The sequence below is a fragment of the Bombina bombina genome, chromosome 1 (genome assembly GCF_027579735.1).
Source record: "Bombina bombina isolate aBomBom1 chromosome 1, aBomBom1.pri, whole genome shotgun sequence".
NCBI lineage: Eukaryota > Metazoa > Chordata > Amphibia > Anura > Bombinatoridae > Bombina > Bombina bombina.
The window spans coordinates 1,145,431,942-1,145,504,030 of NC_069499.1; the positions used below are offsets into that span (position 1 = coordinate 1,145,431,942).

The 72,089-nt window shown below is 39.9% G+C and overlaps 1 protein-coding gene across 6 annotated transcripts; it reads left to right on the plus strand.

Annotated features, from left to right (window-relative positions):
• The first annotated feature begins 4,381 nt into the window (after positions 1-4,381).
• MLX (MAX dimerization protein MLX) lies at positions 4,382-46,143 on the plus strand. Of its 6 annotated transcripts, none has more exons than XM_053699265.1 (8): positions 4,382-4,549; positions 10,439-10,475; positions 23,103-23,186; positions 23,847-23,992; positions 24,263-24,362; positions 26,199-26,298; positions 26,633-26,834; positions 44,130-46,143. In XM_053699265.1, the coding sequence occupies exons 1-8, from the start codon at positions 4,502-4,504 to the stop codon at positions 44,184-44,186; spliced, it is 774 nt and encodes a 257-aa protein (XP_053555240.1). In that variant the 5' UTR covers positions 4,382-4,501; the 3' UTR covers positions 44,187-46,143. The 6 variants fall into 6 exon arrangements, with proteins under 6 accessions (XP_053555240.1, XP_053555247.1, XP_053555257.1 ...); XM_053699272.1 differs by having other exon boundaries at positions 23,886-23,992; XM_053699282.1 differs by having other exon boundaries at positions 4,545-4,647.
• The last annotated feature ends 25,946 nt before the right edge of the window (positions 46,144-72,089 follow it).

Here is a 72,089-nt window from a genome sequence, read left to right on the forward strand (position 1 = left end):
TGAATAATTTTCTTGATATATTTAAAATCTGAATTATATTGCGTGATAAATGATGTATCATAATTCTCTTTCTTATTGGCTCTTTTCTTATTTTTTAGTAATATTTCTCTTTCAGTAAGTTCTGCACTTTTTAGAGCCTTTGTTACTAATTCCTCATTGACTCCCTCTCCAAAAAACGCTCTTTAACCCCTTAAGGACCACAGCACTTTTCCCTTTTCTGTCCGTTTGGGACCAAGGATATTTTTACATTTTTGCTGTGTTTGTGTTTAGCTGTAGTTTTCCTCTTACTCATTTACTGTACCCACAGATGATATATACTGTTTTTCTCGCCATTAAATGGACTTTCTAAAGATACCATTATTTTCATCATATCTTATAATTTACTATAATTTTTTTTTTATAAAATATGAGGAAAACATGGAAAAAAACACACTTTTTCTAACTTTATCCCCCAAAATCTGTTACACATCTACAACCACCAAAAAACTCCCATGCTAAATAGTTTCTAAATTTTGTCTTGAGTTTAGAAATACCCAATGTTTACATGTTCTTTGCTTTTTTTGCAAGTTATAGGGCAATAAATACAAGTAGCACTTGTATATCCGAAGAAGCGTTATGTGACAGGGAAACTCTCACAAGGTCATAGAACCTATTCCTTTTTTAGATGCTTACTCAGTAAACAACAACAATCGTTTGGCTATAATGTCAGAGTCAGTATAATATTAATTACAGTCTCTGCTATAGAAGAGACTTTCTTAGCTCAGCTCAGTGTTGCTTAGAAATCAGCCAGCTAAATGTTAATATTAGCCTCCACTATAGAAGAGGCTTCTTTTGCAGTTTAGTATTGTGCTCTCAAACAAAATACGCTTGATGTTTGTTATTTTTGCACTTATCTATATTCCCTTATGTTAGTATCTGACGATAATTTTGATATTTAACAAATGCTATAATACTATACAGGGCACAAGGCACTTGATAATCTGCAAGAGTCACTTTTTACAACACCACATATGTGGTTTATTTAATTTGCATGTCGCGACTCTTAAAGTAGCAAATAAACCGTTGTTCTAAATTCAGCTCCCTTCAAACTTGGGAATATATTTCATATAGATAAGAACTAACTATTTTAGTTTACAAACATATTTGCAAAATCAGCGGTTGTATTTGACAATTGGGACATCTTAATAAGGAAACCCTTTTATGTCATGAAGAGATGTTACGTTATAAATCAACACATAATATCATTTTGTAACTGACACAAGCATGCCTGAGCTATAATATATAGATGTAAGCCTTTCGTAATAGAATCTCATCAGATGATACATTCTTCAATATTACTTTTATTTCATCTGCTCACATCCATTCTAGGCTATACAAACAGAAGCTAATTAAAGTATATAACTTCATTGCCTTACTGTTCTCATTTATAAACCTGCTGTTGAAACCATAGACAATATCTTATAATAGGTTTATTCAATATTGCCACTGAATGGTTACAATATGAGAACATTTTTCTGACTTTATGTGCATTCATAATCTTTATAAGATAAGTATTATTTACTGAGTTCAAGCGAGTTTTAAAAGTATGTGTGTGTACTAGTCCAGCCGGACTATTTTTGTTATCTCCAATAAAGTTATTTAGTATAAGTGGTCTTTTTTTCGTGAGATAAATTTTAACACATACACTTTTTTTCACACAATTCAGATTTTGGGTTTTGATGAAATCCTTTTAGAGACAGGCAGTCTTTTTCTTTATTTTGCATATTCTCTTGCATTTCTTGTACATAGATTTGTATACAACTGCCCTAACTTGAATTTAAGGGCTAGCTAGCATAAGCAAAAATTGATAAAGCCCTATCATTCTGATTTATAAACCCAGTATACTTTCCATCACCATCCCCGCCTTTAAACCAAAAGTATTGATCTAGGCCCATTTTGGTATATTTCATGCCACCATTTCCCCGCCAAATGCGATCAAATAAAACAAATTGTTACATTTTTCACAATTTTAGGTTTCTCACTGAAATTATTTACAAACAGCTTGTTCAATTATGGCACAAATGGTTGTAAAAGCTTCTCTGTGATCCCCTATGTTCAGAAATAGCAGACATATATGGCTTTGGCATTGCGTTTTGGTAATTAGAAGGCCGCTAAATGCCGCTGCGCACCACACTTGTATTATGCCCAGCATTGAAGGGGTTAATTAGGTAGCTTGTAGGGTTAATTTTAGCTTTAGTGTAGAGATCAGCCTCCCACCTGACACATCCCACCCCCTGAACCCTCCCTGACCCCTCTCAAACAGCTCTCTTCCCTCCCCCACCTCACAACAATTGTGATCGCCATCTTAAGTACTGGCAGAAAGTCTGCTAGTACAAAAAAAAAAGCATTTTTAATTCCCCCCCCCCAATTGATTCTGCAGCATTGGATCCCCTCTTAGCCCCCATACAGCTCTCTAACCCTCCCCTCTCTACTTATTTACCACCACATTGGTTACTGGCAGCCAGTTTGCCCCCAAAAAATGTGTATTATTTTTTTATTACATTATAACATCTTCTGTAGTGTAGCTGCCCCCTCAATATCCTACCTCCCTTCCCCTCCCAGATCCCTTTCCCAACAAACTAACCAACCCCACCATCGGTGCAAGACCAAATTTTTTTTTACTAAAAAGACGAGGGTACGTCCTTGGTCACTAACTGACATGTTTTGTAGGACGTACCCTATACGTCCTTGGTTCTTAAGGGGTTAATTGGTAGTTATTTTAATTCTAGTATAATAGTTATGTTAGGTTAATTGTTAGTTTTTTTAATTTCACATGTAAGTTTTTATTTATTTTAAGATAGGGATATTGTAATTTTAATTTAAAGTTAGGGGGTTGATAGGTTTAGGGGTTAATAGTTTAATTTAGTTTTTTGCAATGTGGGGGGCTGGCGATTTAGGGGTTAATAGGTTTATTTAGTGGCGGTGATGTGGGAGGCCAGAGGTTTAGGGGTTAATAACTTTATTTAGATGTCGGCGATGTCGGAGAGCGGTGGAATAGGGGTTAATATCTTTATTATAGTGTCGGTGATGTTGGGGTGCGGGGGAATAGGGGTTAATAACTTTATTATTGTGGCGATGTTGGGGAGCGGCGGAATAGGGGTTAATAACTTTTATTAGTGGTGGCGATGTTGGGAGCGGCAGATTAGGGGTTAATAACTTTATTTAGGTGTCAGTGATGTTGGGGGCGGCATATTAGGGGTGTTTAGACTTGGGGTTTATGTCAGGGTGTTAGGTTTAAACGTAACTTTTTTTTCCACATTGACATCAATGGGGTTGCGTTATGGAGCTTTTCATTCCGCGCTTCAGGTGTTAGTTTTTTTTATAACACTCTCTCCCCATTGATGTCTATGGGTAAAGCGTGCACAAGCACGTATTCTCAGCCCTTGGATTTTGTGCGGTATGGAGCTTATCGCCACCATAACGCACGCACAAGGCAGCTTTTTAGAAACTTGTAATGGCAGCGCTATGGAGGATGAAATAGCGCAACTTTTGTTGGTTTGGTTCACACCCTCTATAGCGCAAAACTTGTCATCTAGGCGATAGAAAGCAAAAGGAATCACAAAAAGACACCAACATAAGTTTCCTTTCAGAACATGCATGCATTGTTCTGCAGATCACGAGCGGTACTTCTACTGTGTGTTTAAACCCTTTGTGGGGGGTAACACACAATAGTGCAGGGTTGATAAGTCTTTAAATGACATGCTCTAAAGAATTATACAGTATAGCATATATAGCAGACCATACACAGTGTATAGCAATCTACACTATGGAGATATATTTTTCTTCTCTTCATGAGAAATTGAATATCATCTTTTTGTGGACTCTAATATAAGCATCACAATTCAATTTAATTTATATTATGGTGCACAGAATTGTATACACATTTTTGCCTATTCACATTAATTTTTGTTATCTGTATTATATTTTCCTGCATTGTGATAATCACATTTTTAGTTGTGTATTTTGAGTACTGAACTTTATTATGGTATGATGTACAGATTGTATAAAACAATTTATTGTATAATGTATATACTATATATTCTATTAATCACCTTGCTGTTCAGGAGAAATACTTTGTATATGTGCTATTGTGCTTAGACAAAAATGTAATCTAAAGTCAGAACATTTTGGAGGAGAGCTGCTGCTAGGTACCAACATAATATTACATTTGGGCTGGATGGACCATTAGATCCGACTGGCAAAATATGGAATAGGAATATAAACGTCATATAATTTACAACCTGCTATATACAGAGGACGGTGTATGTAAAGATGCGTTTCTATTCAGCTTTTTCATTATGACACACACTTGTACGAACTGGATAGAGGAAATCCCATATGATAATACCGAGACCTCCGCAGGGAAGGGCAGGCCTTTAACACACCGCTCTGTACTACTATCTCCTTCCGCTAGGGGCGCTCGCAAGACGCATTACATTTAGGCCTTCGCTCTCTAGACAGAATGTCTGAAGTTCCAGCAGCTGTTTCTCCCGAGGATTCATGGAGCAAAGTAAGAAGCGTTTAGCAGGGCAGTGCGGGGCTGGCAAGGCCTAACTTTGTTGGCGAGCGGATGGTAGGAAAGGCCGTGGATTAACAGGCCGGTGTAGTGTAAGGAAGCCAGATATATGACGCTGTGTATTTTTCCTTAGCGTTAATTGTTTTTGTTTAGCCTAACTATAAATCCAGTTGTCAGCATTAAATTACGCCCTAACTTTATAATTTTAAAGATTATAATAACTGATGCTATAGTTACAATTTAATGCGTTTGGGGAAATTACTTCCTATTTGTTTCTGCACCTTCCTCTCTGATACTTTGACAATCCGCTTACTCATTACTTACATTTAAATCTATACTTTCTTACTATTTGTGAACACATAATAATAATGTAATTAAAAATAGTCATGTTTACTCATCTCTAACTTTAAAAATGTGATTAGGTTTGGATGGGAAAATATTGGGGGCTTAATTTGGGTTCTGATAAAGGTTACCATAAAGTTTTCTATCATTCATGAGTGGTGGGTCATCGATTTCTAATACTTCTGCGATTGTTATTTAAATCCCCTCCTCTGTTTACCTTTCTACTATTCTGGATTGAACAAAGGAAATGAAAACAAGGACAGACTTTTATTTGCTTCTGAGAATTGGGGTGATACAATATGTATCAGGTCTGCTTAGCACCCCTCTAGAACCCCCACAGCTGGTGATGATAGACCTTGCCAATGTTCATATTTTAGAAGGCTGTATCATTTCATCACACAATTCACCTAATCCAGACATTAAATGAACAGTAAACAACATGTCATTAATTATAAGACATAAGGCTGCTCTAGAATAGCATATCAGACAAGTCTTAACAAATTAACATCATTTTTACTGCGATTATTTTTCAATAGCCAAACCCCTCACACCATTTGTTTTATAGTCTGCAGGCAATTAGTCTAGCCATTGTCATAGTTATTGTTTTGTAGTTGTTATCTGATAAAGCCAATTGGGTACATATATGTAGTAGAGTTAGCCTTGAGGTACCCACACAATTCATACCTATTTTTTTTTTTTCTTTCTTTAAGAGATCAGGCATCTTTAGAAAATAACATTAGTTTGTAGAAGTCACATAATATGGGAAAATGACAGTGCTTGGAATTGCAAGACAAAATTATATATTTTTATAATGGCATACAGTTGTGCTCATAAGTTTACATACCCTGGCAGAATTTATGATTTCTTGTCCATTTTTCAGAGAATATGAATGATAACACAAAAACTTGTATTTCACTCATGGTTAGTGTTTGGCTGAAACTACCCAAATGCCCCTGATCAAAAGTTTACATGCCCTGGTGTTTTTGGCCTGATAACATGCACACAAGTTGACACAAAGGGGTTTGAATGGCTATTAAAGGTAACAATACTCACCTGTGATCTGTTTTCTTGTAATTAGTGTGTGTGTGTATAAAAGGTCAATGAGTTTCTGAACTCCTGACAGACACTTGCATCTTTCATCCAGTACTGATGCACTGACGATTCTGGATTCTGAGTCATGGTGAAAGCAAAGGATCTGGGGGAAAAGTTAGTTGAACTGTATAAAACAGGAAAGTGATATAAAAAGATATCCAAGGAATTGAGAATGCAAATCAGCAGTGTTCAAACTCTAATAAAGAAGTAGAAAATTATGGGTTCTGTTGAAACCAAACCACGGTTAGGTAGACCAACTAAAATTTCAGCCACAACTGCCAGGAAAATTGTTCGGGATGAAAAGACAAACTCACAAATAACTTCAGGTGAAATACAGGACGTGGTGGGGCTTTTTCAAGATGCATAATAAGGAGGCACTTGAAGAAAGATTGGCTGCACGGTCGAGTCACCAGAAGAAAGCCATTACTACGCAAATGCCACAAAGTATCCCGCTTACAATACGCCAAACAGCACAGAGACAAGCCTCAAACCTTCTGGCACAAAGTCATTTGGAGTGATGAGACCAAAATTGAGCTTTTTGGCCACAACCATAAACGCTACATTTGGAGAGGAGTCAACAAGGCCTATGATGAAAGGTACACCATTCCTACTGTGAAACACGGAGGTGGATCGCTGATGTTTTGGGGATGTGTGAGCTACAAAGGCACAGGAAATTTGGTCAGAATTGATGGCAAGATGAATGCAGTATGTTATCAAATAGAACGCCTCATTTTCCACTTCTTGATTAGAGTTTGAACACTGCTGATTTGCATTCTCAATTCCTTGGATATCTTTTTATATCCCTTTCCTGTTTTATACAGTTCAACTACTTTTTTCCCACAGATCCTTTGACAATTCTTTTTCCCCATGACTCAGAATCCAGAAACGTCAGTGCAGCACTGGATGAAAGATGCAAGGGTCTGTCGGGAGTCCAGAAACTCATTGACCTTTTATACACACACTAATTACAAGCAAACAGATCACAGATGAGGATGGTTACCTTTTTAATAGCCATTCAAACCCCTTTGTGTCAACTTGTGTGCATGTTATCTGGCCAAAATCACCAGGGTATGTAAACTTTTGATCAGAGTAATTTGGGTAGTTTCTGTTATTATGATTTAAAAAGAGTAAACACAGTTGATTGATAATAAATGGCTTCAGCCAAACACTAACCATGAGTGAAAGAAAATATTTTGTGTTATCATTCATATTCTCTGAAAAATGGCCAAGAAATCATAAATTCTTCCAGGGTATGTAAACTTATGAGCACAACTGCATATGGTAAATTCTGGCACTAAAGTAATTATTTTCGAAATATTTAAAAACACACATTTTATGGCCCTATATTCATCACCAGATCTCATTCCCAAAACACCAACATTAATTATTTTATACCTATATTGTATAATAAAAAATATTTGGAAATCGCAAGGTAACATTTACTATTGTTGTCGCTTGGTACCATCTTGCAATTTTTTCAGAATATAATAAAATATTTAACCATTAAAATGTTATATACATTTTAAAGTTACACAAGATTTTGATTCTCCAGAAGAGAGGCTTCGAACATGTTGACAGTGAATCATTGCCAATTTTCAAATATATAAACATAAAGACACATACTACTTCTTCTTTTTTTTCTCTCTCGTTGGTACGATAACCAAGATTTGTTGCCCAGGGTGCATCCAATAGAAACCGATATCCAAGCAGAGAAATGCCACTCGCCAGGTCTTCACAAAGTCACCCTTTTATTATTATTTTTCACGCAGTACAGTGATCTCTCCTACAATAATACAAATAAGAGCAATTTGTATTGGCAGAACAGTAGTAAACAATTTTTAGTTTAGTCTCCACTCCAGCTTTAAATGAAATGGGAACATGCAGTTTGAAAAAAACACCACAAGATAGCATATGGGTAGTAAGTGGAGGTATCGGTTTAAGTATCTGTGCATTTGCACGAATACAAGTACTCATGCAAGTACTTGGTATCGGTACCAATACTAGTATCGGTGCAACCCTAGTTCCCGTAATGTTCCTTTGGTTTTTCCAACGTAAAACTGGAACAAGGGCAAAACAGGTAAGCCACATATGTGGTGTTGCATGAAAGAGTGTGTCTTATAATGAATAACTTGTTAGTGTGAGGATGATGAAACGTCTTGGTCGCAATAAGCCCATTGTACGTTGTGCACCCTAGGAACCCTCGATATTCTCCTTGGGTCTAGTTGTGTAGCAGTGCTTTGGGTCTATTTTGTCCAGTAGATCATGTAAGTTGATCCACCATTGGTTTCAGACTATGTGCATACTTCAGTTTAGGGTCTAAAGTTACTATAGGCCAGTGTGTTCTCAAGATTTTGCCTGCATTAGTAGTATTGGGTGAGAAGGTGGTCACAAGGATGAGCCTATCTTCATCTGTTGCCTTTATCTTTATGTGTAATTAAATCTTCTTGTGTGAGTTTCTGTACTTCATCTAGGGTATTGTTGACTAGCTGCGTTCGATAGCTCCTCTGTAAGAATTTGTCTTTCACTACTTCCAATTGCGAGACCCCTAATGCATTGTCTGTGTTTCCAATAGTTTTATTCATTTGCGATTTGACTATTCATCTGAGTAGAGCAGGAGGATGACAGCTGTCTGCCCTTAAAATGTAATTCCTATCTGTAGGCTTACTATACAAAGTTGTGCCCAGTGTATTGTCAGATATGTAAATACTTAGATCCAGAAAATGTATCTGTTGCTCATTCATTTTCATTTTGACTCTAACGGTAGTATCTGTGTTGCTGATACTGCCAAACCAGTCAAGAAGTTTCTCCTGGCCCCCTCGCCAGATAAGAAAGACGTCATCTATATACCTTCGGTAGAAGATAATAATAGATTCGTCATTGTTGTTCCAAATATATCTATCTTCAAATTGGGACATAAATATGTTTGCATAGGATGGGGCCATTAATATGTCAGAGAAAGTTGCACTATACTGTATTCATAGCCAATTGGCCACAGTGGACGTATAACAGTGGACGTTGATACTAGCCTATGTCTGTACAAATCCAAGCAATGCTATATACATGATCCTCTTATATTAATCTGGTCCTAAGTAAAGCATGTCCCTACACTGTAATCATGACTAGCAAGATAAAGAAGTATGATTGTTAACAAAGTATCTGTATTTGATTGTTTTTAAGTGATTAAAGTCATTTAGGAAGATTGTATTTATAACAACAACAATACCCGGCTATTATTGCACTAATATGCTATATTGCTACATTTGTAGCAGAAAGAGTTTAGTTTTAATCAGTTATGTTGGTTATATGGTCTAATATTTCTGTAAGAAGTGTCACACTAATAGTCACAATATGTACATTAAAAGCACCATAGGTGCATTTAGAATATAACCACATATTTGTATATTTAGTTTCACAAGAAGTAATAGGGAGTCTCCCATTACCTTCAATATTTAGTCAATCACAATAAGGTAAAGTGAGTTGTTTATCCATTTGACAGATGGTAATGCATGTCGGTTACTAATATACATTTTTTTTATATGATGGCACAGAGATGCATTTAATTTGTAATTGTTTTGATACATATACCATTACTATAAGGAATTCACATACTATTGCTGTTTAGTGCTTTTTGATTTTCGTAATTACCCGATTTGTTGCTTCACCCTATTTGTTTGCTTAGCTGGAAGTGATGCCTGGGTGTCTCCTATGTGTATTTATATAAAAAACTTCAGATATGAGGGCACTCACAGGGCTTGGTTAAATAGAGATTATTTATTCATTAATATATCATTTCATCAAAGAGGCAAGTTCGACATTTTGGCTTATAACAAGCCGTCTTCAAGACCATCTTTAAGTTTCAATGTTCAAAAGCTCGGCGTCTCAAACGCCATTGGGAAGCAGTTTCCCAATAGCGTTTGCGACGCCGAGCTTTTGAACATTGAAACTTAAAGATGGTCTTGATAACGGCTTGTTATAAGCCAAAATGTCGAACTTGCCTCTTTGATGAAATGATATATTAATGAATAAATAATCTCTATTTAACCAAGCTCTGTGAGTGCCCTCATATCTGAAGTTTTTTATATAAATACACATAATAAATGCTGGTAGTGAGTGCATGAATTTGGATATATATATATATATATATATATATATATATATATATATATATATCCAGCCGGGGGAAGTGGGGGACACATATGGGTGTCTTGGTAACTCTAAAATAGGGTACCAGGGCCTAATTTTAAGGTGCCAGTGGCTACCCCTGGCACCCGGGTTTGTCAAGCCCTGGCATACAGAACACCTTTAACAAATTGCTGCTGATGAACATATCCTCTTCTACAAAGGGTGTCAAGAGAACAAGGTCAATTTGGAAAAGTTGTTAAGCATTGTATTTCTTTTCTAACGTTTGTTTTATTTCTTCCTTTTTTATTTTTAAAACTGGACCAACAGTCTGATACACAGTACAATGATAATGTTGTGGAAACAGGTAAGAATATGTACCACAGTGTTTTTTATGTATTAACATACATTAGTTGCAAAGTACAGTTGTCAGTTTTGTTGAGCATTTCAATTTCTTTTAGATTCTACATAAATATGTGGGAACCCATTACTTGTGTGTAACTACAGGGTTCATTATCATTGTAATTAAAGGGCTCCAATTAAATAAACTATCATGTTTATGAAAGAGCAGCAGTTTACATATTTTATACAAGGTATTTCAAACACGTTTAAAGGTCAAACAACTGAAAAAGAGCTCCACAGGCTAGATATTAAAGGGACACAGAACCCAATTTATTTATTTTTTCAGATTCTGATTCAGATCGAGCATGCAATTTTAAGCAACTTTTTAATTTACTCCTATTTATAAAAAATGTTTTTGTTCTCGTGCTATCTTTATTTGAAAAAGCAAGAATGTTCACTTAGGAGCCAGACCATTTTTGGTTCAGCACCTGGGTAGTGCTTGTTGATTGGTGGTTAAATGTAGACTAGTATTGCTTCACAGTGGAAAATAAAAATCTTATTTTTTTTTTTTAGTGATAGAAGCTTTGTTTCAAAGATCAAGTAGGTGCAATCTCATTAGTATCATATACACTTTCAGATGATGTTTGTTATGTGTGTGTTTTTTTTTTCAAACTTTTATAAGTTAAAAAGCTGTTTATATTTAAAGTGAAACTAACAGGCAGTTCATGCTTACATACAACTGCATTTTAAAGGGAAATTAAACCCATTTTTTTTCTTTTATGATTCAGATAGAGAATACCATTTTAAACAACTTTCTAATTTACTTCTTTTATCTAATTTGCTTCATTCTCTTGATATTCTTTCCTGAATAGCATATCTAGATAGGCTCAGTAGCTTCTGATAGGTGGTTGCACAGAGATGACTCGTGATTGGCTCACCAATGTGCATTGATGTTTCTTTAACAAACAATATCTAAAGATTGCAGCAAATTAGGTAATAGAAGTAAATTGGAATGTTGTTTAAAATTGTATTCTCTATCTGAATCATGAAAGATTTTTTGGGGTTTAATGGCCCTTTAAGACTCTAATACTGCTTACTGGCAGATAGGGATAACTCCCACAGGAAAAAATACTAGCACTGCTGATTGGATCAGCAGGGCATTGTGGGTCCTGAGTGGTAATTTAAAGGAATATGAAACCCAAAACTTTTATTTTGTGATTCAGATAGAGCATGCAGATACCTAGGTAGATAGCATGCACATGGCAGGAAAAACGCTGCCATCTAGTGGTCTTTCAGATGTATAACATTCTTTAAAAACTGCTGCCATATGGTGCTGCAGGCACGTGCATGGTCCTGAACTAATTTCCCTGCCTTTCAACAAAGTATCCCAAGAGGACAAAGAAAATGTGATAATAGAAGAAAATTGGAAACTTTTTTTTTTTTTTAATTATATGCTCTGTCTCAATCATGACACATTTTGTTTCATGTCTCTTTAACTATGTGTTTAACCCCTTTGCTGAGGTTAAACTCGGCTTTGCAGCGTCGCTAGTGATAAAATCGCATGCTGTAACAAATGAGAGCGTGTCATTTTATCACTATAACTGCCATTTAACACCTTTTCTGCAATCTGGACTTGTAGATTACAGGGCTTGTCACTGTGTTAACAAAATCTCTTGTTTTACCAGTACTGATATGTGACAAAGTTAGGCTTGTAAAGCCTGCCATCTGCTCTTTTAAGGGACACTGTACTGTAAAATGGGGTTCCCCTTAAAGGGACATTATACACTCATTTTTTTCTTTGTATAAATGTTTTGTAGATTATCTATTTATAAAGCCTATAAAGTGTTTTTTTTTTTTTTTTAAAGTATAGTTTTGCTTATTTTTAAATAACATTGCTCTGATTTTCAGACTCATAACCAAGCCCCAAAGTTTTATTTGAATACGCTCGACTACCTACTACAGCTTGCTGCTGTTTGTGTAAAGGGTCTTTTCATATGCAGGGGGAAGGGGGAAGTGTCTTATTTGCCACTTGCAGTGGGCTTTCCAGCTACCTTTTTAACAAAGCTAAACTGACAGCTTCTAAGTAAGCTTTTAAACCATTTTATACTGGATTTTTATATCAGTATCTGTGCATCTTATTCTTTATAGTAGTGACTATTACATGCAGTTATATGAAAATGAGTGTATACTGTCCCTTTAATGTTTTTATAACAATATTTGTGTATATGAAATAGCTGTCCCTGCTAATTAAACCCATGACCCAATCAAATGGGCTGAACTTGCAAGAACAGCCTCATATTATCTCTATTTATACACAGTCTTCCATATCTTATCTCTCACTGTATACTCATAAGATCAATGGAAAATTAGCATTTTAGTACCCTTCTGTCCGACCCCCCCCACTGGGAGCGTGATTTCATCTAAACATTCTTGCTTACGTAGCCAGTACTTAAAGGGACATGAAACCCAACATTTGTCTTTTGTGATTCTGATAGAGCACGTTCCAATTTACGTTTTATTGTACATTTTGCTTCATTCTCTTGGTATCCTTTATTGAATGAGCAGTAATGCACTACTGGAAGATACATGTAAGATCTGTAAGCCAAAGAGAACAGGGCTATATGTTCAGCCACCAATTGTAGCAAGCTCCCAGCTTTAAGCCTACCTAGGTATTCTTTTCAACAAAGGATACCAAGAGTACAAAGCAGATTAGAATAATAAAACTAAATTGGGAAAGTGTTAAAAATTGTATGCTCTATCTGAATCATGAAAGGAAAAAACATGGTTTTCATGCCCCTTTTAAGTACTGAAATTTTGATAGGTGGAGCAACAGGCAAAATCAGCTTTTTAAAATACCAAAAAAGTATTGTAAACCTTTTTACTCCAGTAGCCTACTTAAAGGGACAGACTACAATATAATGTGTATTGTTTTAAAATATGGATAATCCCTTTAATAACCATTCACCAGTTTTGCATAAGCAACACAGTTATATTAAAGGGACACTGAACCCAACTTTTTTCTTTTGTGATTCAGATAGAGCATGCAATTTTAAGCAACTTTCTAACTTGCTCCTATTAGCAAATGTTCTTCATTCTCTTGGTATCTTTATTTGAAAAGCAAGAATGTAAGTTTAGATGCCGGCCCATTTTTGGTGAACAACCTGGGTTGTTCTTGTTGATTGGTGGATAAATTCATCCACCAATAAACAAGTGCTGTCCAGGGTTCTGGAGTCTTTTTCAAATAAAGATAGCAAGACAACAAAGAAAAGTTGATAATAGGAGTAAATTAGAAAGTTGGTTAAAATGGCATGCTCTATCTGAATCACAAAAGAAAAAAATTTGGGTTCAGTATCCCTTTAATATACTTTTTTACCTCTGATTAGCTTGGTATCTAAGCATCTTCTGACAGCCCCCTGATCACATGACTTTTTATTTATTATCTATTGACTTGCATTTTAGCCAATTAGAGCTGTGCTGACTCTTAAATAACTCCACAGGCATGAACACTGTTATCTATATGTCCCACATGAACTAGCAGTCTCCTCCTGTGAAAAACAAATAAAGCATGTGATAAGAGGCTGTCTTTTTTTTTTTTTTTTTTTCTTTGTCATTTTCCTGTCCTTTAATTTAGCGCTCAACTTGTAATCTAGCCTTTATTAATGTGCACCCGTAAACCAATAAAATTGCCCTTTTTACAGACGCATGTCAAATAACCAGTTATTACGAGTGGCTGGTTAATGATACTGCAAGCCTGAGATCAGATCTCGGGTTAATGAAAAAATTGTCTCCAAATTTGTTCCAAAATAAAGTGGACAGTTATTTTAATAAAATAAAAAATGTAGCATCTTTATTTAAAAATAAATAACTGCACAAATCAGACTTAAGGAGTTAAAGTGTGCAGATGTGGGGTAAGAAAAAAAAATGGCACTAAAAAGTACTATTACATTGAAGTCTATGGGGACTGTGTTATTACTCTATGTATATAAGCATATAAATATATATATTTTATGTGTTAATATATATGTGTATACGCACGCACACGCACGCACGCACATACGCACATACACACACACACGCACACACACACACACACGTACGTATGTGGCATCAGAATGAGGCTCCCATTGGAACCTTTGTGAGTGCAAAGCTTCCATGCAATGCGAAAGCCAGGTAGCGTTCGCATTGCACTCAACTAGTAATACCAGAGCACATTTGCGTGCGCTGTCATTACGTGTGGAACGCAAATACCGTTCTTGCGAAAGCGCAATTTTGCGCTCCACTCATAATCTGGCCCTAAGGGGCATATTTTATCAATGTGCGAGCGGGCATAATACGAAAGTAGCGTATCATGTCCGCCGCACATTGATAAATGATGGCAGCATACCCTGTCGGCATTAATCCTTGCACCAGCAGTTCTTGTGAACTGCTGGTGCAATGCAGCCCCCTGCAGATTTGCTGCCTTTAGACCGCTGCTTCATAACTTCTGTTTCACAAGAAGCATCAAGATCTATACGGAGCTTGATAAATATGCCCCTAAATGTTTTACTTGCATTGGCACAAGCAGTTGTCCTTGTCCAGTAAGGATTATTAAAAGGTAGAAGACCAACGTTGCAATTTCAATTTAAACAACTTTTACATAAAGGGATATAAGTGCTCTCATATATAACATTTTATTATGACACTATTGCTTGCACATAACTGTTTAACCACTGCAGATAGATTAAACAAAGTCAGTTTCAGAGCAGCAATACACTACTGGGAGCTAGCTGAACACATCTGGTGAGCCAATGACTAGATAAATGTGTGTAGCCACCAATCACCAGCAGCTCCCGATAGTGCATTTTCTGCTGACGACTATATGTACATATGCCTTTCAACAAAGGATGCCAAGAGAACAAAGACATTTTAATAATAGAAGCAAAATTAAATGTTATTGTTTTCAAACTATATGCACTATAATGGAATTTTCATTTTGACTTTCCTATCTCTACATTTTTTTTTTTAACATATATGCTGCTCTTCCATATTTGTGCTAGAAAATTTGAGTTCTAAGGCAGTGTTTTTCAACCAGTGTGCCGTGGCACACTAGTGTGCCGTGAGAGATCCTCAGGTGTGCCACGGCAGACTGACAACAGTGCGGGGGTGTCCCTCTTTCAAATTTTTAAATATTGGTGGGTATGTGACAGGCTCATCAGGCATCATTTACAACCATGAAATTGACATTGATTCACAGACAATCATTTTGATTGTTTGTGAATGAATGTAAATATGTCATGTATAGTTTGTAGGAGGCATGGCATGACAGCACAGTACAGTGTGTGTATGTGTGTGTATATATATATATATATATATATATATATATATATATATATATATATATATATATATATATATATGAGATTGTAATATAAAATGTTTAATTCAACTAAAAATATTTGGTTTTCTAAATTCCACTGACTTTTCAGTGTTCTCCTCAGGACCTTTTTGGTGGTTGCACCACCCGGTTGATTTTACTGACCACCTGGCTAAAATTTTAGCCAATATTAAGCTAAAATTAGGCAATATTAAAAATGTTCAATTTTTATTGCACAAATTATCATTAAATACATTTGATGTTAAATTATGCAATTAATTTCTGATTTGGATAGCTGAAAATAATATATTAGAAATCACACTGCCCCCACCTGGCTACTTCATAATGCCACCTGGTTTGCAAAATTTCGGTGGAGAGCACTGCTTTCTTTACAGAAGTGGGTGCCGCCATGTTTAACCTACCTTTCCTCTTATCTAGCTTTCCTGCTGATGACAATCAGGGACAGATATCAAACAGGCAATAAAAGAGACTGTCCAAACAAGGCTGTGTAGAACACAGGATTATCTAAAAGGGTTTCCACACAGTCGTGTTTGCACAAACAGAGATAAATAGAAAACTAGTTCAAACATGGTGGCACCCATTGCTTTATAGAAACAAAATCTTAAAGCATAAAATTTCCATATTTAAACAACTAATATAATTGTAACAAATACAGTATATCTAAAAATTATTCTAAGCTATTCTTTGCTTTGAATACACCATTATGTTTATCATATATTTATTGTTTAACATTCCTCTAAAAGGGAGAGTCTAGTCCAAAATAAACTTTCATGAATCAGATAGGCCATGTAATTTTAAACAACTTTACAATTTTATTTTTATCACCAATTTTGCTCTGTTCTTTTAGTATTCTTAGTTGAAAGTTAAACTTAGGACGTTCATATGCAAATGTTTTAGACCTTCAAAGCCGCCTCTTATATTAAAGGGACACTGTACCCACAATTTTTCTTTTGTGATTCAGATAGAGCATGCAATTTTAAGCAACTTTGTCATTTACTCCTATTATCAATTTTTCTTCGTTCTCTTGCTATCTTTATTTAAAAAGAAGGCATCAAGGCTTTTTTTTTTGTTTCAGAACTATGGAAAGCAGATTTTTATTGGTGGATGAATTTATCCACCAATCAGCAAGAACAACCGAGGTTGTTCACAAAAAATGGGCCGGCATCTAAACTTACATTCTTGCATTTCAAATAAAGATACCAAGAGAATGATGAAAATTTGATAATAGGAGTTCATTAGAAAGTTGCCTAAAATTGCATACTGTATCTGAATTATGAAAGAAAAAAATTTGGGTTCATTGTCCCTTTAACCCCTTAATGACCGGACCATTTTTCAGTTTTCTTACCCTTAATGACAATGGCTATTTTTAAATTTCTGCAGTGTTTGTGTTTAGCTGTAATTTTCCTCTTACTCATTTACTGTACCCACACATATTATATACCGTTTTTCTCGCCATTAAATGGACTTTCTAAAGATACCATTTTTTTCATCACATCTTATAATTTAATATAAAAAATATATAAAATATGAGGAAAAAATGGAAAAAAACACACTTTTTCTAACTTTGACCTCCAAAATCTGTTACACATCTACAACCACCAAAAAACACCCATGCTAAATAGTTTCTAAATTTTGTCCTGAGTTTAGAAATACCCAATGGTTACATGTTGTTTGCTTTTTTTGCAAGTTATAGGGCAATAAGTACAAGTAGAACTTTGCTATTTCCAAACCACTTTTTTTCAAAATTAGCGCTAGTTACATTGGAACACTGATATCTGTCCGGAATCCCTGAATATCCCTTGACATGTATATATTTTTTTTTTAGAAGACAACCCAAAGTATTGATTTATGCCCATTTTGGTATATTTCATGCCACCATTTCACTGCCAAATGCGAGCAAATAAAAAAAATTGTTCACTTTTTCACAAATTTTGTCACAAACTTTAGGTTTCTCACTAAAATTATTTACAAACAGTTTGTGCAATTATGGCACAAATGGTTGTAAATGCTTCTCTGGGATCCCCTTTGTTCAGAAATAGCAGACATATATGGCTTTGGCGTTGCTTTTTGGTAATTAGAAGGCCGCTAAATGCAGCTGCGCACCACACGTGTATTATGCCCAGCAGGGAAGGGGTTAATTAGGGATCTTGTAGGGACCTTGAAGGGTTAATTTTAGCTTTAGTGTAGTGTAGTAGACAACCCAAAGTATTGATCTAGGCCCATTTTGGTATATTTCATGCCACCATTTCACCGCCAAATGCGAGCAAATAAAAAAAAAGTGACATTTTTCACAATTTTAGGTTTCTCACTTAAATTATTTACAAACAGCTTGTGCAATTATGGCACAAATGGTTGTAAATGCTTCTCTGGGATCTCCTTTGTTCATAAATAGCAGACATATATGGCTTTGGCGTTGCTTTTTGGCAATTAGGAGGCCGCTAAATGCTGCTGCGCACCACACTTGTATTAAGCCCAGCAGTGAAGGGGTTAATTAGGTAGCTTGTAGAGAGCTTGCAGGGTTAATTTTAGCTTTAGTGTAGAGATTAGCCTCCCACCTGACACATCCCACCCCCTGATCCCTCCCAGACAGCTCTCTTCCCTCCCCCACCCCACAATTGTCCCCGCCATCTTAAGTACTGGCAGAAAGTTTTTTTTAATTATTCAGCTGTGATGGACCCCTGCCTTAACCCCCAACCTCCCTGATCCCCCCCCAAACACCTCTCTAACCCTCCCCACCTACCTAATTGCCACCATCTTGGGTACTGGTACCCCTCCCTCTTACCAAAATTCATTGGTGGCAGTGCCATTGATTGCTGCGCGCGCGCACGCAGCCCCCCCCCCCCCCCCCCACGCTCCCGGCATCCGGCGTGCACAATGCACTTGAAGGAACCGGATGCCGGGTAGCGATGGGCCGCCCACCCTCCTCCCTGTAAGCTCCCACCCACCAACGAACGGCCCCATCGCTACCGGTGCAGAGAGGGCCACAGAGTGGCTCTCTCTGCATCGGATGCTTTTTAAAGGGTATTGCAGGATGCCTCAATATCGAGGCATCACTGCAATACCCTGAGAGCTGCTGGAAGCGATTGCGATCGCTTCCAGCACTCTGTTAGACAACTGACGTACCAGGTACGTCCATTGTCACTAACTGCAAGTTTTTGCAGGACGTACCTGGTACGTCAGTTGTCATTAAGGGGTTAATGCATTTTGACAGTTTTTCACCACTAGAGGGTGTTAGTTAATGTGTGCCATATAGACAACCCTGTGCTCACGCACATGAAGTTACCTAGGAGTGAGCACTGATTGGCTAAAGTTTAAGTCTGTCAAAAGAACTGAAATAAGGGGCAGTCTGCAGAGGTTTAGATACAAGGTAATTACAGAGGTTAAAAGTGTATTAATATAACTTTGTTGGTTATGCAAAACTAGGGAATGTGTAATAAAGGGATTATCTATCTTTTAAAACGATAAAAATTCTGGTGTAAACTGTCCCTTTAAATTATCAGAGAGAAGGTGTACTTCTGCATGTTTAACTATTCACACATGTATTAATCATTAAATAAAATCATTAGATAAAGTGTTAGTGCTTGATTAAAGGGACAGTCAACACCAGCATTTTTGTTGTTTTAACAGATAGATAATCCCTTAATTACCCATTCCCCAGTTTTGCATAACCAACACAGTTATAATACACATTTTACCTCTATAATTACCTTGTATCTAAACCTCAGCAGACTGTCCCTTATTTCAATTCTTTTGACAGACTTGCAGTTTAGCCAATCAGTGCTCACTCCTCAGTAAATTCATGTGCATGAGCTCAATGTTATCTATATGAAACACATGAACTAACTCCCTCCTAGTGGTGAAAAACTGTCAAAATGCATTTAGATTAGAGGTGGCCTTCAAGGTCTAATAAATTAGCATATGAACCTCCTAGGTTTAGCTTTCAACTAAGAATACCAAGAGAACAAAGCAACATTGGTGATAAAAGTAAATTGGAAAGTTGTTTAAAATATAAGGAATCAGATGGCAGCACTCCAAGATAATAAAAGATGTAGATATTTATTTACATCTACTCCAACAAAAATAGGAAGACAACGTTTCAGGTGTTACCCCTTAATTTTCAAACAGACAACAAGAACTCTAACTATACACAGCCTTAAAGGGACAGTCTAGTCCAAAAAAAACTTTCATGATTCAGATAGGGCATGTAATTTTAAACAATTTTCCAATTTACTTTTATCACCAATTTTTCTTTGTACTCTTGGTATTCTTAGTTGAAAGCTTAACCTAGGAGGTTCATATGCTAATTTCTTAGACCTTGAAGGCTGCCTCTTAAGAATGCATTTTAACAGGTTTTTCACCACTAGAGGGTGTTAGTTCATGTTTTTCATATAGATAACACTGCTCATGCACGTGAAGTTACCGGGGAGCCATCACTGATTGGCTAAACTGCAAGTCTATCAAAAGAACTGAAATAAAGAGGCGGTTTGCAGAGGCTTATATACAAGATAATCACAGAGGTAAAAAATATATAAATATAACTGTTGGTTATGCAAAACTGGGGAATGGGTAAAAAAGGGATTATCTATCTTTTAAAACAATAACAATTCTGGTGTAGACTGTCCCTTTAAATACCCTATTTACCTTAATCACCTAGTGCAGGTGTTGCACAGCACGTAGCACACATCATCAAGCAGTGCCCGTATCTTAGCAACCAAATAAACAACCTCGTGTGACCATCCAAACCTATATCAAATAACCGTGTTAAAAAAACTATCGTATATAAAAACAATATTACTGTGAATAATGCTATACCTCTTATTGTAGCTTATTAAAGCATTTTAGTATATTAGTATATATCGAAATTGAAGCATATTTAAATGGACTTCAGCACAAATATCATTGCTACCTATAGATCCCTAAATCTGTAAAGCAAATATATCAAAGAATCAATTGCTACATAGTAAGATCAGATACATCCAGCATCATACATACTGCTAATCTCGGCTGTCCTATATCTAAGGATGACATAAAACAACTCAGTTATGTCAAACCTCTGTCCCACAGCCTTGCCTTATCAAAACAGACTGACAAATAACAAAACCACTAACCAAACAAGTAAAAAATAAGAGACAAAAAGAAACAAGCCAATAAAAACAAAACAACCCGAAAACGAAAAACACGATCCAACAAAGGACACACAAAGAACAAAGACAAAAAAATAACACAAAAAGAGAGAAGATCACACAAAAATATCACAAGACAATAAAACAAAAATACATAGTGCTGGGAATTAATGACTCGTATAGAGGTTATAGGAAGCTGTGCCACTCTAATATCGTGTTCAGTCCTTTAGGGATTATAGTATCCAACTCGAAGGTCCATCTTGTCTCTCTTTGAAGTAACAGCCTATTCCTATCGCCACCTCTGCTCATCTCGGGTACATGATCTATAATCGTGTATCTTAGATCCGCCACACTGTGTCCTTGTTCTTGAAAGTGCCTAGCCACAGGTTGATTAGATTCTCCATTTTTAATGGCACTCCTGTGATTAGCCATTCTAATCCTCAGATTATGAAAATGATTCAACAACAAATGACTTTAATATACAATCTAAATAAATAGAGATATTGGAAAGGACAGAGCCAGTACTGGCCGCAATAGGCCGTCCCGGGGGGGTTATTTAAGTTCTTATGAACCTTAGGTAAGGTGTGTGTATATATAACAGGTGTCCTAGGGTCTTTACAAATCAGAAATTTTTCAGTTTTAGCATCAATCAAGCCATCCTTTATAGCCCTACGAATACGTTATAATCTCTCTCTCAATATCAAAAATAGAGTTATAATCTATAGCTTTGTATACGCTGCAATCTGCTAATTGGCTCTTAATCTCTTCAATATAATGGTCCCTTTTAAGGACCACAATTGCTCCACCCTTATCTGCTGCTTTCAGCAAAATGTATTTCCTGTTCTTAATAGACTTAAAGGGACAGTCTACACCAGAATTTTTATTGTTTTAAAAGATAGATAATCCCTTTATTATCCATTCCCCAGTTTTGCATAACCAACACGGTTATATTTATATACTTTTTCTCTCTGTGATTATCTTGTATCTAAGCCTCTGCAAACTGCCCCTTTATTTCAGTTCTTTTGACAGACTTGCAGTTTAGCCAATCAGTGCTGGCTCCCAGATAACTTCACGTGCATGAGCACAGTGTTACCTATATAAAACACATGAACTAACACCCACTAGTGGTGAAAAACTGTTAAAATGCATTCTGAAAAGAGGTGGCCTTCAAGGTCTAAGAAATTAGCATATGAACCTCCTAGGTTAAGCTTTCAACTAAGAATACCAAGAGAACAAAGCAAAATTGGTGATAAAAGTAAATTGGAAAATTGTTTAAAAGTACATGCCCTATCTGAATCATTAAAGGGACACTGTAACCAAAAAATGTCTTTCATGATTCAGATTGAGCATGAAATTTTAAGCAACTTTCTAATTTACTCCTATTATAAAATGTTCTTCATTCTCTTGGAATCTTTATTTGAAATGCAAGAATGTAAGTTTAGATGCCGGCCCATTTTTGGTGAACAACCTGGGTTGTCCTTGCTGATTGGTGGATAAATTCATCTACCAATAAAAAAGTGCTGTCCAGAGTACTAAACCCAAAAAAAGCTTAGATGCCTTCTTTTTCAAATAAAGATAGCAAGAGAACGAAGAAAAATTGATAATAGGAGTAAATTAGAAAGTTGCTTAAAATTGCATGCTCTATCTGAATTACAAAAGAAAATTTTTGGGTTCAGTGTCCCTTTATAGTTTATTTTGGACTAGACTGTCCCTTTAACAGCCTCAACATCCCTTCTAGTAAAATTACTGACATTTCTCAATACATTGCTCTTAGTTGTTTTGTTTTTAACTTTATTAACATCATTGTGTACCAAAGATATAAATGTGTCAACACTTCTATCATAGACACTGGGAATAAAGCTGCTTTTATTTTTTCAAGCCCAAAGCTATATTTCAGACTTTTTTTGGTGTGGAGTCCTGGATGGCGTTGTCACCCGTTTGATACACAGGTGCTGGAGAATTTACATTAAGACATTAACATAAAGTTGTTTAAAATGACATTCCCTATTTGAATCATGAAAGTTTTCTTTGGACTTGACTGTCTCTTTAAGGACCATGTATATGGGAATAATCTGAATGATACAATCTCTTGGACAAGTTATTTTGCAGCTTTATGCTCGGGTGACATTTCTATATGTTCTCTGTGTCACTACAGCTCACGTTATGGAGCGGAAGGGAAGTATAGTGTCAAGGGCCAACAGCATTGGATCAACAAGTGCATCTTCAGTACCAAACACAGGTATATGTCTTCTGTCTTGTACCCATAATGAATGCAATGATAATTATTTTTTTATTACTATATATAATGTAGAACTTCTGTTTTATAACTCTTTATACACATTTACAGTTTGTGCATTTGCATGTGAAATGCCTCCTATATTTCTTGTTTTTCTTTAATGAATGAGTATAAACACTATACCTCGGCCCCTTCTGTTTTCTCTCTAGAAACAGACTTGTTTGTGCATCTACTTGTAAACTAGCACATGGAATGATGCGCATCATCATAGTACCATCCCAGTGTTTTCCACAGAGAATTATGCCAGCCGGGTGGCATTATTAAGTAGCCGGGTGGGGTAGTGTAATATTTTGTATTATGTTTTCTGCTATTCAAATTACAAATTCATTGTATAATGTAACAAATGTATTTAATGATAATTTGTGCAATAAACATTAAAACATTTTAATATTATCTCATTTTAGCTGGGTGGTCAGTAAATTCAGCTGGGTGGTGTGCCCATTTAAAAGGTCCTGTAGAGAACCCCACATCTTATTCTAGACCTATAATGCCATTACTATGAGTACACTGGGAGACTGTTTGTTAATCTGACAGCTATATTCTGTGTAGCCACCAGTGGGTATAGTTGACAATGGCATCCCTGTGTATCCCCTTACCCTATAGCTGACTTCATGCTCGACAATGCTTGTTCCCCAACCTCAGATGATGAAGATAGTGACTATCATCAGGAGAGCATTAAAGATACCTACAAAGACAGACGCCGGCAGGCACACACACAGGCTGAGCAGAAGCGCAGGGACGCCATAAAGGTGGGTACTGAAATGAAACCCCAATTCCCTTTGAAATTAACCACACCCCACTAATCTATTATGTTAAAGTCATCCTGTAATGTGTATGACTAACATTTTGCTTGATAAAAAAATAATAATCTAAAAGTAAAAAGTATGTGCAAACTGTGTATTTATCAGATTGTTCTACAGAGCTATTTTGCTTCAGATCTTGGGAATGGCTAAAGAAACGGTTGATATGTTAGTACATAGAATATTTTGCTTATTGCCAGACCTTCTCTTCTTGTACAGAAAGGCTATGATGATTTACAAAGCATTGTCCCCACCTGCCAGCAGCAAGACTGCTCTATCGGAAGCCAGAAGCTCAGCAAAGCTGTTGTTCTGCAAAAGAGTAAGTGCCAAACTGTATTCTTATGAATTCCAGCATCATGTTAACAGGGATTAGGTATCACATAACTGTTTGTTTTAGACCAGAGAAGCTTCCTTAATTCCTTCCTGGATTTACAGAGCATGATGGGTGCAGCCCAAACCAAACAAATTCCAGTATATGTTCACCCTGGCTTCACTATAAAAAGGACAGTTTAGCCCAAATGTTTCTCACATTTCATTCTGTTCCCAGTGATCTATTTTGCCTGCTGGAGTGTATTAAATTGTTTACAAACAGCTCCTTTTGTCTTTATATTGGCATTTGAAATAGCTGATTTTGCCGGTGGTATCTCTACCTATACTGAAAGTTTTTATACTTAAAGGGACATAAAACCAAAACATTTTCTACTTTCCTGCTTCTTAACAAAGAATTACAAGAAAACAAAGAAAATTTGATAATGGAAGTAAATTGTAAAGTTGTTTAAAATTGTGTGCACTAATTCATGAAAGAAAATTTGGGGGTTTTATGTCCCTTTAAGTACAGGCTATTGACAAGCTATGTAAACAAAGCCAGCAGAAGACATTACACTCCCAGTTAGGAGTGGGAGAGATAACATTCTAAAATAGTAATTTTTTTTAATTGTTCTTTCAAAGGATTGTATAGAGACAGAGATAAGAAAGGGAAGCATTTGAGTGATAAGATAAGGATTTCTGATCTTTCTACAAGCTTAGCATATTTTGATGGGTTGTGGTTTCAAAGCGCAAATCCAGCTATTCAATTTACAAAAATAAATATCATTATAACATTAAAGGGACATGATTTAGAAAGCGTATGCGATTTTAAACAACTTTCTAATTTACTATTATCTAATTTGCTTCATTCGCTTTATATCCTTTACTGAAAAGCATATCTAGATAGGCTCAGTAGCTGCTGATTGGTGGCTGCACATAACTCACCCATGTGCATTGCTATTTCTTCAACAAAGGATATCTAAAGAATAAAGAAAATTAGATAATAGAAGTAAATTGGAATGTTGTTTAAAATTGTAATCTCTATCTGAATCATGAAAGAAAACTTTTGGGTTTAATGTCCCTTTAAAGGATCAGTGACTTTAAAGCAAAGACAATTCTTCATAAGAAAATTGTAACTTGTACATTTTTATCATTACAGGTTTGGGCCACGCCATTTCATTTACATAATTTGTTTAGAAGAGACTTAAAGGAATATGAAACCCACAAAAAAATATTTTTTGATTCAGATAGAGCATACCATTTAAAAAAAGTTTCCAATTTACTTTTGTCCCCATGATATTCTTTGTTGAAGAGATAGGTAGGTAGGCATCTGGCGCACTACATGGCAGGAAATAGTGCTGCCATTTAGTGCTCTTGCAAATGTATGACATTCTTGTATTATTGCTGCCATATAATACTCCTGAAATGGGCTGGCTCCTAAGCATACGTCCCTGCTTTTCAATAAAAGATAGAAAGAAGAAAAATTTTGGGTTTCATATCCCTTTAATAGGACATAAAATCTCCTTATGTTTGTAGGTTCTGCCACCTGCAAATCAAACAGCTGGTTAAGGCATTACTAGATGACAGCCTATTCTTGTTGGCCTCTCTAGGGAGCGTAGGTCATTGAACAATGTACAATTTTACAGTAAAACAAAAGGTGCTTCATGTTACTTTTTAAACATTTCCTATAAAATTGATTAAATATACTCAGACATGTAGTACAACGTTTATAGACTTCAGTCCCATGTCCACCAATGCAGCAGTGCAGCTAAATTACATCAGTTGACTTCCAGATACAAGTGGGCCCTTAATTACTTCCTGAGAACAACATGGCTTTGTGTCTCTGCAGCTATAGACTATATTCAGTTCCTGCACAAAGAAAAGAAGAAGCAAGAGGAAGAAGTGTCCACTTTACGCAAGGAAGTGATGGCGCTGAAAATCATGAAATCGTAAGTGGCTACAAACAGTGTGAATTTAAAATGGTAGAAATGGAGTAAATATGAAAGAAGAAAGAGACCATGCTTCTCTTTAAAAGTATTCATTTCAAATCTAAATTGTATATTAGCTGGTGTTAAATCGGCAAAGAGCTACCAAATAAAGTAGAAATGCAAAGTAAAACCCATAAGGCTCTTCTTATCCACTCCTTGTGTAACGTTTTGCCCAAGTGAGGTCATTGGCTTGCATAAAGAAACTGGAAAACAGTCATACCATAGTGACTTTTTTTTTTTTTTAAGGTACCCTCAAAAATGCAGTAAATGTCCTTTTTTTTTTTTTTTTTTACAGAAACTACGAGCAGATTGTGAAAGCGCATCAGAATAATCCACACGAAGGCACAGATCAGGTATCTGACCAGGTGAAATTTGGCGTTTTCCAAGGGATAATGGACTCTCTCTTCCAGACCTTCAATGCCTCCATCTCTGTGAACAGTTTCCAAGAGCTATCTGCCTGTGTCTTTAGCTGGATAGAAGAACACTGCAAGCCTCAGGTATGGAGAGCCTGCCATTTAATCATTGCCCCTAACTAAAAGTAAAGGCTGGAATGACTGATGAAATAAGCATTAGGAAACGAGAGATTGCATTATAGTTGTAAACCAAAAATGTCATGAGTGAAAATTAAATCTTGCTTAAACCCAGCTCCCATTTGCTTATGTACAGCACTTATCAGTATTTAAATAATTAAGATTGGTTAATAGCATCCAATATATTTTACAATAAAGTTTTTTTTTTTTTTATAATAAGCTAAGCATCAACCCCAAGATTGGCACGATGTGCACAGGCTCTGATTGGTTTGTGTGTTACATGCACAAGCTTGCCTGTTAATCATGCTAGTGCAGCAATAGAATTACCGATCAGTGGCTAGTTTACCTCTGTTAAAGGTGCTGATATGGTGTTAATAGGATTTGCCTTTTTATATATATATATATATATATATATATATATATATATATATATATATATATATATATATATATATATATATATATATATATATATATATATATATATATATATATATATATATAAACAAAAAAAAAAAAACCCCACATACTTTGCATTGAAAAATGCCTGATAATAGAATTTTGGGGCTGTACTAACATACTATTGACGCCCTTTAAAGGTAGGGTAACCTGGGATTGTAATGTATTGCTGTTAGTCATGCAATTAAATGGAAACCTCTTACTAATATTATCTTGGTTACCTGAGTCTTATCCCTGCTACCCCCAGTTCTCTCTTTTTCCACTTAAAGTGACTGTAAATGTAATCGTTCTGGGAGTAATCAGTGTAACTATAATCAAAATCTAACCCCACTTTCATTCATGATTACTTAGTTCACATCTAAATAAGTGTTTTTAGAGTTAATTGCTTCGATTTACTCATAACTCTCCTGCTCCCGGCGCCGATCTACACTTTACTTTTTTTAGTGACGTTTGATCCGGCCATTTGATTTTCTGGCCTTTAAGTGGCCAAGTCCTTTCACAGCACGCCCCATGGATCAATTACAAAAAGTAAATTTATGCTTACCTGATAAATTGATTTCTTCTATGATACGACGAGTCCACGGATTCATCCTTTACTTGTGGGATATTATCCTCCTGCTAACAGGAAGTGGCAAAGAGCACCACAGCAGAGCTGTCTATATAGCTCCTCCCTTGACTCCACCCCCCAGTCATTCGACCAAAGGTATAGGAAGAAAAAGGAGAAACTAAAAGGTGCAGAGGTGACTGAAGTTTTAAATCAAAAAATATAATCTGTCTTAAATTGACAGAGCGGGCCGTGGACTCGTCGTATCATAGAAGAAATCAATTTATCAGGTAAGCATAAATTTACTTTTCTTCTATAAGATAAGACGAGTCCACGGATTCATCCTTGTGGGATACAATACCAAAGCTACAGGACACGGATGAACGGGAGGGACAAGACAGATGCCTAAACAGAAGGCACCACTGCTTGAAGAACTTTTCTCCCAAAAATAGCCTCCGAAGAAGCAAAAGTATCAAATTTGGAAAAGGTATGAAGTGAAGACCAAGTCGCAGCCTTACAAATCTGTTCAACAGAAGCATCATTTTTAAAAGCCCATGTCGAAGCCACCGCTCTAGTAGAGTGAGCTGTAATCCTTTCAGGAGGCTGCTGTCCAGCAGTCTCGTATGCCAAACGGATGATGCTTTTCAGCCAAAAACAGTGGTAGCCGTAGCTTTTAGACCTCTACGTCTTCCAGAATAGACAACAGACAGAGAAGATGTTTGACGGAAATCTTTGGTCGCTTGCAAGTAAAACTTCAAAGCACGAACCACGTCCAAGTTGTGCAACAGACGCTCCTTCTTAGAGGAAGGATTAGGACACAGAGAAGGAACAACAATTTCCTGATTAATATTGCTATTAGTAAAAACCTTAGGAAGGAATCCAGGTTTGGTACGCAAAACCACCTTATCAGAATGGAAAACAAGATAAGGCGAGTCGCATTGCAATGCAGATAGTTCAGATACTCTTCGAGCCGAAGAGATAGCAACTAAAAACAGAACTTTCCAAGATAAAAGCTTAATATCTATGGAATGCATAGGTTCAAACGGAACCCCTTGAAGAACTTTAAGAACTAAATTCAAACTCCATGGTGGAGCAATAGGTTTAAACACAGGCTTAATTCTAATCAAAGCCTGACAAAACGACTGAACGTCTGGAACATCTGCCAGACGCTTGTGCAGTACAATTGATAAAGCAGATATCTGTCCCTTTAAGGAACTAGCTGATAACCCCTTCTCTCATCCTTCTTGGAGAAAGGACAAAATCCTAGGAATCCTGATCTTACTCCATGAGTAGCCTTTGGATTCGCACCAATAAAGATATTTACGCCATATCTTATGATAAATTTTCCTAGTAACAGGCTTTCGAGCCTGAATCAAGGTATCTATGACAGACTCAGAGAATCCCCGATTGGATAAAATCAAGCGTTCAATCTCCAGGCAGTCAGCCACAGAGAAACTAGATTTGGATGCTGGAACGGCCCTTGAATGAGAAGTTCCTGTCTCAGTGGCAGTGTCCATGGTGGCAGAGATATTTCCACCTGGTCTGCATACCAAGTCCTGCGTGGCCACACAGGTGCTATAAAAATCACTGAAGCCCTCTCCTATTTGATTCTGGCAATCAAACGAGGAAGGAGAGGAAATGGTGGAAACGCATAAGCCAGGTTGAACGACCAAGGTACTGCTAGAGCATCTATCAGTACTGCTTGGGGATCCCTTGATCTGGACCCGTAACAAGGAAGTTTGGCATTCTGACGAGATGCCATCAGATCCACTTCTGGTGTGCCCCATTGATGAAAATTGTGCAAACACCTCCGGATGGAGCTCCCACTCCCCCGGGTGAAAAGTCTGACGACTTAGAAAATCCGCTTCCCAGTTCTCCACTCCTGGGAGATAGATTGCTGATAGATGGTAAGAGTGAGTGTCTGCCCATCAAATTATTTTGGAAACCTCTATCATCGCTAGAGAACTCTTTGTTCCCCCTTGATGATTGATATATGCTACAGTCGTGATATTGTCTGACTGGAATCTTATGAATCTGTCCGAAGCCAGCTGAGGCCATGCCTGAAGTGCGTTGAATATCGCTCTCAGTTCTAGAATATTTATTGGAAGGAGAGCCTCCTCCTGAGTCCACACACCCTGTGCTTTCAGGGAATTCCAGACTGCACCCCAGCTCAATAGGTTGGCGTCCGTCGTCACTATGACCCAAGCTGGCCTGCGGAAACACATTCCCTGGGACAGATGATCCTGTGACAACCACCAAAGAAGAGAGTCTCTGGTCTCTTGATCCAGTTTTATCTGAGGAGATAAATTTGCATAATCCCCATTCCACTGTTTGAGCATGCATAGTTGCAGTGGTCTGAGATTCCAGCGAGCAAACAGAACTATGTCCATTGCCGCTACCATTAGTCCAATTACCTCCATACACTGAGCCACTGACGGCCGAGGAATGGAATGAAGTGCTCGGCAGGTGTTTAAAAACTAAATTTATGCTTACCTGATAAATTTCTTTCTCTTGTGGTGTATCCAGTCCACGGGTTCATCCATTACTTGTGGGATATTCTCCTTCCCAACAGGAAGTTGCAAGAGGACACCCACAGCAGAGCTGTCTATATAGCTCCTCCCATAACTGCCACCCCCAGTCATTCGACCGAAGACGAGCAAGAAAAAGGAGAAACTATAGGGTGCAGTGGTGACTGTAGTTTAAAAATAAAAAACACCTGCCTTAAAGTGACAGGGCGAGCCGTGGACTGGATACACCACAAGAGAGAAATTTATCAGGTAAGCATAAATTTTGTTTTCTCTTGTAAGGTGTATCCAGTCCACGGGTTCATCCATTACTTGTGGGATACCAATACCAAAGCTTTAGGACACGGATGAAGGGAGAGACAAGGCAGGAACTTAAACGGAAGGCACCACTGCCTGTAAGACCTTTCTCCCAAATATAGCCTCCGAGGAAGCAAAGGTATCAAATTTTGTAGAATTTAGAAAAAGTATGAAGCGAAGACCAAGTCGCCGCCTTACAAATCTGTTCAGCAGAGGCCTCATTTTTAAAAGCCCATGTGGAAGCTACTGCTCTAGTGGAATGAGCTGTAATTCTTTCAGGAGGCTGCTGGCCAGCAGTCTCATAAACTAAACGGATTATGCTTCTCAGCCAAAAAGAAAGAGAAGATGCCGAAGCCTTTTGGCCTCTCCTCTGTCCAGAGTAGACAACAAACAATGAAGATGTTTGACGAAAATCCTTAGTAGCTTGTAAATCTTTAAAGCACGAACCACGTCAAGATTGTGTAATAGACGTTCCTTCTTTGAAGAAGGATTAGGACACAGTGACGGAACAACAATCTCCTGATTGATATTCTTATTAGATACCACCTTAGGAAGAAACCCAGGTTTGGTACGCAAAACTACCTTATCTGCATGGAAGATCAGATAAGGGGAATCGCACTGTAAGGCAGATAACTCTGAAACTCTACGAGCCGAAGAGATAGCTACCAAAAACAGAACTTTCCAAGATAAAAGCTTGATATCTATGGAATGCAGAGGTTCAAACGGAACCCCTTGAAGAACTTCAAGAACTAAATTTAAACTCCATGGTGGAGCAACAGGTTTAAACACAAGCTTGATTCTAACTAAAGCCTGACAAAACGCCTGAACGTCTGGAACATCTGCCAGACGCTTGAGTAGAAGAATAGACAGAGCAGAAATCTGTCCCTTTTAAGGAACTAGCTGACAATCCCTTCTCCAATCCTTCTTGGAGAAAGGATAATATCCTAGGAATCCTGACTTTACTCCATGAGTAACCCTTGGATTCACACCAATGAAGATATTTACACCATATCTTATGATAGATTTTTCTGGTGACAGGCTTTCGAGCCTGAATTAAGGTATCAATGACTGACTCGGAGAAACCACGTTTTGACCAAATCAAGCGTTCAATCTCCAAGCAGTCAGCCACAGAGAAATTAGATTTGGATGTTTGGATGGACCTTGGAGTAAAAGGTCCTACCTCAGCGGAAGAGACCATGGTGGAAGGGATGACATGTCCACCAGATCTGCATACCAAGTCCTGTGTGGCCACGCAGGTGCTATCAAAATCACCAAAGCTCTCTCCTGCTTGATCTTGGCAATCAGACGAGGGAGGAGAGGAAATGGTGGGAACACATAAGCCAGGCTGAAGGACCAGGGTGCTGCTAGAGCATCTATCGGCGCTGCCTGGGGATCCCTTGACCTGGACCCGTAACAAGGAAGCTTGGCGTTCTGACGAGACGCCATCAGATCCAGTTCTGGTTTGCCCCATAGTTGAATCAGCTGGGCAAATACCTCCGGATGGAGCTCCCACTCCCCCGGATGAAAAGTCTGCCAAAATCCGCCTCCCAGTTCTCTACTCCTGGGATATGTATAGCTGAGAGATGCCCATAGTGATATTGTCCGACTGAAATCTGATGAACCTGACCGCAGCTAGTTGAGGCCAAGCCTGAAGAGCATTGAATATCGCTCTCAGTTCCAGAATGTTTATCGGAAGGAGGGCTTCCTCCTGAGTCCATGAACCCTGAGCCTTCAGGGAGTTCCAGACCGCGCACCAGCCCAGAAGGCTGGCATCTGTCGTCACTATAGTCCACTCTGGCCTGCGGAAACTCATTCCCCTGGACAGATGGACCCGAAATAACCACCAGAGAAGAGAATCCCTGGTCTCTTGATCCAGATTTAGCAGAGGGGACAAATCTGTGTAGTCCCCATTCCACTGATTGAGCATCCAAAGTTGCAGTGGTCTGAGATGTAGGCGGGCAAACAGAACTATGTCCATTGCCGCTACCATTAGGCCAATTACTTCCATACACTGAGCCACTGACGGCCGAGAAGTGGAATGAAGAGCACGGCAGGAAGTTAGAAGCTTTGATAATCTGACCTCTGTCAGAAAAAAACTCATTTCTACTGAATCTATCAGTGTTCCTAGGGAGGAAACTCTTTTGTGAGAGGGGAGAGAGAACTCTTTTCTTCGTTCACCTTCCACCCGTGAGACCTCAGAAAGGCCAGAACAATGTCCGTATGGGACTTGGCGATTTGAAAAGTCGATGCCTGTATCAGAATGTCGTCTAGGTAAGGAGCCACTGCTATACCCCGTGGTCTTAGAACCGCCAGTAGGGACCCTAGAACCTTTGTAAAGATTCTTGGTGCCGTGGCTAACCCGAAGGGAAGAGCCACAAACTGGTAATGCCTGTCTAAGAAGGCGAACCTGAGGAACTGATGATGATCTTTGTGAATCGGAATGTGGAGATAAGCATCCTTTAAGTCCACGGTAGTCATATATTGACCCTCCTGGATCATAGGGAGGATGGTTCGGATAGTCTCCATCTTGAAAGATGGGACCCTGAGAAATTTGTTTAGGATCTTGAGATCCAAGATTGGTCTGAAAGTTCCCTCTTTTTTGGGAACTATAAACAGATTTGAATAGAAGCCCTGCCCCTGTTCCTCCCTTGGAACTGGGTGGATCATTCCCATAACCAGTAGGTCTTGAACACAACGTAAGAATCCCTCTCTCTTTATCTGGTTTACAGATAATTGTGAGAGATGAAATCTCCCCTTGGGAGATGAAGCTTTGAAGTCCAGAAGATATCCCTGGGAAACAATCTCTAATGCCCAGGGATCCTGGACGTCTCTTGCCCAAGCCTGGGCGAAGAGGGAAAGTCTGCCCCCTACTAGATCCGGTCCCGGATCGGGGGCTACTCCTTCATGCTGTCTTAGAGGCAGCCGCAGGTTTCTTGGCCTGCTTCCCCTTGTTCCAAGCCTGGTTAGGTTTCCAGACTGGTTTGGACTGGGCGAAATTTCCCTCTTGTTTTGCATTAGAGGAAACTGAAGCTGCGCCACTCTTGAAGTTTCGAAAGGAACAAAAATTCTGTTTGGTCCTTAACTTATTGGACCTATCCTGAGGAAGGGCGTGACCTTTTCCTCCAGTAATATCAGAAATTATCTCCTTCAGACCAGGCCCGAATAGGGTCTGTCCCTTGAAGGGGATGTTAAGAAGCTTAGACTTTGAAGTAACGTCTGCTGACCAGGACTTAAGCCATAGCGCCCTACGCGCCAAAATGGCAAAACCTGAATTCTTAGCCGTTACCTTGGCTAAATGAAAAATGGCGTCAGAAATAAAGGAGTTAGCTAACTTAAGAGCTTTAATCCTGTCTAGAATATCGTCTAGCGGGGTCTCCACCTGTAGAGCCTCCTCGAGAGACTCAAACCAAAAAGCCGCTGCAGCAGTAACTGGGGCAATGCATGTAAGAGGCTGGAGAATAAAACCTTGATTTATAAAAAATTTCTTAAGTAGACCCTCCAATTTTTTGTCCATAGGATCTAGGAAAGCACAACTGTCCTCGACGGGGATAGTTGTACGCTTAGCTAGAGTAGAGACTGCTCCCTCCACCTTAGGAACCGTCTACGAGTCCCGTATGGCGGCATCTATGGGAAACATCTTTTTGAAAGCAGGAGGGGGAGAGAATGGCACACCTGGTCTATCCCATTCCTTAGTAATAATTTCCGAAAACCTCTTAGGGACTGGAAAAACATCAGTGTAAACAGGCACTGCAAAGTATTTGTCCATTTTACACAATTTCTCTGGAAGCACAATGGGGTCACAGTCATCCAGAGTCGCTAAAACCTCCCTAAGCAATAAGCGGAGGTGTTCAAGCTTAAATTTAAATGCTGTCATTTCAGAATCAGACTGAAGTAACGCCTTCCCTGAGTCTGAAATGTCACCCACAGATAGAAGCTCACCTGCCTCGGCTTCTGAGTATTGTGAGGGTATATCGGACACAGGCATTAAAGCGTCAGAAAGCTCTGTATTAGTTCTAGCCCCAGAGCTGTCTCGCTTTCCTTGTAACCCTGGCAGTTTGGAGAATACCTCTGAGAGGGTAGCATTCATAACTGCCGCCATGTCCTGTAAGGTAAAAGAATTAGACGTGCTAGATGTACTTGACGTTACTTGAGCGGGAGTTATAGGTTCTGACACATGGGGAGAGCTAGATGGCATAGTCTCCCTCTTTTCAGTCAGAGAATCCGCTGGAGATAAATCTTTAAGCGCCATAATATGGTCTTTATAGTTTATAGAAATATCAGTACATTTGGTACACATTCTAAGAGGGGGTTCCACCATGGCTTCCAAACATATTGAACAAGGAGTTTCCTCTATGTCAGACATGTTTAACAGACTAGTAATGAGACAAGCAAGCTTGGAAAACACTTTAATAAAGGTGAAACAGCAATTAAACAAAAACGTTACTGTGCCTTTAAGAGAAAAAAACTAGCACTTAAACTGCAAAACAGTGTAAAAATACAGTAAAGTCTTTGAAATTTTTACAGTGTATGTAAGGGACTAAAGCAACTTTGCACCCACTTGCAAATGGATGATTAACCCCTTAGGCCCCAAACCGGATTGAAAAACGTTAAAAAACGTTAAGTCAATTGAGCACCTTACCACAGCTCTGCTGAGGCTCCTACCTGCCCTCAAAAACGATTTTGTGCAGAAATAACCCCTTTGAAATGGTCCTCAGATGCCAGAGGACTCCTCTAGGGAAGCTGGATGTCTGTCTGAATTAAAACTGCGCAGTTAGAGCACTAAAATAGGCCCCTCCCACCATGTACTGGATGCCAGAGGGGCCTTAAGAAAATACTCCTAGGAGTATCTGACTAGCCATGTGGAAACTAGGCCCCAAATAAAGACTTATCTCCCTCAGAGAAAAAACGTCCTATTTATGAAATCATGTAAACGTTTTGTCACTAAGTAATAAGAGTATTACCCTGTTTTGTAAGCATGATCTCAGTCGCTGTTAAATCACTTCATCAGGCTTACCTCAAATACACAAGGCTCTGTCAGCATTTTCTAGAACTTATTCATTTCTCTAGAAATAAAAATACTGAACATACCTCAAAGCAGGTAATCTGCAGACCGTTCCCCCAACTGAAGTTTTCCCATATTCTTCAGTTATGTGTGAGAACAGCAATGGACCTTAGTTACAAACCACTAAGATCATCAAACCTCCAGGCAGAATTCTTCTTCTAATTTCTGCCTGAGAGTAAAACAGTACAACGCCGGTACAGTTTAAAAATAACAAACTCTTGATAGAAGGTAAAACTACACTAAGTCACCACATATCTTTTGATACTTCCTTTCTTGTCGAGAGTTGCAAGAGAATGACTGGGGGTGGCAGTTAGGGGAGGAGCTTTATAGACAGCTCTGCTGTGGGTGTCCTCTTGCAACTTCCTGTTGGGAAGGAGAATATCCCACAAGTAATGGATGAACCCGTGGACTGGATACACCTTACAAGAGAAATCTTTGATTTTCTGACCTCCATCTGATAGATTCGGCAAACATGAACATTTTTCTGAGTTCCCAGGAATGGAACTCTTGTGAGAGGGATAAGTGAACTCTTTTTTGTACATTCACCTTCCACCCGTGAGCTCTTAGAAAAGCCAACACGATGTCCGTGTGAGATTTTGCTAGTTGGTAAGTTGACGCCTGAATTAAGATATCGTCCAGATAAGGCGCCACTGCTATGCCCTGCGGCGAATGGTCTCCATCTTGAAGAATTTATTTAGGATCTTGAGATCTAAAATCGGTCTGAAGGTTCCCTCTTTTTTGGGAACCACGAACAGATTGGAGTAAAACCCCTGCCCCTGTTCTGCTTTTGGAACTGGGCGGGTTACATCCATAGTATATAGGTCTTCTACACAGCGTAAGAACGCCTCTCTTTTTGTCTGGTTTACAGACAATCGTGAACGATTAAATCTCCCCCTTGGAGGAGAATCTTTGAATTCTAGAAGATACTCCTGGGTCACAATTTCTAATGCCCAGGAATCTTGAACGTCTCTTGCCCAAGCCTGAGCAAAGAGAGAAAGTCTGCCCCTACTAGATCCGGATCAGGGGCTGCCCCTTCATGCTGTCTTGGTAGCAGCAGCGGGCTTCTTGGCCTGTTTAGAAAATAAAGACATAATTTATGCTTACCTGATAAATTTATTTCTCTTGTAGTGTATCCAGTCCACGGATCATCCATTACTTGTGGGATATTCTCCTTCCCAACAGGAAGTTGCAAGAGGATCACCCACAGCAGAGCTGCTATATAGCTCCTCCCCTCACTGCCATATCCAGTCATTCGACCAAAACAAGACGAGAAAGGAGAAACCATAGGGTGCAGTGGTGACTGTAGTTTAATTAAAATTTAGACCTGCCTTAAAAGGACAGGGTGGGCCGTGGACTGGATACACTACAAGAGAAATAAATTTATCAGGTAAGCATAAATTATGTTTTCTCTTGTTAAGTGTATTCAGTCCACGGATCATCCATTACTTGTGGGATACCAATACCAAAGCTAAAGTACACGCACGATGGGAGGGACAAGGCAGGAACTTAAACGGAAGGAACCACTGCCTGTAGAACCTTTCTCCCAAAAACAGCCTCCGAAGAAGCAAAAGTGTCAAATTTGTAAAATTTTGAAAAGGTGTGAAGCGAAGACCAAGTCGCAGCCTTGCAAATCTGTTCAACAGAGGCCTCATTTTTAAAGGCCCAGGTGGAAGCCACAGCTCTAGTAGAATGAGCTGTAATCCTTTCAGGGGGCTGCTGTCCAGCAGTCTCATAGGCTAAGCGTATTATGCTCCGAAGCCAAAAGGAGAGAGAGGTTGCTGAAGCTTTTTGACTTCTCCTCTGTCCAGAGTAAACAACAAACAGGGCAGATGTTTGACGAAAATCTTTAGTAGCCTGTAAGTAAAACTTCAAGGCACGGTCCAGATTATGCAAAAGACGTTCCTTCTTTGAAGAAGGATTAGGACACAATGATGGAACAACAATCTCTTGATTGATATTCCTGTTAGAAACCACCTTAGGTAAAAACCCAGGTTTGGTACGCAGAACTACCTTGTCTGAATGAAAAATCAGATAAGGAGAATTACAATGTAAGGCAGATAACTCAGAGACTCTTCGAGCCGAGGAAAGAGCCATCAAAAACAGAACTTTCCAAGATAAAAGTTTAATATCAATAGAAAGAAGGGGTTCAAACGGAACTCCCTGAAGAACTTTAAGAACCAAGTTTAAGCTCCACGGGGGAGCAACAGTTTTAATCACAGGCTTAATCCTAACCAAAGCCTGACAAAATGCCTGGATGTCTGGAACTTCTGCCAGGCGCTTGTGCAAAAGAATAGACAGAGCAGAGATCTGTCCTTTTAAAGAACTAGCTGATAAGCCTTTGTCCAAACCCTCTTGGAGAAAGGACAATATCCTAGGAATCCTAACCTTACTCCATGAGTAACTCTTGGATTCACACCAATAAAGATATTTACGGCATATCTTATGGTAGATTTTCCTGGTGACAGGCTTCCGAGCCTGTATTAAGATATCATTGACTGACTCGGAGAAGCCACGCCTTGATAGGATCAAGCGTTCAATCTCCATGCAGTCAGTCTCAGAGAAACTAGATTTGGATGATTGAAAGGACCTTGTATTAGAAGGTCCTGCCTCAGAGGCAGAGTCCATGGTGGAAGAGATGACATGTCCACTAGGTCTGCATACCAGGTACTGCGTGGCCACGCAGGCGCTATCAGAATCACTGATGCTCTCTCTTGTTTGATTTTGGCAATCAGTCGAGGGAGCAGAGGAAACGGTGGAAACACATAGGCCAGGTTGAAGAACCAAGGAGCTGCTAGAGCATCTATCAGCGTTGCTCCCGGGTCCCTGGACCTGGATCCGTAACAAGGAAGCTTGGCGTTCTGGCGAGACGCCATGAGATCCAGTTCTGGTTTGCCCCAACGATGGACCAGTTGAGCAAACACCTCCGGATGGAGTTCCCACTTTTCCGGATGAAAAGTCTGACTTAGAAAATCCGCCACCCAGTTCTCTACGCCTGGGATGTGGATCGCTGACAGGTGGCAAGAGTGAGACTCTGCCCAGCGAATTATCTTTGAGACTTCTAACATCGCTAGGGAACTCCTGGTTCCCCCTTGATGGTTGATGTAAGCCACAGTCGTGATGTTGTCCGACTGAAATCTGATGAACCTCAGTGTTGCTAACTGAGGCCAAGCTATAAGAGCATTGAATATTGCTCTTAACTCCAGAATATTTATTGGGAGGAGTTTCTCCTCCTGAGTCCACGATCCCTGAGCCTTCAGGAAGTTCCAGACTGCGCCCCAACCTAGAAGGCTGGCATCTGTTGTTACAATCGTCCAATCTGGCCTGCGAAATTTCATGCCCTTGGACAGATGGACCCGAGAAAGCCACCAGAGAAGAGAATATCTGGTCTCTTGATCCAGATTTAGTAGAGGGGACAAATCTGAGTAATCCCCATTCCACTGACTTAGCATGCATAATTGCAGCGGTCTGAGATGCAGGCGCGCAAATGGCACTATGTTCATTGCCGCTACCATTAAGCCGATTACTTCCATGCACTGAGTCACTGACGGGCGTGGAATGGAATGAAGGACACGGCAAGCATTTAGAAGTTTTGATAACCTGGACTCCGTCAGGTAAATTTTCATCTCTACAGAATCTATGAGTCCCTAGGAAGGAGACTCTTGTGAGTGGTGATAGAGAACTCTTTTCCACATTCACTTTCCACCCATGCGGCCTCAGAAATGCCAGAACTATCTCTGTATGAGACTTGGCAATTTGAAAGCTTGACGCCTGTATCAGGATGTCGTCTAGATACGGAGCCACCGCTATGCCTCGCGGTCTTAGAACCGCCAGAAGTGAGCCCAGAACCTTTGTAAAAATTCTCGGGGCAGTGGCCAACCTGAAGGGAAGAGCTACAAATTGGTAATGCCTGTCTAGAAAGGCAAACCTTAGGAACCGATGATGATCTTTGTGAATCGGTATGTGAAGGTAGGCATCCTTTAAGTCCACAGTGGTCATGTACTGACCCTCTTGGATCATGGGTAGGATGGTCCGAATAGTTTCCATTTTGAATGATGGAACTCTGAGGAATTTGTTTAAGATCTTTAGATCCAAGATTGGTCTGAAGGTTCTCTCTTTCTTGCGAACCACAAACAGATTTGAATAAAATCCCTGTCCTTGTTCCGTCCGCGGAACTGGATGGATCACTCCCATTACTAGGAGGTCTTGCACACAGCTTAGGAATGCCTCTTTCTTTATCTGGTTTGATGATAACCTTGAAAGATGAAATCTCCCTTGTGGAGGAGAAGCTTTGAAGTCCAGAAGATATCCCTGAGATATGATCTCCAACGCCCAGGGATCCTGAACATCTCTTGCCCACGCCTGGGCGAAGAGAGAAAGTCTGCCCCCCACTAGATCCGTTTCCGGATAGGGGGCCGTTCTTTCATGCAGTCTTGGGGGCAGCAGCAGGCTTCCTGGCCTGCTTGCCCTTGTTCCAGGACTAGTTAGGTTTGCAGGCCTGTCTGGAATGAGCAACAGTTCCCTCTTGTTTTGAAGCGGAGGAAGTTGATGCTGCTCCTGCCTTGAAATTTCGAAAGGCACGAAAATTAGACTGTTTGGCCTTTGATTTGGCCCTGTCCTGAGGAAGGGTATGACCCTTGCCTCCAGTAATGTCAGCAATAATTTCCTTCAAGCCAGGCCCGAATAAGGTCTGCCCCTTGAAAGGAATGTTGAGTAATTTAGACTTTGAAGTCATGTCAGCTGACCAGGATTTAAGCCATAGTGCCCTACGCGCCTGGATGGCGAATCCGGAATTCTTAGCCGTTAGTTTAGTCAAATGAACAATGGCATCAGAAACAAATGAGTCAGCTAGCTTAAGCGTTCTAAGCTTGTCAATATTTTCATTCAATGGAGCTGTCTGGATGGCCTCTTCCAGGGCCTCAAACCAGAATGCCGCCGAAGCAGTGACAGGCGCAATGCATGCAAGGGGCTGTAAAATAAAACCTTGTTGAATAAACATTTTCTTAAGGTAACCCTCCAATTTTTTATCCATTGGATCTGAAAAAGCACAACTGTCCTCAACCGGGATAGTGGTACGCTTTGCTAAAGTAGAAACTGCTCCCTCCACCTTAGGGACCGTCTGCCATAAGTCCCGTGTAGTGGCGTCTATTGGAAACATTTTTCTAAATATAGGAGGTGGGGAAAAAGGCACACCGGGTCTATCCCACTCCTTGCTAATAATTTCTGTAAGCCTTTTAGGTATAGGAAAAACGTAAAACCGTTAAACACCGGCACCGCATAGTATCTATCCAGCCTACACAATTTCTCTGGAATTGCAACTGTGTTACAGTCATTCAGAGCAGCTAATACCTCCCCAAGCAATACACGGAGGTTCTCAAGCTTAAATTTAAAATTAGAAATCTCTGAATCAGGTTTTATCACCAAACATATGTAAATAACGATTAAACATGCCAGCAAACGTTTTAAAATACACTTTTATGTATCTCTATTAATAAGCCTGATACCAGTCGCTATCACTGCATTTAAGGCTTTACTTACATTACTTCGGTATCAGCAGCATTTTCTAGCAAATTCCATCCCTAGAAAAATATTTTAACTGCACATACCTTATTGCAGGAAAACCTGCACGCTATTCCCCCTCTGAAGTTACATCACTCCTCAGAATATGTGAGAACAGCAAAGGATCTTAGTTACTTCTGCTAAGATCATAGAAAACGCAGGCAGATTCTTCTTCTAAATACTGCCTGAGATAAACAGTACACTCCGGTACCATTTAAAAATAACAAACTTTTGATTGAAGAAATAAACTAAGTATAAAACACCACAGTCCTCTTACGACCTCCATCTTAGTTGAGAGTTGCAAGAGAATGACTGGATATGGCAGTGAGGGGAGGAGCTATATAGCAGCTCTGCTGTGGGTGATCCTCTTGCAACTTCCTGTTGGGAAGGAGAATATCCCACAAGTAATGGATGATCCGTGGACTGGATACACTTAACAAGAGAAACTAACATTTTATCACCTCTTTCACTTTACCCTTCCTATTACTTAGAGTAGGCAAAGAGAATGACTGGGGGTGGAGTCAAGGGTGGAGCTATATAGACAGCTCTGCTGTGGTGCTCTTTGCCACTTCCTGTTAGCAGGAGGATAATATCCCACAAGTAAAGGATGAATCTGTGGACTTGTCGTATCTTTATAGAAGAAATCAATTAGCCGAAAGAAGAAATGTCATAAAAAAAATAAAGTGTAGAGCAGTGCTGGGAGTTGAGGTATGAGTAAATCGGAGCGATTAGCTTTAAAAACACTTATTTAGGAGCGAACTAAGTAATCCTGAATGAAAGTGGGGTTAGATTTTGATCATAGTTACACTGATTACTCCCAGAACGATTACAATCACTTTTTAGCAGCCCGCCTTCGGTAACGTCACAGCATAGAATTTACAAAATAAGGCAGACTATCATTCATGATTTTGTTTACATTTTGTATATTTCTTCCAACTTCTACCTTTTTATGCTCTAAAGATTAGCGCTGTTCCTCCGCCCGCCATACTGATTACTTGATTAACAGATGATAAATATTCAATCGACTAATCATTCCCCCCGGGGCGTTCAGCCCCTTTCATGACACGTCACATCCTGTAACGTGTTATGAAAGGAGCTGAATGCCCCAGTGGAAATAAATAGAGCATAAAAAGGTAGAATTTGGAAGAAATATACAAAACATAGAAAAATCATGACAAAGTCTGCCTTATTTTGTAAAATTTATTCTATGACTTTACTGAATGCAGGCAAGTTTACATTCACGTTAATACTGCCCTCACTTAAGAATGGGCAATATAGTTTTTGTACCGCCCCGCTTGTGGGAGAAACACTGCAAACGTTCACTACAAATGTTGCTATCCGATTTACTAGAGCATGCACATTATAATACTATGTTGCTGAAAATCCAGTGGATGTGAAGATGTGGCACAAGTCAGCTTGAAGTACAGCTCCAAAAAAAACAAACCAATCCCTTTAGTCACTGCTTGCTCCCTCCCTGTACATCTGTAGGCAGAAGGCAGCTGCCAGCAGGAGCCATCTTATGTACTACCTTGTTGCTATTTTACATAAATCTGCTCAGCTACTAGAGTGGAGTTGTATTGTTTAATCCGAGCTTTATGTTATGGGGAGCACCATTTTTGTGAGCATGTGCTGACCATTTAACAATCTCTCAGATCATGCATGTAGGTTGTAAAAATGTGGCTATATGAATAGTGGCCATCCTCATAACCTGAGTGTGTTTGGCTATTTGGCTGGATTTTCAAATGAAAAGAATTGTACTAGCTTTGTTGCATTTCCATAAGATAACAGTAACATGGTATCTTAGGCTGCTATATAAATACATCATTAGAATTGCTATTGACTTATTTAATGTGTTGTAAACCTCTCTCCCATTGCAAAATTCATAAATTAGAGGATTTATAGAAGGCAAAATGAATAATAGTTCAGATCTGTAGATGAGTTATCCTGGTGTGGACCTTACACAGTGACAAGACACACTTTCTAGAAAATATAAGACCTTTAAAGGGACAGTAAAGTCAAAATTAAACTTTAAGGGACATAAAACCTAAAGTTTCCTTCATGAGTTAGAGCATACGACTTTCCAATTTACTTATCTATTTTAATTAGTTCTTGTAGTATTTTTTTCTTTTCCCCCCAAAGTATACCTAGATAGGCTCAGGAAGTGGGAGTTAGCTGCCACTTGTCATTAACTTACTAATCTGTTCAACTAGCTCCCTGTAGTGCATTACTGCTCATTTAACAAAGGATAACAAGAGAATTAAGTAAAATTGACAATATAAATTGGAATATTTAAAACTATGCTGTATCAATGGACTGGATAGAACATGACACTTTAAACAACTTTCTAATTTACTTCTATTATCAATTTTGCTTTGTTCTTTTGGTATCCTTTGTTAGAGTAATCCTAGATGAGCTCAGACGTATGCACGTGTCATTCGCCATCTGGCTGCAGTATTTGTAACATTGTATAATGTTCCTATGAACAATGTTGCAAATACTGCTGCTAAAAACATGTGCATGCTCCTAACAGCATGCCTAGGTTTATTCTTCAACAAAGGATTTGAAGAGAACATAATTGGAAAGCCAATTTTAAAATTACATGCATTCCCTCACTCTTCTAGGTTATCTTGGGTAAGAACAGCTAAAATAAGTGTTTACTAAGCTGATAATTTCACCTGTGCTCTAGTTAGGGAGGCCTGAGGACAGGTTTGAAAACCAGTGCTTTATCTGAATCCTGATTTTTGACTTTACTGTCCCTTTAATTAAATCCTAACATTGGCAGTATCTTGTGCTATAACTATGTATGTTTCCTCCTTTAGACGCTGCATGATATTGTAATCAGAGTTCTCCACCAGTTAAAGAATCCACTCTACTGAGAGAACGCTTTTAAACCCTACCGGAGTTAATGGCAGGAGTTGTGGATCCGCATCTCATCATTGCACAGATTAAAACCATGGCTAGTTGGAGTTTGATAACTGTGCTCCACAACTGTACAGTAACAGCTACTTTGAAGACTGTTTTTAGACAAGAGGGTTCTGCTTGATCCCTAAACTGAAATGAAGGCAATGAATTTTAATTCACTATAGCAAGTGGCCTCTATGCATTGCAATCTCCTCTGGCAGAAGATGGCTTAGGGTGACATTTTCATGCGGTGCACCCAGTGGTTATAAAAAGACCATATTTTGCTGGCAAGTTTAGTCTGTATCTACAGTATTTATCTAGTTGACACTCAATTTGATGGTCTGTGAAAAATGTTTCACTTTAAACTTGGGCTTGTAGCAAAGATGTCATGTGTGAAAGGTACGGTGATGGTTTAATAATTGATACTTGTTATAGTTTTTAAGAATTTTTTGCAGAATCGTACAGGAGTTTGCTGTTACTGATCAACTATTTTGCTGTAAAACGTTTGTGGTTATATCAAACTTCCACGTTGTCATTGATGCTGGTTAAACTATTTTCTGGACAAGTATTTAATTTACAAAACAAGAAGCTTACAACTAAAGTGACATTGTAGTGGGGAAATGGCATGTTCTATTTCATTACAGCACGTGCTGTTTGCACTATTCACAGTGTAACTACATTTAACCTCCACAATGAGGTTAACACACAGGTACAGCCTGGTTTGGGAGCTGCAAACTTTGCTCCTTAGTTAAACACATAAGGTTTCATGGTGAGTACAGCACAAATGACATGCTTTTTAATTTACCCACTACACTGTCCCATTCATTTATTTTTTTTAAATTAAATTGATATCTGCAATTTAAACACTGAGCTTTAACATTGACTACCTTGCTCTTTAAGTGTCCAGCAACAATGTAGAATGTTATTTCAATTGCATGGGGGAAAATATTGCTATAGTTTACTAGTCGGGGTTTAAAAGTTGATAGGCTACTCAATGTTAAAGATCAGAAAAAGGTCTGTGTGTATATATAATTTGAATTGGCAAAAACAATTGTTGCAATTTAAAATATGGGGGTGTAGGAGTGGTACTGAAAAGCTGCCGGTGTTCAGTCATTTTGTAGAATTGATAATTTTTTGTGTGTATAGATGTATCTGGGAAAATGTTTGCTCACTGTTATAAAATTATACAGATTTGCAGAGTTGTCTTAAGACCTGAAAGGTGTTTAAATGACCTTTAGATTTGGATGCAAACTTAGAGGTGGGGTACGTACTAAATCAGGACCCACGTCAGATTTTAGAACATCTAAACTAAATCACATGTGTATATATATATAAAAAAATCAACCACTCAGTAACCATGGTTACTAGCCTAGTCTTGCCCAATAGGGCCATGTTTGTGTCCTGACGATTGGAATTAAAAGACCCCCAATAATTATGGTTTAAATAATCCTATTTGTATCCATCATCATTCAGAAGAAGCTTTAACAAGTGCTGATCATGGATAAATTCCTTGTAAATAACCAACTCTGAATACTAGGAAGACTCGCCATCTTCTGTTCAGTGTTAGTGGCCTTTTGGCATTCCACATTTCCAGAAGAGTTTATATTTCCTGTTTGCTGTAAACTATTCCTTTGTCATGGGAAACTAACTTAAGAGTTGTTGGCATTTCATCTGTAATAAAGTGGATTTTTCTTTCTAAACAAATGCCAGTTTATTAAATATTTTTTTTTCTGTGGAAAAAAAATCCTGTGTTCATCTTTAACCTGTTTTTAAAAATAGTCATGATGTAAAATGGTTTCCAGAATGTATTCTCTAACTATCACTGATTATTTTTTTCATGTATCATGAATTGCATTTTAGATTTTTTTAAATACATTTTCTACTACTGCAAGAATTGTGTACAGCTGCTTAATAAAAACAGATACATTGCAACTTGTTTTATTTGACATCTTCACAAATGAGACTTTTGCCATTTTTATATAAAATTATATACTTGCTCATTTATATATTTTTTTCTTTAATATTATTAGCCATTACATCACAGGTCCAAATAAGAGAAGGGAAATCTAGTGAGCTCTACAGAATTAAAACAAATGCAATAAGTTGAGACATAACCTAGAAAATTGCAATTAGGCTTTAATATGAAGTTGGACTGCATGAGTTTTGTGCCATTTTGTATATACATAATACAGATCTAATTCCTTTCTCTTATACGTTTTTAGAAGGTTGCAAGAAATGTCCTAGAATTGTTTTACAGAGCTAGAAGGTAAAGGAAGCCTTTCTTCCTGCAACTTGTGTGATCCCTTAGTGTAAAACACGGTCTTCTTAGGCTCTTGCAGAGGTGCTGCTGCTTTTCCTTCCTACTGCAAATATCCTACCCCTCAAGCGTCGTTGATCACACATCAGGTAGTGTAACATTATAATCTTCATCTGTCTCCACCCCAACCTCTTCCTGTAAAATACAATATTTTGTGTTAGCTTCTTGGATGCATTTGCCATACAAGTTTAAATTTTAGATTCCTTGTTCAACAACATAACTCAAACAGAGACGCATGGGTGAAATTTCAGATTTGCCATTCATTTGCTAATAAAGCTGCGTATATCCAGTGGCGAGAAGAGCTGAATGTCGTAGCCATATTTGGCATTCATTAGCAAATGAATGCCAAATCCAAAATTTTTCACACGTCTAACATAATGGAAAATAAAAGGTGGAAAAGGAATTCTGGTTACTTACAAAGAATTGCTTCTTGCTTTTGGGGTATCCTTCAAGAATTGCATCGAATATTTCTGATGCCTTTGAAGAAAAACAAGTACATTTGTAAATTTTCACCACAAATGCCAAATACTAATTTCCTGACTCTATAAAGTATACAGAAAAATTGTATTACTACACAAAGGAACGTGAAACCCAATATTTTTCTTTTACGATTCAGATACAGCATGCATTTTAAAGCAACTATCTAATTTACGTGTATTATCAATTTTGTTTCATTCTTTATGTATCCTTTGTTGAAGGAGCAGCAATGCACTACTGGGAGCTAACTGAACATATTTGTGGAACCACCAATCAGCAACTATCTCCCAGTTCCCGATTACTAAGCAAATTAAATAGAACATGTAATTTTAAACAACTTTACAAAATGAATTCTATCATGAAAGAAAAATCTAAATTTATGCTTACCTGATTGTTTTCTTTTGGGATTGGTATTTGGGGAGTCCATAGGAATTCTACAACATGTGGGCTATACTTCCGCCACTAGGAGGCAGAGTCCACACAAGAGCTTTAATCCCCCTCTCCTCAATTTAATGTATAGCCAAGCAGAGAAAAGGAAACAGGTAGGTAGGAAAGAAAAAAGCAGGGACTAAAGAAGTACAAATTAGAACTTACGCACAAAAAAAATGAACGGGCATTGAAAGAAAATAATTTGTCAGGCAAGCATCAATTTTGTTTTCTTTTGTAAAATGATGGGATTTACTACCCAAGCTGAGAGTTCACGTTAGAACTGCCTTATTCTGTCCCACCCTTTTTTTATTTGCCGGAACCTAAATCCTGAAGGAGTTTCCTGCCAAAAGAAGTTCTGAAAATCACTTGATTGAACCAAAAGCTAAAAAGTTACCTTCTTGCCTGTATAGAGACAAGAATAGAGAACAAACAAAAATAACTTTGTTTGGAATCCTTGGTAGCTTAAAGAAAACAATTTATTTAAGAAATTACCTGATAAATTAATTTCTTTCATAATGGCAAGAGTCCATGAGCTAGTGACGTATGGGATATACATTTCTACCAGGAGGGAGCAAAGTTTCCCAAACTTCAAAATGCCTATAAATACACCTCTCACCACACACATACTTCAGTTTAACGTATAGCCAAGTAGTGAGGTGTAAAAAAAAGCATACAAAAAGAGAGGAACTGGAAAATATTGTGCTTTTATACAAAAAAATATAACCACCAAAAAACAGGGTGGGCCTTACGGACTCTTGCCATTATGAAAAATGAATTCATCAGGTAAGTTCTTACATAAATTGTTTTCTTTCATGTAAATGGCAAGAGTCCATGAGCTAGTGACGTATTGGATAAAATACCCAAGATGTGGAAGTCCACAGAAGAGTCACTAGAGAGGGAGGGATAAAATAAAAACGGCTATTTCCACTGAGAAATTAAATCCAAAAAATATGTTCTTAAAAACAGAAGAATTAAACAGACAGCTGCCTTAAGAACTTTTCTACCAAAGACTGCTTCAGAAGAAGCAAATGCATCAAAATGGTAACATTTTGTAAAATGTATGCAAAGAAGACCAAGTTGCTGCTCGCCAAATCTGATCAACTGAAGCTTCATTCTTAAAAGCTCAAGAAGTGGCAACCAATCTAGTAGCATTCTCTGAGGCGGAGACTGTCCCGCCTCCAAATAAGCCTTGTGAATCAAAAGCTTTGGCCAAGATGATAGCCTCCACATAGTATTTCAAAGCCCTTACCACATCCAAAGAGTAACAATTTTTTCAAGTGAATTCTTAGGATTCGGACACAAGGAAGGAACAACAATTTCCCTAATAATGTTAGTTTAAATTTCTTCCTAAGTTTGTGAATTCTAAGTCTGCAAAACAGCTTTATCCTGATGGAAAATCAAAAAAAGGAGACTCACAAGAGAGCAGACAATTCAGAAACTCCTAGCAGTAGAGATAGCCAAAAGGAACAATACTTCAATCCAAGAAAGTAGCTTAATATCCAAAGAATGCATAGGCTCAAAAGGAGGAGCCTTCAAAACCAAATTAAAGGGACAGTCAAGTAAAAAAAAAAAACTTTCATGATTTAGATAGAATGTAATTTTAAACAACTTTCCAATTTACTTTTTACCAATTTTGCTTTGTTCTCTTGGTATTCTTAGTTGAAAGCTAAATCTAGGAGGTATATTATTTATTATCGGCTATTTGTAGAGCGCCAACAGATTCCACAGCGCTATATATGCTAATTTCTTAGACCTTGAAGGCCACCTCTAACCTGAATGCATTTTGACAGTTTTTCACCACTAGAGGGCGTTAGTTCATGTGTTTCATATAGATAACATTGAGCTCAGGCACGTGAAGCTCCTAAGAGCAATCACTGATTGGCTAAAAATGCAAGTCTGTCAAAAGAACTGAAATAAGGGGGCATTTTGCAGAGCCATAAATACAAGGTAATCACAGCGGTAAAAAGTATATTATTTTAACTGTGTTGGTTATGCAAAATTGGGGAATGGGTAATAAAGGGATTATCTACCTTTATTAAATAAAAAAAATTCTGGTTTTTACTGTCCCTTTAAGACTCCATGGAGGAGAAATAGATTTAATAACTGGCTTTATACGGATCAAAGCCTGAAAAAAAACAGTGAATATCAGGAAGTTTAGCAATCTTTCTATGAAATAAAACAGAGCAGAGATTTGTCCCTTCAAAGTACTTGTAGACAAACCTTAATCCAAACCGTCCTGAAGAAACTAAAATTCTAGAAATTCTTAAAGAATGCCAAAAGAATTTGAGACCATCATAAAATATAGGTTTTTCCAAACCAGATAATAAATCTTCCTTGAAACAGACTTACGAGCCTGCAACATAGTATTGATCACTGAGTCAGAGAAACCTCTATGACTAAGCACTAAACGTTCAATTTCCATACCTTCAAATTTAGTGATCCTGATGGAAAAACTGCCCTTGAGACAGAAGATCTGGCCTTATAGGAAGTGACCAAGGTTGGCAACTGGAAATCCAGACAAGATCCGCATACCAAAACCTGTGAGGCCATGATGGTGCTATCAGAAACACATGTGATTGTTCCATTATGATCTTGGAGATCACCCTCTTAGAGGCGGAAAAAACAAAATTTATGCTTACCTGATAAATGTATTTCTCTTGTGGTGTATCCAGTCCACGGATCATCCATTACTTGTGGGATATTCTCCTTCCCAACAGGAAGCTGCAAGAGGATCACCCACAGCAGAGCTGTCTATATAGCGCCTCCTCTAACTGCCACTACCAGTCATTCGACCGAAGACAAGCAAGAGAAAGGAGAAACCATAGGGTGCAGTGGTGACTGTAGTTTAAAAATAAAACACACCTGCCTTAAAATGACAGGGCGGGCCGTGGACTGGATACACCACAAGAGAAACAAATTTATCAGGTAAGCATAAATTATGTTTTCTCTTGTAAGGTGTATCCAGTCCACGGATCATCCATTACTTGTGGGATACCAATACCAAAGCTATAGGACACGGAAGAAGGGAGGGACAAGGCAGGTGCTTAAACGGAAGGCACCACTGCCTGTAAGACCTCTCTCAAAAATAGCCTCCGAAGAAGCAAAAGTATCAAATTTATAGAATTTTGAAAAAGTATGAAGCGAAGACCAAGTCGCCGCCTTACAAATCTGTTCAACAGAAGCCTCATTCTTAAAAGCCCATGTGGAAGCTACCGCTCTAGTAGAATGAGCTGTAATCCTTTCAGGAGCGTATTATACTCCTTAGCCAAAAAGAAAGAGAGGTTGCCGAAGCCTTTTGGCCTCTCCTCTGTCCAGAGTAGACAACAAACAATGCAGATGTTTGACGAAAATCTTTAGTAGCTTGTAAATTAAACTTTAAAGCACGAACCACGTCTAGACGTTCCTTCTTTGAAGAAGGATTAGGACACAGTGACGGTACAACAATCTCCTGATTGATATTTTTATTAGATACCACCTTAGGTAGAAAACCAGGTTTGGTACGTAACACTACCTTATCGGAATGAAAAATGAGAAGTTGAATCACATTGTAAAGCAGATAACTCCCAAACTCTTCGAGCCGAGGAGATAGCTACTAAAAATAGAACTTTCCAAGATCAGAGCTTAATATCTATGGAATGCAAAGGTTCAAACGGAACCCCTTGAAGAACCTTAAGAACTAAATTTAAACTCCAAGGCGGAGCAACAGGTTTAAACACAGGCTTAATTCTGACTAAAGCCTGGCAAAACGCCTGCACGTCTGGAACCTCAGCCAGACGTTTGTGCAAAAGAATAGACTGAGCAGAAATCTGTCCCTTTAAGGAACTTGCTGACAAACCCATCTCCAATCCATCTTGGAGAAAAGATAATATCCTAGGAATCCTAACCTTACTCCATGAGTAACCCTTGGATTCACACCAATGAAGATATTTACACCATATCTTATGATAGATTTTCCTGGTGACAGGCTTTCACGCCTGTATTAAGGTATCAATGACCGACTCGGAGAAACCACGCTTTGATAAAATCAAGCCTTCAATCTCCAAGCAGTCAGCCGCACAGAAATTAGATTTGGATGGTTGAAAGGACCCTGAAGTAGAAGGTCCTGCCTCAGAGGCAGAGTCCATGGTGGAAAGGATGACATGTCCACCAGATCTGCATACCAAGTCCTGCGTGGCCACGCAGGTGCTATCAAAATCACTGATGCTCTCTCCTGCTTGACCTTGGCAATCAGACGAGGGAGCAGAGGAAACGGTGGAAACACATAAGCCAGGTTGAAGGACCAAGGCGCTGCTAGAGCATCTATCAGCGCTGCCTTGGGATCCCTGGACCCGTAACATGGAAGCTTGGTGTTCTGGCAAGACGCCATGAGATCCAGTTCTGGTTTGCCCCAATGTTGAATCAACTGTGCAAACACCTCCGGATGGAGCTCCCACTCCCCCGGATGAAAAGTCTGTCGACTTAGAAAATCCGCCTCCCAGTTCTCTACTCCTGGGATATGGATAGCTGATAGGTGGCAAGAGTGAATCACTGCCCAACAAATTATCTTTGAAACCTCCAACATTGCTAGGGAACTCCTTGTTCACCCTTGATGGTTGATGTAAGCTACAGTCGTGATGTTGCCCGACTGAAATCTGATGAACCTCACTGCCGCTAGCTGAGGCCAAGCCTGAAGAGCATTGAATATCGCTCTTAGTTCCAGAATGTTTATCGGAAGGAGAGCCTCCTCCTGAGTCCATGACCCCTGAGCCTTCAGAGAGTTCCAGACTGCCCCCCAGCCCAGAAGGCTGGCATCTGTTACTATTGTCCAATCTGGCCTGCGGAAGGTCATACCTTTGGACAGATGGACTCGAAATAGCCACCAGAGAAGAGAATCCCTGGTCTCTTGATCCAGATTTAGTAGAGGGGACAAATCTGTGTAATCCCCATTACACTGACTGAGCATGCAGAGTTGCAGCGGTCTGAGATGTAGGCGGGCAAACGGCACTATGTCCATTGCCGCTACCATTAAGCCGATTACTTCCATACACTGAGCCACCGAAGGGCGAGAAGTAGAATAAAGAACTCGGCAGGAATTTAGAAGTTTTGAAAACCTGGCCTCTGTCAGGTAAATCCTCATTTCTACAGAATCTATCAGAGTTCCCAGGAAGGAAACTCTTGTGAGAGGGGATAGAGAACTCTTCTTTTCGTTCACTTTCCACCCATGAGACCTCAGGAATACCAGAACAATGTCCGTATGGGACTTGGCAATTTGGAAATTCTACGCCTGTATCAGAATGTCGTCTAAGTAAGGGGCTACTGCTATGCCCCGCGGCCTTAGGACCACCAGAAGTGACCCCAGAACCTTCCTAAAGATTCTTGGTGCCGTTTCTAACCCAAAGGGAAGAGCCACAAACTGGTAATGCCTGTCTAGGAAGGCGAACCTGAGAAACCGATGATGATCTTTGTGTATCGGAATGTGAAGATAAGCATCCTTTAAAGGGACATAATACTCATATGCTAAATCACTTGAAACTGATGCAGTATAACTGTAAAAAGCTGACAGGAAAATATCACCTGAGCATCTCTATGTAAAAAAGGAAGATATTTTACCTCACAATTTCCTCAGCTCAGCAGAGTAAGTTCTGTGTAAAAAGTTATACTCAGCTGCTCCCAGCTGCAGGTAAAAAAATTAAAAAAAATGAAGAAATGAACAGCAGCCAATCAGCATCAGCAGTGCTGAGGTCATGAACTTTTACTGTGATCTCATGAGATTTCACTTAACTCTCATGAGATTTCATAGTAAGCTTCCTTTACCTGATTGGTGAAATAATATGAGAGTGCACGATGCTAGTCCCTTCAGATGTCCCAGGACAAACACAAAAATGCTGCTTAGAAATCCTTTACAATGGGAGGTGGCTACTGAGGAACTTTTGAGGTAAAAACATAATTTATGCTTACCTGATAAATTCCTTTCTCCTGTAGTGTAGTCAGTCCACGGGTCATCCATTACTTAAGGGATATTAACTCCTCCCCAACAGGAAGTGCAAGAGGATCACCCAAGCAGAGCTGCTATATAGCTCCTCCCCTCTACGTCACACCCAGTCATTCGACCGAAAACCAAACGAGAAAGGAGAAACTATAGGGTGCAGTGGTGACTGGAGTATAATTTAAAATTTAGACCTGCCATAAAAAACAGGGCGGGCCGTGGACTGACTACACTACAGGAGAAAGGAATTTATCAGGTAAGCATAAATTATGTTTTCTCCTGTTAAGTGTAGTCAGACCACGGGTCATCCATTACTTATGGGATACCAATACCAAAGCTAAAGTACACGGATGACGGGAGGGACAGGCAGGATCTTTATACGGAAGGAACCACTGCCTGAAGAACCTTTCTCCCAAAAACAGCCTCCGAAGAAGCAAAAGTGTCAAATTTGTAAAATTTGGAAAAAGTAAGAAGAGAAGACCAAGTTGCAGCCTTGCAAATCTGTTCAACAGAGGCCTCATTCTTAAAGGCCCAAGTGGAAGCCACAGCTCTAGTAGAATGAGCTGTAATCCTTTCAGGAGGTTGCTGTCCAGCAGTCTCATAGGCTAAACGTATTATGCTACGAAGCCAAAAAGAGAGAGAGGTAGCAGATGCTTTTTGACCTCTCCTCTGTCCAGAATAAACGACAAACAGGGAAGAAGTTTGGCGAAAATCTTTAGTTGCCTGTAAATAAAATTTCAGGGCACGGACTACGTCTAGATTGTGCAGAAGTCGTTCCTTCTTTGAAGAAGGGTTAGGGGCACAATGATGGTACAACAATCTCTTGATTGATATTCTTGTTAGTGACTACCTTAGGTAAGAACCCAGGTTTAGTACGCAGAACTACCTTATCTGAATGAAAAATCAGATAAGGAGAATCACAATGTAAGGCTGATAACTCAGAGACTCTACGAGCCGAGGAAATATCTTGGAAAGTTCTGTTTTTAATGGCTAACAGCTTGATATCAATGGAATGAAGGGGTTCAAACGGAACACCCTGTAAAACGTTAAGAACTAAGTTTAAGCTCCACGGTGGAGCTACAGTCTTAATCCTAGCCAAAGCCTGACAAAAAGCCTGAACGTCTGGAACTTCTGACAGACGTTTGTGTAAAAGGATGGACAGAGCTGAGATCTGTCCCTTCAAAGAACTTGCAGATAAACCCTTTTCTAAACCTTCTTGTAGAAAAGACAATATCCTAGGAATCCTAACCTTACTCCATGAGTAACTCTTGGATTCGCACCAGTGTAAGTATTTACGCCATATCTTATGGTAAATTTTCCTGGTAACAGGTTTCCTAGCCTGTATTAAGGTATCAATTACTGACTCCGAAAATCCACGCTTTGATAAAATCAAGCGTTCAATTTCCATGCAGTCAGCTTCAGAGAAATTAGATTAGTTATAGAAACCAAATTTTCACAGTAAATGCATAAATTTAGCAAAGGATTGCACTCATTAGCAATGGATGATTAACCCTTAATATCAGAAAAAACGGATAACAATTGAAAATATAAGCGTTTTTATCACAGTCAAAGCACAATCTCACAGGCCTGCTGTGAGTGATTACCTCCCTCAAAACTAGTTTGAAGACCCCTGAGCTCTGTAGAGACGTCCTGGATCATGCAGGGAGAAGAAGGCAGACTGTGACTGAATTTCTAATGCGTAGTAAAAGCGCCAAAATAGGCCCCTCCCACTCACAATACAACAGTGAGGGAAGCTCAGTAAACTGTTTTAATTCAAAACAAACGACAGCCATGTGGAAAATAACGCCCAAAACAATTTTTCACCAAGTACCTCAGATAATTAAACAATTTAACATGCCAGCAAACGTTTAAAATCTAATTTATGAAATGTCATTAAAAGCCTGCTGCTAGTCGCTCACACTGCAAGTTAGGCTAAAAGTTATATGCATACAGTATTTTCCAAGTGAAGTGCCATTCCCCAGAAATACTTAAGTGTAAACATACATACATATCAGCCTGATACCAGTTGCTACTACTGCATTTAAGGCTGTACTTACATTATATCGGTATTAGCAGTATTTTCTCAGTCAATTCCATTCCTTAGAAAATAATATACTGCAACATACCTCTTTGCAGGTGAACCTGCCCGCTGTCCCCTGTTCTGAAGTTACCTCACTCCTCAGAATGGCCGAGAACAGCAAATGGATCTTAGTTACGTCCGCTAAGATCATACACAAAACTCAGGTAGATTCTTCTTCAAATGCTGCCTGAGAAAAAAACAACACACTCCGGTGCCGTTTAAAATAAACTTTTGATTGAAGATATAAAAACTAAGTTTAATAACCACAGTCCTCTCACACATCCTATCTATTAGTTGGGTGCAAGAGAATGACTGGGTGTGACGTAGAGGGGAGGAGCTATATAGCAGCTCTGCTTGGGTGATCCTCTTGCACTTCCTGTTGGGGAGGAGTTAATATCCCATAAGTAATGGATGACCCGTGGACTGACTACACTTAACAGGAGAAATATCTTTCTTTTTTACATAGAGATGTTCAGGTGATATTTTCTTATCAGCTTTTTACAGCTATGCTGCATCACTTTCAAGTGTTTAAACATTTGGGTATTATGGCCCTTTAAGTCCACAGTAGTCATGTATTTACCCTCCTGGATCATAGGTAGGATGGTTCGAATAGTCTCCATCTTGAAAGATGGGACCCTGAGAAATTTGTTTAGGATCTTGAGATCTAAGATTGGTCTGAAGGTTCCCTCTTTCTTGGGAACCACAAATAGATTTGAATAGAATCCTTGCCCCTGTTCCTCCTTTGGAACTGGGTGGATCACTCCCATAACTAAGAGGTCTTGAACACAATGTAAGAATGCCTCTCTCTTTATCTGGTCTGCAGATAATTGTGAAAGGTGAAATCTTCCTTTTGGGGAAGAAGCTTTGAAGTCCAGAAGATATCCCTGGGACACAATTTCCAACGCCCAGGGATCCTGAACGTCTCTTGCCCAAGCCTGGGCGAAGAAAGAAAGTCTGCCCCCTACTAGATCCGTTACCGGTCGGGGGCCAATCTTTCATGCTGTCTTAGAGGCAGCAGCAGGCTTCTTGGCCTGTTTACCTTTGTTCCAAGCCTGGTTAGGTCTCCAGACCAGCTTGGACTGGGCAAAATTTCCCTCTTGTTTTGTATTAGAGGAAGATGATGCCACGCTCGTCTTAAAGTTTTGAAAGGCATGAAAATTAGTTTGTTTGGTCCTTAATTTGTTAGACCTATCCTGAGGAAGGGCATGTCCTTTTCCTCCAGTAATATCAGAAATGATATCCTTCAGTCCAGGCCCGAATAGGGTCTGCCCCTTGAAGGGAATATTGAGAAGCTTAGACTTTGAAGTAACGTCAGCTGACCAGGATTTAAGCCATAGCGCCCTACGCGCCTGAATAGCAAAACCTGAGTTCTTAGCCGTTAGTTTAGTTAAAGGAATAACGGCGTCAGAAACAAATGAATTGGCTAGCTTAAGCGCTTTAAGCTTGTCAAGTATATCATCCAATGGAGTTTCTACCTGTAAGGCCTCTTCCAGAGACTCAAACCAGAAGGCCGCAGCAGCAGTGACTGGGGCAATGCATGCAAGAGGCTGGAGAATAAAACCTTGTTGAATAAACATTTTCTTAAGGTAACCCTCTAACTTTTTATCCATTGGATCTAGGAAAGCACAACTGTCCTCGACGGGGATAGTTGTACGCTTAGCTAGGGTAGAAACTGCTCCCTCCACCTTAGGGAGCGTTTGCCATAACTCCCGTGTAGCAGCATCTATTGGAAACATTTTCTTAAAAATAGGAGGGGGAGAGAATGGTACACCTGGTCTATCCCATTCCTTAGTAATAATTTCTGAAAACCTTTTAGGTATTGGAAAAACATCAGTGTAAACAGGCACTGCATAGTATTTATACAATCTACACAATTTCTCTGGCACTATAATGGTGTCACAGTCATCCAGAGTAGCTAAAACCTCCCTGAGCAACACGCGGAGGTGTTCAAGCTTAAAATTTAAATGTTGACATATCAGAATCAGGTTGAAGCATCTTCCCTGAATCAGAAAAATCACCCACAGAAAGAAGCTCTCCTGCCTCAGCTTCTGCATATTGTGAGGGGATATCAGACATAGCTACTAAAGCGTCAGAGTGCTCTGTATTTTTTCTAGCCCCAGAGCTGTCTCGCTTTCCTTGTAACCCTGGTAGTTTGGACAATACCGCTGTAAGGGTATGATCCATAACTGCCGCCATGTCTTGTAAAGTAAACGCCATGGGCGTGCTAGATGTACTTGGCGCCTCTTGATCGGGAGTCCCTTGAGCGGGAGTCAAAGGTTCTGACACGTGGGGCGAGTTAGTCGGCATAACTTCCCCCTTGTCAGTTTCCTCTGGTGATAAATCTTTTAAAGACAGAATATGATCTTTATAACTTAAAGCAAAATCAGTACATTTGGTACACATTCTAAGAGGGGGTTCCACAATGGCTTCTAATCATAATGAACAAGGAGTTTCCTCTATGTCAGACATGTTTAAACAGACTAGCAAGGAGACCAGCAAGCTTGGAAAACACTTTGATAAAACGGTACTGTGCCTTTAAGAGAAACAAATTTTGTCAGAAATAAAAAGTGATAAAAAGCAGTAAATCTTACGAAATTTTTACAGTGTGTATAATAGACTAAGAGCATTGCACCCACTTGCAAATGGATGATTAACCCCTTAGTTTAAAAACCGGATCAAAAAAACGATAAACGTTTTTCAACAGTCACAACAAACTGACACTGCTCTGCTGTGGCCCTACCTGCCCATATAACGACTTTGAAAGGCACAAAAACCCTTTAGAGAGGTCCTAAGTGTTCAGGGGACTCCTTCAGGGAAACTGGATGCCTCAAGCTGCAAAATCTAATGCGCATTTAGGCGCGAAAATAGGCCCCTCCCAACCTGTATTCACAGTGAGAGGGCCTAACAAAAACACAATTTATGCTTACCTGATAAATTTATTTCTCTTGTGGTGTATCCAGTCCACGGATCATCCATTACTTGTGGGATATTCTCATTCCCAACAGGAAGTTGCAAGAGGACACCCACAGCAGAGCTGTAATATAGCTCCTCCCCTAACTGTCATAGCCAGTCATTCGACCGAAAACAAGCCGAGAAAGGAGGAACCATAGGGTGCAGTGGTTACTGTAGCTTAAATTTAAAAATTACCTGCCTTAAAATGACAGGGCGGGCCGTGGACTGGATACACCACAAGAGAAATAAATTTATCAGGTAAGCATAAATTGTGTTTTCTCTTGTAAGGTGTATCCAGTCCATGGATCATCCATTACTTGTGGGATACCAATACCAAAGCTAAAGTACACGGATGAAGGGAGGGACAAGGCAGGAACTTAAATGGAAGGAACCACTGCCCGTAAAACCTTTCTCCCAAATATAGCCTCCGAAGAAGCAAAAGTATCAAATTTTGAAAAAATATGAAGCGAAGACCAAGTCGTCACCTTGCAAATCTGATCAAAAGAAGCCTCATTTTTAAAGGCCCAAGTGGAAGCCACAGCTCTAGTGAAATGAGCTGTAATCCTTTCAGAAGGTTGCTGTCCAGCAGTCTCATAGGCTAAGCGGATTAAGCTTCTTAGTCAAAAAGAAAAAGAGGTTGCCGAAGCCTTTTGACCTCTCCTCTGTCCAGAGTAGACAACAAACAAAGCAGATGTTTGACGCAAATCTTTAGTAGCTTGTAAGTAAAACTTTAAAGCACGGACCACGTCCAGATTGTGTAACACAAGGATGGAAGAACAATCTCTTGATTGATATTCTTGTTAGATACCACCTTAGGTAAGAACCCAGGTTTGGTACGCAGGACTACCTTATCCGTATGAAAAATCAGATAAGGAGAATCACATTGTAAGGCAGATAGCTCAGAGACTCTACGAGCCGAGGAAATAGCTACCAAAAAAAAAAAAAAGAACTTTCCAAGATAAAAGCTTGATATCTATGGAATGAAGAGGTTCAAACTGAACTCCTTGAAGAACCTTAAGAACCAAGTTTAAGCTCCATGGTGGAGCAACAGGTTTAAACACAGGCTTGATTCTAACTAAAGCCTGACAAAATGCCTGAACGTCTGGAACATCTGCCAGACGCTTAACTAGCTGACAATCCTTTTTCCAAACCTTCTTGGAGAAAAGATAATATCCTAGCAATCCTGACCTTACTCCATGAGTAACCCTTGGATTCACACCAATAAAGATATCTACGCCATACCTTATGGTAAATTTTCCTGGTGACAGGCTTTCGTGCCTATCTTAAGGTATCAATAACTGACTCGGAAAAGCCACGCTTTGATAAAATCAAGCGTTCAATCTCCAGGCAGTCAGCCTCAGAGAAATTAGATTTGGATGGTTGAAAGGACCCTGAAGTAGAAGGTCCTGTTTCAGAGGCAGAGACCATGGTGGAAAGGATGACATGTCCACTAGATCTGCATACCAGGTCCTGCGTGGCCACGCAGGTGCTATCAGAATCACCAATGCTCTCTCCTGCTTGATCTTGGCAATCAGTCGAGGGAGCAGAGGAAACGGTGGAAACACATAAGCCAGGTTGAAAGACCAGGGCGCTGCTAGAGCATCTATCAGTGTCGCCTTGGGATCCCTGGACCTGGATCCGTAACACGGAAGCTTGGCGTTCTGGCGAGACGCCATGAGATCCAGTTCTGGTTTGCCCCAACGATGAATCAGTTGTGCAAATGCCTCCGGATGGAGTTCCCACTCTCCCGAATAAAAAATGTCTGACGACTTAGAAAATCCGCCTCCCAGTGCTCTACACCTGGGATATGGATAGCTGATATGTGACAAGAGTGAATCTCTGCCCAGCAAATTATTTTTGAAACTTCTAACATCTCTAGGGAACTTCTCGTTCCCCCTTGATGGTTGATGTAAGCTACAGTCGTGATGTTGTCCGACTGTAATCTGATGTACCTCAGAGTTGCTAACTGAGGCCAAGCCTGAAGAGCCTTGAATATCTCTCTTAGTTCCAGAATATTTAATGGAAGGAGAGACTCCTCCTGAGTCCACGATCCCTGAGCCTTCAGGGAGTTCCAGACTGCACCCCAACCTAGAAGGCTGGCATCTGTCGTAACAATTGTCCAATCTGGCCTGCGAAAGGTCATACCTTTGGACAGATGGACCAGAGATAGCCACCAGAGAAGAGAATCCCTGGTCTCTTGGTCCAGATTCAGTTGAGGGGACAAATCTGTGTAATCCCCGCTCCACTGACTGAGCATGCATAGTTGCAGCGGTCTGAGATGTAAGCGTGCAAACGGCACTATGTCCATTGCCGCTACCATTAAGCCAATTACTTCCATATACTGAACCACCGAAGGGCGCGGAATGGAATGAAGAACCCGGCAGGAATTTAGAAGCTTTGATAACCTGGACTCCGTCAGGTGAATTTTCATTTCTACAGAATCTATCAGAGTCCCTAGAAAGGAAACTCTTGTGAGTGGGGATAGAGAACTCTTTTCCTCGTTCACTTTCCACCCATGCGACCATAGAAATGCCAGTACTACGTCCGTATGAGACTTGGCAATTTGGAAGTTTGACGCCTGTATCAGGATGTCGTCTAAATAAGGGGCTACTGCTATGCCCCGCGGCCTTAGGACCGCCATAAGTGACCCTAGAACCTTTGTAAAGATTCTTGGGGCTGTAGCTAATCCCAAGGGAAGAGCTACAACTGGTAATGCCCGTCTTAAAAGGCAAACCTGAGAAACCGATGATGATCTTTGTGTATCGGAATGTGAAGATAAGCATCCTTTAGATCCACTGTAGTCATATATTGACCCTCCTGGATCAGTGGTAGGATGGTACGAATAGTTTCCATCTTGAACGACGGAACTTTGAGGAATTTGTTTAAGATCTTTAGATCCAAAATTGGTCTGAAGGTTCCCTCTTTTTTGGGAACCACAAACAGATTTGAGTAAAAACCCTGTTCCTCCTTTGGAACTGGATGGATCACTCCCATAACTAGGAGGACTCGTACACAGTGTAAGAATGCCTCTCTTTTTATCTGGTGTGCAGATAATTGTGAAAGGTGAAATCTCCCTTTTGGGGGGGAAGCTTTGAAGTCCAGAAGATATCCCTGGGATATAATTTCCAACGCCCAGGGATCCTGAACATCTCTTGCCCACGCCTGGGCAAAGAGTGAAAGTCTGCCCCCTACTAGATCCGTTCCTTCATGCTGTCTTAGAGGCAGCAGCAGGCTTTTTTACCTGCTTACCTTTTTTCTATTTCAGGTTTGGTCTCCAGACGGTCTTGGATTGAGCAAAAGTTCCCTCTTGTTTATTATTAGAGGAAGTTGATGCCACACCTGCCTTGAAGTTTTGAAAGGCACGAAAATTAGACTGTTTGGCCCTAGATTTGGACCTGTCCTGAGGAAGGGCATGACCTTTTCCTCCAGTGATATCAGCAATAATCTCCTTCAACCAGGCCCGAATAGGGTCTGCCCCTTGAAGGGAATGTTAAGTAGCTTAGATTTTGAAGTCACGTCAGCTGACCATGATCTAAGTCATAGCGCTCTGCGCGCCTGTATAGCAAAACCAGAATTCTTAGCTGTTAGTTTAGTCAAATGAACAATGGCATCAGAATAAAAGAATTGGCTAGCTTAAGTGCTCTAAGTTTGCCAAGTATGTCATCCAATGGAGTCGCTACTTGTAAAGCCTCTTCAAGAGACTCAAACCAGTACGCCGCAGCAGCAGTGACAGGGGCAATGCATGCAAGGGGCTGTAGGATAAAACCTTGTTGAATAAATAACCTCTAATTTTTTATCCATTGGATCTAAAAAAAAAAAAAAAAAAGCACAACTGTCCTCGACAGGGATAGTAGTACGCTTTACTAGAGTAGAAACTGCTCCCTCCACCTTAGGGACTGTCTGCCATAAGTCCCATGTGGTGGCGTCTATTGGAAACATTTTTCTAAAAATAGGAGGGGAAGAGAACGGCACACCTGGTCTATCCCATTCCTTATTAATAATTTCTGTAAACCTTTTAGGTATTTGGAAAAGCATCAGTACACACCGGCACTGCAAAGTATTTATCCAGTCTACACAATTTCTCTGGCACTGCAATGGTATCACAGTCATTCAGAGCAGCTAAAACCTCCCTAAGCAACACGCGGAGGTGTTCAAGCTTAAATTTAAATGTAGAAATATTAGAATCAGGTATCTTTCCTGAGTCATTAACATCACCCACTGACTGAAGCTCTCTTTCCTCAGCTTCTGCATATTGTGAGGCAGTATCAGACATGGTTCTTAAAGCGTCAGTATGCTCTGCATTTTGTCTCACCCCAGAGCTATCTCGCTTACCTCTAAGTTCAGGTAGTCTGGCTAATACCGCTGACAGTGTATTATCCATGACTGCCGCCATGTCTTGTAAAGTAAACGCTATGGGCGCCCTAGATGTACTTGGCGCCATTTGAGCGTGAGTCCCTTAAGCGGGAGTCAAAGGGTCTGACAGGTGGGGAAAGTTAGTCGGCATAACTTCCCCCTCGTCAGATTCCTCTGGTGATACATTTTTTAAAGACAGAAAATGATCTTTATTGCATAAAATGAAATCAGTACATTTGGTACACATTCTAAGAGGGGGTTCCACCATGGCTTTTAAACATAATAAACAAGGAGTTTCTTCTATGTCAGACATGTTTATACAGAATAGCAATGAGACTAGCAAGCTTGGAAAACACTTTAAATCAAGTTAACAAGCAAATATAAAAAACGGTACTGTGCCTTTAAGAGAAACAAATTTTGTCAGAATTTGAAAAACAGTGAAAAAATGCAGTAAATCAAACGAAATTTTTACAGTGTGTATAATAGGCTAACAGAGCATTGCACCCACTTGCAAATGGATGATTAACCCCTTAGTTCAAAAAACGGATAAAAAAAAAACGAAATAGACGTTTTTTTAACAGTCAGAACCAACTGCCACAGCAAGCTGTGGCCCTACCTTCCCCAATAAACGACTTTGGAAAGCCTTTGGGCCCTTTAGAGATGTCCTATAGCATTCAGAGGGCCTTTGAGGGAAGCTGGATGTCACAGTTTGTAATTTTAACTGCACCAACTGTAACTTTTATACTACAACAGTGGAAATTGTTTCTAGTCAAAATTTAAGCCAGCCATGTGGAAAAAACTAGGCCCCAATAAAGTTTTATCACCAAAGCATATATAAAAACGATTAAACATGCCAGCAAACGTTTTATATTGTAAATATCATAAGGGTATTACCCCTGGGAGTAAGCATGATACCAGTCGTTATTAAATCACTGTATTCAGGCTTAACTTACATTAATCCGGTATCAGCAGCATTTTCTAGTGTTTTCCATCTCTAGAAAAAATTATAACTGCACATACCTGATAGCAGAATAAACTGCACGCCATTCTCTCGCTGAAGTTACCTCATCTGTGTAATCCCCTCAGACATATGTGAGAATAGCAATGGATCTTAGTTACAACCTGCTAAGATCATAGAAACCTCAGGCAGATTCTTCTATTTACTGCCTGAGATAAAATAGCACAACTCCGGTACTATTTAAAAATAAACTTTTGATTGAAGAAAATAAACTAGCTATATTTAACCACTCTCTCCTACAACGTCCTAGCTTGTTGAGAGTTGCAAGAGAATGACTGGCTATGACAGTTAGGGTGTGGGTGTCCTCTTGCACTTCCTGTTGGGAATGAGAATATCCAACACGTAATGGATGATCCGTGGACTGGATACACCTTACAAGAGAAACTATCCCTAGGCAAAATCTAGCCAGCCATGTGGAAAAAACTGGGCCCCAATAAAGTTTTATCACCAATATGTATAAAATTTTTTTTAAACACTTCCAGCAAATGTTTTATTTTTCAGTAATGTGAGAAAGTAATAAGAATATTACCTTTTACAGCAAGCATGATACTAGTCGTTATTAAATCACTGTAATCAGGCTTACCTTAAATAAATCCGGTATTAACAGCATTTTCTAGCATATTCATTTCTCTAGAAAAATTTAAACTGCACATACCTCATAGCAGGAGACCCTGCACACCATTCCCCCAGCTGAAGTTACCTCTCTCTTCAGTTATGTGTGAGAACAGCAATGGATCTTAGTTACAACCTGCTAAGATCATCAAAGACCACAGGCAGACTCCTCTTCTACTTTCTGCCTGAGGCTAAAATAGTACAACCATTTGAAAATAACAAACTTTTGATTGAAGATAAACTAAATAAAAACACCATCTCTCTCTAGCTACTTCCTTTCTTGTCGAGAGCTGCAAGAGAATGACTGGTAGTGGCAGTTAGAGGAGGAGCTATATAGACAGCTCTGCTGTGGGTGATCCTCTTGCAGCTTCCTGTTGGGAAGGATAATATCCCACAAGTAATGGATGATCCGTGGACTGGATACACCTTACAAGAGAAATATAAGCAAGACCAAGGAACTGCTAACGCATCCACCATCTCTGCCTGAGAATCCCTGGACCTGGAAAGGTATCTGGGAAGTGTCCTGTTTAGATGGGAAGCCATCAGATCTATTTCTGGAAGACCCCAAATCTGTACAATCTGAAAAAAACACATCTGAATGGAGAGACCACTCCCCCGGATGCAAAGTCTGACAGCTGAGATAATCCGCTACCCAATTGTCTGCACCTGGGATATGAATTGCAGAGATTAGACAAGAGTTGGATTCCGCCCAAGAAAGTGTCTGTGATACTTTTTTCATTGCTAAAGGACTGAGTCCCTCCCTGATGATTGACATATGCCACAGTTGTGATATTGTCTGTCTGAAAGCAAATAAAAAGTTCTCTCTTTAATAGAGGCCAAGCCTGAAGATCCCTGAAAATAGCATGGAGTTCTAAGATATTGATTGGTAACCTCACCTCTAGAGGATTCCAAACCCCTTCTGCTGTCAGAGACCCCCAGACAGCTCCCCAACCTGAAAGACTCGCATCTGTTGAGACTACAGTCCAGGAAGGACGAACAAAGAGGCCCCTTGAATAATACGATGATGGTCTAACCACCAAGTCAGAGTAGAAAGCTGGGATTTAAGAATTTCAATTGTCATATCCGAGTATAATCCCTGCACCATTGATTCAGCATGCAAAGCTGCAGAGGTCTCATATGAAAACGAGCAAAGGGGATTGCGTCCGATGCTGCAGTCATGAGACCTAAAACTTCCATGCACATAGCCACTGAAGGGAATGATCGAGACTGAAGGTTCGACAGGCTGAAACCAATTTCATTTGTCTCTTATCTGTTAAAGACAAAGTCACGGACACTGAATCTATCTGGAAACCTAAAAAGGTGACCCTTGTCTGAGGAATCAAGAAGCTTTGGTAAATTGATACTCCAACCATGTCTTTGAAGAAACAACACCAGTTGATTCTGCTAAATAAAAAAAAGATTGAGCCAGTACCAAGATATTGTCCAAATAAGGAAACACCGCAATACCCTGCTCTCTGATTACAGATAGAAGGGCACGAGAACCTTCAAAAAGATTCTTGGAGCTGTCGCTAAGCCAAATGGAAGAGCGAGAAATTGATAATGCTCGTCTAGAAAAGAGAATCTCAGAAACAGATAGAGATCTGGATGAATCTGAATGTGAAGATAAGCGTCCTGTAAGTCTATTGCAAACATGTAATGACCTTGCTGAACAAAAGGCAGAATAGTCGTTATAGTCACCATCTTGAAAGTTGGGGACCCTTGCAAAACGATTCAAAAACTTCAGATCCAGAACTGTTCTGAATGAATTTTCTCTCTTTGGGACAATGAATAGATTTGAATAAAAACCCAGACCCTGTTCCAGAAGCGGAACTGGTGTAATCACCCCTGAAAGCTCCAGATCTGACACACTTCTTAGGGGAAGGAGAGTTTTTCTGTTCTCTATTCTGACAAAAGGAACAAAACTGACTAGAAGCTTTTGATTTACCCTTAGAATTTATCTTGGGGCAAAAAAACTCCCTTCCAACCAGTGATAGTTGCAGTGGTCTGAGATGCAAGCGAGCAAACGGAACTATGTCCATTGCCGCTACCATTAGTCCAATTACCTCCATACACTGAGCCACGGACGGCCGAGGAATGGAATGGAAGAGCTTGGCAGGTGGTTAAAATCTTTGATTTCCTGACCTCCGTCAGAAAAATTTTCATGTCTACCGAATCTATCAGAGTTCCCAGGAATGGAACTCTCGTGAGGGGGATAAGTGAAGTCTTTTTTACGTTCACCTTCCACCCAGGAGATCTAAGAAAAGCCAACACGATGTCCGTGTGAGATTTGGCTAGTTGGTAAGTTGTCGCCTAAATTAAGATATCGTCCAGATAAAGCGCCACTGCTATGCCCCGCGGCCTTAGAACCGCCAGAAGGGACCCTAGCACCTTTGTGAAAATTCTGGGAGCTGTGGCCAACCCGAAGGGAAGAGCCACAAACTGGTAATGCTTGTCCAGAAAGGCGAACCTGAGGAACTGGTGATCTTTGTGGATAGGGATTTGCAGATATGCATCCTTTAAATCCACGGTGGTCATATATTGACCCTCCTGGATCATTGGTAAAATAGTCCGAATGGTCTCCATCTTGAAAGATGGGACTCTGATGAATTTGTTTAGGATCTTGAGATCTAAAATTGGTCTGAAGGTTCCCTATTTTTTGAGAACCACAAACAGATTGGAGTAAAACCCCTGCCCCTGTTCTTCTTTTGGAAATGGGCAGATTACTCCCATGGTATATAGGTCTTCTACACAGCGTAAGAACGCCTCTTTTTGTCTGGTTTACAGACAATCGAGAAAGATGGAATCTCCCCCTTGGAGGAGAAGTCTAGAAGATACCCCTGGGTCACGATTTCTAAAGCCCAGGAGTCCTGAACGTCTCTTGCCCAAGCCTGAGCAAAGAGAGAAAGTCTGCCCCCTACTAGATCCGGTCCTGGATCGGGGGCTGCCCCTTCATGCTGTCTTGGTGGCAGCAGCGGGCTTCTTGGCCTGTTTACCCTTATTCCAAGTCTGGTTAGGTCTCCAGACTGACTTGGATTGATCAAAATTCCGCTTCTGCTTTGTGGCAGGGGAGGAGGTAGCGGGACCACCTTTGAAGTTTCGAAAGGAACGAAAATTATTCTGTTTGCCCCTCATTCTATTTGTCTTATCCTGAGGAAGGGCATGGCCTTTTCCTCCAGTGATGTCGGAAATGATCTCCTTCAGTTCAGGCCCCGAATAGGGTCTTACCCTTGAAAGGAATAGCTAATAGCTTAGATTTTGATGACACATCAGCAGACCAGGACTTAAACCATAACGCTCTACGCGCCAAAACCTGAATTCTTTGCCGCTAATTTAGCCAGTTGAAAAGCGACATCTGTAATAAAAGAATTAGCTAGCTTGAGAGCCTTAATTCTATCTAAAATCTCATCCAATGGGGTCTCAACCTTAAGAGCCTCCTCAAGAGCCTCAAACCAAAAAGCAGCTGCAGTAGTTACAGGAACAATGCACGCTATAGGCTGCAGAAGAAAACCCTGATGAATAAATATTTTCTTTAGAAGACCCTCTAATTTTTTATCCATAGGATCTTTGAAAGCACAACTGTCCTCAATAGGTATAGTTGTACGCTTAGCTAGGGTAGAAACAGCTCCCTCCACCCTTAGGGACCGTCTGCCACGAATCCCGAATGGTGTCAGATATGGGAAACATTTTCTTAAAAAGTAGGAGGGGGAGAGAACGGAATGCCTGGTCTATCCCATTCCTTAGTAACAATGTCCGAAATCCTCTTAGGGACCGGAATAACATTAGTGTAAGAAGGAACCGCTAGATATCTATCCTTTTACACAATTTCTCTGGAGGAATTACAATAGGGTCACAGTCATCCAGAGTCGCTAAAACCTCCCTGAGTAACAATCGGAGGTGTTCAAGCTTAAACTTAAAAGCCGTCATATCTGAGTCTGTTTGAGGGAACATCTTTCCTGAATCAGAAAGCTCTCCCTCAGACAGCAATTCCCCTACCCCAAATTCAGAGCACTGTGAGGGTACATCGGAGATGGCTAATAAAGCGTCAGAGGGCTCAGCATTTACGCTCATACCGGACCTACTGCGCTTCCCCTGCAAACCAGGCAGTTTAGATAATACCTTTGTGAGGGTAGTAGACATAACTGCGGCCATATCTTGCAGGGTGGAAGAATTAGACGCACTAGAAGTACTTAGCGTCGCTTGTGCGGGTGTTAAAGGTTGTGACACTTGGGGAGAAGTAGATGGCAAAACCTGATTCTCTTCAGACTGAGAATCATCCTGCGACCTACTTTTATCAGCTAAAATATGTTATTTGCAATGTAAGGCCCTTTCAGTACATGAGGGACACATTTTAAGTGGGGGTTCCACAATGGCTTCTAAACACATGGAACATTGGCTTTCTTCAATGTCAGACATGTTAAAAAGGCTAGTAATGACCACAAACAGGCTTGAAAACACTTTATTTAGTGAAAAAATAACAATCTTAAAAAACTGTACGCCTTTAAGAGGAAAAAAAGCATACAATTTTTCCAAAGCTGCTTAAAAACAATCAAATTGTCCCAATTTTACGGTAGAAGCATCCCAATTCTGCAGCTAAGTTTGCCCCACAAGGAAAGGAATACTTAAACCTTACAGGAAAAAACAGAAAAATGCAAAACGTTTATTTCAATAAAAAGCACCCCCTGCACCTGCCTACCTGCCCTCAGGGGTCTGTATAACCGGGTTAAACCTTCATTTTGGCCCAATACAGCTCACAAAGGCCCACCGGATCTGGAGCTTGCTGCTTGCTTGAGAAAAACAACTGCGCAACTGAGGCGCGAAAATAGGCCCCGCCCATCTCACTTGATGCCTCACAGCCCAACTTAACCGCACCAGAGCGGTCTAAAAAACATAATTTATGCTTACCTGATAAATTTATTTCTCTTGTAGTGTGTTCAGTCCACGGGTCATCCATTACTTATGGGATATATTCTCCTCCCCAACAGGAAGCTGCAAGAGGATCACCCAAGCAGAGCTGCCATATAGCTCCGCCCCTCACATGTCATATCCAGTCATTCGACCGAAACAAGACGAGAAAGGAAAAACTATAGGGTGCAGTGGTGACTTGAGTTTTAATTAAAATTTAGAACTGCCTCAAAAAAGACAGGACGGGCCGTGGACTGAACACACTACAAGAGAAATAAAATTTATCAGGTAAGCATAAATTATGTTTTCTCTTGTTAAGTGTGTTCAGTCCACGGGTCATCCATTACTTATGGGATACCAATACCAAAGCTAAAGTACACGGATGATGGGAGGGACAAGGCAGGAACATTAAACAGAAGGAACCACTGCCTGTAGAACCTCTCCCCCAAAACCAGCCTCCGAAGAAGCAAAAGTGTCAAATTTGTAAAATTTTGAAAAGGTATGAAGTGAAGACCAAGTTGCAGCCTTGCAAATCTGTTCAACAGAGGCCTCATTCTTAAAGGCCCAGGTGGAAGCCACAGCTCTAGTGGAATGAGCTGTAATTCTTTCAGGAGGCTGCTGTCCAGCAGTCTCATAGGCAAAACGTATTATGCTACGAAGCCAAAAAGAGAGAGGTGGCCGAAGCCTTTTGACCTCTCCTCTGACCAGAATAAACGACAAACAGAGAAGAAGTTTGCCGAAAATCTTTAGTTGGAAGTAGAACTTCAGGGCACGGACTACGTCCAGATTATGTAAAAGACGTTCCTTCTTTGAAGAAGGATTAGGACACAATGAAGGAACAACAATCTCTTGATTGATATTCCTGTTAGAAACAACCTTAGGTAAAAACCCAGGTTTAGTACGCAGAACTACCTTGTCTGAATGAAAGATCAGATAAGGAGAATCGCAATGTAAGGCAGATAACTCAGAGACTCTTCGAGCCGAGGAAATAGCCATCAAAAACAGAACTTTCCAAGATAAAAGCTTAATATCAATGGAATGAAGGGGTTCAAACGGAACACCCTGAAGAACTTTAAGAACCAAGTTTAATCTCCACGGAGGAGCAACAGTTTTAAAAACAGGCTTAATCCTAGCTAAAGCCTGACAAAAAGCCTGGACGTCTGGATTCTCTGCCAGACGCTTGTGTAAAAGAATAGACAGAGCAGAAATCTGTCCCTTTAACGAACTAGCAGATAAACCCTTTTCTAAACCGTCTTGTAGAAAAGCCAATATCCTAGGAATCCTAACCTTACTCCATGAGTAACTCTTGGATTCACACCAATATAAATATTTACGCCATATCTTATGGTAAATTTTTCTGGTAACAGGTTTCCGAGCCTGTATTAACGTATCAATAACCGACTCTGAAAAACCACGCTTTGATAGAATCAAGCGTTCAATCTCCATGCAGTCAGCCTCAGAGAAATTAGGCTTGGATGGTTGAAAGGACCCTGAATTAGAAGGTCCTGCCTCAGAGGCAGAGACCATGGTGGACAGGACGACATGTCCACTAGGTCTGCATACCAGGTCCTGCGTGGCCACGCAGGCACTATCAGGATCACCAATGCTCTCTCCTGTTTGATCCTGGCAATCAGTCGAGGTAGCAACGGAAATGGTGGAAACACATAAGCCATGTTGAAAACCCAAGGGGCTGCTAGTGCATCTACCAGCACCGCTCCCGGGTCCCTGGACCTGGATCCGTAACAAGGAAGCTTGGCATTCTGGCGAGATGCCATGAGATCCAGCTCCGGTTCGCCCCAACGAAGAATCAGTTGAGCAAACACCTCCGGGTGAAGTTCCCACTCCCCCGGATGAAAGGTCTGGCGACTTAGAAAGTCCGCCTCCCAGTTCTCCACGCCTGGGATGTAGATCGCTGACAGGTGACAAGTGCGACTCTGCCCAGCGAATTATCTTCGCGACTTCCAACATCGCTAGGGAACTCCTGGTTCCCCCTTGATGATTGATGTAAGCCACAGTCGTGATGTTGTCCGACTGAAATCTGATGAACCTCAGTGTTGCTAACTGAGGCCAAGCAAGAAGAGCATTGAATATTGCTCTTAATTCCAGAATCCTGAGCCTTCAGGAAGTTCCAGACTGCACCCCAGCCTAGTAGGCTGGCATCTGTTACAATCGTCCAATCTGGTCTGCAAAAAAAGTCATTCCTTTGGACAGATGAACCCGCGACAACCACCAGAGAAGAGAATCTCTGGCCTCCTGGTCCAGATTTAGTAAAGGGGACAGATCTGAGTAATCCCCATTCCACTGACTTAGCATGCATAGTTGCAGCGGTCTGAGATGTAGAAGCGCAAATGGCACTATGTCCATTGCCGCGACCATTAAGCCGATTACTTCCATGCACTGAGCTACTGATGGGCTTGGAATGGAATGAAGGACACGGCAAGCATTTAGGATTTTTGATAACCTGGACTCAGTCAGGTAAATCATCTCTACAGAATCTATAAGAGTCCCTAGAAAGGGAACCCTTGTGAGTGGGAACAGAGAACTCTTTTCCATGTTCACTTTCCACCCATGCGACCTCAGAAATGCTAGAACTATCTCTGTATGAGACTTTGCATTTTGAAAAGTTGACGCTTGTATCAGAATGTCGTCTAAGTACGGAGCCACCGCTATGCCTCGCGGTCTTAGTACCGCCAGAAGCGAGCCCAGAACCTTTGTAAAAATTCTCGGGGCCGTAGCCAACCCGAAGGGAAGAGCTACAAACTGGTAATGCCTG

What these genes read in the sequence shown, in the direction of transcription:
- MLX (XM_053699265.1), top strand. Translation starts at nt 4,502, where the DNA reads ATGTCTGAAGTTCCAGCAGCTGTTTCTCCCGAGGATTCATGGAGCAAA. An exon ending in AGCGCAGGGACGCCATAAAG is followed by an intron (nt 23,993 to 24,262) that starts GTGGGTACTGAA and finishes CTTCTTGTACAG; the next exon opens with AAAGGCTATGATGATTTACA. An exon ending in GCGCTGAAAATCATGAAATC is followed by an intron (nt 26,299 to 26,632) that starts GTAAGTGGCTAC and finishes TTTTTTTTACAG; the next exon opens with AAACTACGAGCAGATTGTGA.